This window comes from Anguilla rostrata, chromosome 8 (genome assembly GCF_018555375.3).
Source record: "Anguilla rostrata isolate EN2019 chromosome 8, ASM1855537v3, whole genome shotgun sequence".
NCBI lineage: Eukaryota > Metazoa > Chordata > Actinopteri > Anguilliformes > Anguillidae > Anguilla > Anguilla rostrata.
Genome location: NC_057940.1, coordinates 44,605,366 through 44,677,454, shown reverse-complemented (window position 1 = coordinate 44,677,454; position 72,089 = coordinate 44,605,366). Strand labels below are relative to the sequence as shown.

At 39.7% G+C, this 72,089-nt stretch overlaps 2 protein-coding genes and 1 long non-coding RNA gene across 3 annotated transcripts; 2 read left to right on the top strand and 1 right to left on the bottom strand.

The window, feature by feature from the left end:
- The first annotated feature begins 23,967 nt into the window (after positions 1-23,967).
- Positions 23,968-25,651, top strand: LOC135260380 (trace amine-associated receptor 13c-like). The gene has a single exon (XM_064345602.1). It carries the CDS (start codon positions 24,253-24,255, stop codon positions 25,249-25,251), a length of 999 nt encoding a protein of 332 aa, XP_064201672.1. The 5' UTR covers positions 23,968-24,252; the 3' UTR covers positions 25,252-25,651.
- A 2,963-nt stretch (positions 25,652-28,614) lies between these two features.
- On the bottom strand, positions 28,615-34,959 carry LOC135261801 (uncharacterized). The gene is made up of 3 exons (XR_010332031.1): positions 34,691-34,959; positions 32,382-32,461; positions 28,615-28,753 (listed from the first exon to the last, which is right to left on the bottom strand). It is a non-coding gene; the product is annotated as an uncharacterized LOC135261801 (long non-coding RNA).
- Positions 34,960-51,746: 16,787 nt separating this feature from the next.
- Positions 51,747-53,243, top strand: LOC135260379 (trace amine-associated receptor 13c-like). The gene has a single exon (XM_064345600.1). It carries the CDS (start codon positions 51,945-51,947, stop codon positions 52,794-52,796), a length of 852 nt encoding a protein of 283 aa, XP_064201670.1. The 5' UTR covers positions 51,747-51,944; the 3' UTR covers positions 52,797-53,243.
- The last annotated feature ends 18,846 nt before the right edge of the window (positions 53,244-72,089 follow it).

Here is a 72,089-nt window from a genome sequence, read left to right as displayed (position 1 = left end):
ATTGGGCCCTTTATGATTCTCCAGAGGGTCATTCCAGTTGCTTACCGCCTCCAGGTGCCTCGTACTATGCATGTTCACCCTACCTTTCATGTCTCCTGCCTCAAGCCTGTGGTCTGCAGTCCCCTGTCTCCAGCCACCAGGCCACCCCCTGCTCCCTGCATCATCAATGGTTAACCAACATATACCGTCCGCCGACTGCTAGACTCCCGCCGGGTTCGTGGACGTCTCCAGTACCTGGTGGACTGGGAGGGGTATGGGCCATAGGAACGGTCCTGGGTTCCTGCCCGGAACATCCTGGATCGTGACCTGGTCTGGGATTTCAACCATCGCCACTCTGGTTGCCCCGAGGGAACATCCGGAGCCGTTCCTAGCAGGGGGGGTCCTGTAAGGAGGGTGGCTGCCACTTCCTCTACTGGTCACCAGACGGTGACATAATCATTGTATTTTGTGTTCTTTTGTCTTATTGCTCTCACCTGGGTTGATTAGTTGTTCTTTGCACCTGTGTCCCTCCCTATATTAGTTTTCCTTTCTGTTGTGTTGGTTGCTTAGTCTTGAGTTTGCATTCTCGAGTGAAAGCATTTTCGAACCTCCTCTGCTCTTCTGTCCGCCCTCTTAGCTAAGTGGATTGGTGGTTAGTGCACAGGGCTCCCAGCCAGGAGACCTAGGTTCAAGCCCCGGGTGGGAAACCACCCAACTTCTCATCCCGAATCGTTTCACATGCAACTTTTCACATTTTCACATCATTAAAAAACATTAAATATTAATTAGTTTGGAATTCAGTTTTCTTTACGTATGACAAAGCATTTATATTATTATATAATTTTAACTGAAAATGAATTTGTTTTAATTTACCTATTTAGTTGTTGACTAATTTATCTGAATTATGGTTATACTTAATATTTGGAACTCTTTTTTGTACCTTTTACGAAAAGTAACATTTTGCACCTTGTTGTGAAGTTCCGAATCTGAACACAAACTAGAATTTTCTGCCGCACTTGCAGACCAATAAAAAGGAGCCTAGGCAGGTGGTGGAAAACCACATCTATAGATACTGAGAAATGGAACCAGTCGTTTCCTTCCTGATTTGGAATTTGGAACTCTATTCCTGTACATTCTTTATGGAAAGTAAAGTTTTGACAAATATGGACATAAAAAGGCTTATTGTTCTGGTTTTTATTTTTATTGGTGTTTATTGTTGAATAGTAAACAATGGGTGAAAATCGGTTGCAAAAATACCCTAATGAAAAAATCTGGGTGAAAAGCAGATCGTAAAAGTAACAACGCAAAGATCAGAGTGAAAATCTGATTCTAATTCCAAATGTTGATAATTTACTTCTCATCACATAGGCCAAATCACCAGCTTGTTTGTGCTTTCTTAGCATTTTTCTCTTCACTTTCTATTTCTGGAAGCTTGTTCCAAGCCATCCTGCATGCTTGGCTAGCTCAATCACCAATCAAAGAGCCGGTGTGCTGTGGTGGAAATTACCTAAATTTCCCCTGGTCAGTCAGAAGAGTCCAACAGACTTAAACACAATATTCAGTTTCAGATACCTTTATTCGGCCGAATAGGAGAATTCACACAGGTCAACCACGTATCTGAATGAAAGCTTCCCAAACAGTTGGAAAGTCCTTCATTTTATACAGTTCAAAGTAGGTGAAAGGCATGTTCTGGAATTTGTCAAACTTGTCTGTCTCAGCTTGCACGTAGTGCAGTTTTGCAGCTCCTCTCCGATTGGTTAAAAACATCGGATTTCTGAGAAATGGACTTGTTTACCCGAAACGCTGAGTTCTCACGCTGTCTCAAGGCTAAACATGTCACAGTAACATATAACAATGGAAAAGTGCCGAGAAAGTTTCTGTGAAAAACAGGAACACACGCGGGGGAGGCTATGCGCTCCCAATACTTCTCAGTTATACAGTAAAACAGTTTAAATTATTTCTTTCGGTTATATAAAAGCAAGTAAATATATGTAAACAGTAATTTCTAATTTTTCCCTTACAGTGCATAGCTATTTTTGCCATCCACCAAGGAGTCCTATTTGTAGCCTATCAATATATCAAAACTAGAATAAAACAGTTAAACTTTGCATACACAGGTCAAAGTTTAGCAAATCAATTTTCCATGTCACATATATTTATAATTTACCTAATTTAAGTATTACATTCAGTGAAATTGCTAGCTAGTCACCCACCAATCTATGGACAGTTCTGCCTATGACAGTGCCGCTCTCTTCCACTGACAGCAGATGAGTCTTTTCTCATTTAGGCTGAGATCAATAACATTATGCGGTAGCTAATATTTTCCTTATTATATGTAATATCATTAGTATAACCCTGGACTGTATACTGAAGTCCCTGATGTCAACAACTGGATAACATAAGAGACCCCTGGCTCATTTATAGCAATAGTAATAGTAACTCGGCAGGAGAGATGCTGACAACAGCTATCGTTAGCTACATAATGTTAATGTTAATAACACCTTTCCTTGTTACCTATTGATAGGTTTGAACAATTAATGTTAGCTTTAAGTTGCTTTCAGTGTCTTAACTTCATTCTCAATAAACATTCCCACACACATACCCATACACTCTGTAACAGCTTCCCATTGTTAATGGCCACATATAACATTCAATCATTGTTTGTAAGGATATACAATAGCTAAGGATCAAAGGGGTGTCACCGGCAGCAGATCATTTGGGTGTCCCCGATGTAATTGCAATGTATATTCCTTCCTGGGAACGTTCACACTAGGAAATCACCACACCTCTCAACAGAATACTTAAAACTTTTACTTGTGGCTGTCTCCTTGAGATTCGTACGGAACGCTTGTCGTGGCACCATTCTCTCCCCTTACAGACGCTGATAAGCTTCTGTAAGTTTCCCAGCTCCTGCTCTCCCACCGCCCTACCACCTGTGCTCGTGGCCCTATCCCCTCATCTCCAGGCAATCACACCAAATATCCTCCCATTTGTCACCTCCCACGTGAACTCCTCCCTGTCTTCTAGATGTTTCCCGTCATCCTTGAAGAGGACCCACATCACCCCGCTGCTGAAGAAGCCCACTCTAGACTACTCCGTCATCCAGAACTACCGCCCAGTATCTCTTCTTCCTTTTTTATCCAAAACGCTTGAACGAGCTGCATCTAACCAACTCTCTGCTTTCTTCTCACAGAATAACCTGCTCGACCCCCACCAGTTCGGCTTCAGGCCTGGCCACTCGACAGAGACTGCACTCCTCTCTGTCAGTGAGTCACTTCATGCCGCACGAGCAGCCTCCCTCTCCTCTGTCCTGATTCTGTTAGATCTCTCGGCTGCCTTTGACACTGTTGAGCACTCCATCGTCCTGTCCTCCCTGGCAGCAACAGGGATCTGCGGCACAGACCTTGACTGGATTGAGTCCTATCTCTCCAGTTGCTCCTTCCAGGTTGCCTGGGCTGGTAGAGTATCGCCACCTCGTCCCCTTGCCATGGGAGTTCCCCAGGGCTCAGTCCACGGTCCCCTTCTCATCTCCCTGTACACTAGATCCCTTAGCCCTGTAATCTCTGCCCATGGTTTGTCTTATCACTGTTATGCTGACGACACCCAACTCTTTCTCTCCTTCTCCCCATCGGACACACAGGTCTCTACTTGCATCTCCGCTTGCCTGAGGGACATCCAGAGCAGGATGGACAATCACCACCTAAAGCTCAACCCAGGTAAGATGGAGCTAATCTTCATTCCTGCTCTAACCTCTCCCCTCCTTGATTTCTCCATTTCCCCAGAGGACACCTTAGTGATGTCATCACCTTGTGCTAAGAATCTCGGAGTGGTGATGGACAACAGGCTGTCCCTCTCCAAGAAAATCAGAGTGGTAAGCCGGGCATGCAGGTTCTTCCTGTACAACATCCGGAGAATCCATCCCTTTCCCACCACCTACTGAACCCAGCTCCTGGTCCAATCAATGGTACTGTCCCGCCTGGACTACTGCAACTCTTCTGGCTGGCCTTCCGGCATCTGCCATCAGACCCCTGCAACTCATCTAGAATACTGCAGCTCGTATGGTCTTCAACCTCCCCAGACACTCCGACGTCACTTCCCTGCTCACTACCCTCCACTGGCTGCCTGTTATAGCTCTCATTAAATTCAAAACATTGGTCCTAGCATGCCAGGCAGTCAAGGGGTCAGCCCCAGCATACCTCCATAAGATCTTCAAACCCTACATTCCAGCCAGACCCCTCCGTTCTGCTACCTCAGGACGCCTGGCACCTCCCCCCTCTTCGCACTTGCACTTCCCGGTCACATCTCCTGTCTGTTCTGGCTCCACGATGGTGGAATGACCTTACCGTGGAGGTCAGAACAGCTGAGACCCTGATCACCTTCAAGTGACGACTGAAGACTCACCTCTTCAGGTTGCACATCTCCCCACCCCTCCCTACCTCCCTGTCACTGGCGGATTCGGGGCACGACTGGTGCCCCCATGGTTGAAAAAGCGTCACTAAAGTGCCCTCTAGAGTGGCGAAAATGAGAGGAAGTTCCCTATTGGCTGCCCTTCACATGGGAAAAAAATGATTGAGTGCCCTCTAGGGTGCCCCTTCATGCAATAAATTATGATGATGTGCCCTCTAGACCAAGAAAATTTGATAACGTGTCTTAATGAGTACCCTTCTAGAGGAGAAAATGTGATGCAGTGCCCTATAAGGTGCCCTTACAATGGTCTAAACTACACATTCCCTATGGGTGCCCTTCCAATGGAAAAGGGTACCGTTATGAAGTGCTCTCTATGCCGCCCCTACATGACAGTGTCCCAAAGGGGGTGTGTGTTTGTGAAACAAATGTTAATTGTTCCCTCTGTGTTTTACTTTGGAGGTGTTTGTGAAATAAACATTGTAAAGGTTTATAGTTCCCTGTGTGGTTTTATCATAGAGGTGTAGTTATACATTTAATCTGGATCGTCTAATAATATAATGTTAATCTTAATCAAGGATGAAGACTATTTCATCATACATGATGCATCATAGCTTTTTGCACGATGGTGGGGCCCCATGTCGTGCAGTAGGTGCCCTTTTTATTTTTTCGCCCCTGCCCTTCAAACAGCCTGAGTCCGCCACTGCTCCCTGTAGTCTCTAATTGGCTATGTAAGCTTAGGTATGTACCTAGGTAAGCTGTTTATTTTAGTTTCTTTTAGTTATTGCACTCGTGCCTGCTTGTTTCATTATTGCCTGTATTATTTGCATAGACTGCTTTATTGCTGCTTTTGTTTATGTCCAACAGATTAACCTACAGGGCCCAAGTTAAACTACGCGGCCGCTCCCTGCACTTGGAACTGTACTTCCCTCTAGGGTTTTCAACACACTTGTCCTTGGTTATGGTTATACACTTTGTTGTACGTCGCTCTGGATTATGGAGAACAAAAAATGACATTAGTATAAATAAATAAATAAATTCAGAAATAAATAATTAAATACATAAATAAATGAAAAAATAAATATATTTTGGTAATGAAAAAGGCTATTTCTGTATTTTTACATTTATTTATTTCTGCATTTCTACATTTATTTATTTCTGTATTTCTGTGCCCACATGTTAATAAGGTAGGCGGTCCTACCTCAGTCTAAAGCCGGATTGGTTATAGCGGTGTGATCGGATCTACTACTACTGCCTTGACTTGACTGGTACATGGGCGCTTTGCCTTTAGCTCGCTACTAGCCGCTTAGCTAAACTGAAGTTGTCGACACTTAGTTTCATGTAGACCTGTGTTATTGATGGAAAGTTTTGTACAAGCCATTGCAAATGATTTAAGATCATTAGCGAACAATTTTGAGAACAATGCACCCAATGACTACCTTCAGTTTCGTCTGGGAAGATTAATGGAGGATTTAGTTCAGCTCAACGCTGATATGGATGTAGAAGTTGACGTAGCAGTGCTAGACAAGTCTTCAAGAAGTCGCCTGCCAACTTCACATCTTCTCAGAGACAGAGGAAGCGACGATTGTACGTCCATTGTACCTTTTACCTTCTGATATAATTGAAGCTCACCTCCTTTTGGGGCACACGGCTGGAGACATTGCGCAGTTGTTCAGAGTGTGCGAGAGAACAATTAGTCGGAGGATGGTACAGTATGGGATAAGGTCATTTTAACCCTCTGGAGTCGATGAGCGCGCCAGCGCGGGCAAAACAAACCCGTTACTATTCTATTATTACCGTTGGAACGGAAGATCGTGCAGAAATGCGGCTACTAGAAAATGAAAGTAGACACTCAAAGCCCAATCACAGCCCGATCTATAGCTGTGGGAAGGACAATGAAAGTTTACAATTGATGTGGATAAGCTACATTCATTCGTTTTGCTTTTAGCCTCCTCCTATTGCTTTGTTTACAACTCTGATTGGGATGTTACTTCCTGCAGACGATATCCGTAAGTAACCAAAGATGAATGACACCTCAAGCAGCCAATGGAAAAGCTGAAAAGTTGAAAATACCGTTATTTAAACCGTATCAAACCTGTAGCAGAGATGAACTTGACCGAATGCGATTGACCAAACGGTAGGCTACGTAAAATCGAACGAAAGCAGAGAAATAGAAAGGAAACAATATTAAAAATATTAGATTAGATATTTGACAGAATATTAGAAAAAGTAGCTACGGCAAAAAATATTATACTGTAACCCTTCTTTGATAAGGATAGAATTTTACCTCAAGGTCAGGTATTGTATGAGTTGACTGTGTAGCTATGAATAATCTGGACGAGGCACAAAGTAGAGTTGCATGAAATTATATTGTAGGTAGAGGTAGCTAATGAACAACAGTATGTACCAATATTCATATGATCGTTTGCAAATACAAACATATATATATATATATGCAAAGTACAAATATGAATTATACACCAATTTGTTGCAGCGCTGCAATACCCCTGTTGTGCACAACACCCAAATAAACAAAATAATAAATGAAAGGAGATCTCTCGTTGCAGCCCTTAACTGGAACAGTCTTACTTCAATGAATCCATGAAGTGTTTCTGGCTCACAGTTCATCTAGTTCACCAACAGGAGGTGTTACGCAGTCAATGATGGATGATAGACGAAGGGTGAATCTGCTTGCCCACATCCGATCCCAAAGCAGAGTAGCGGGAAGACGCAACCTTAATGAATAGGTTGTGGCCCACGTCCAAAACACCAGTTCGCTAATATAAGAAATAAATTGTTCAGGCACTTGCTTACAATCAGGGTAGCAACTGGTGATCTGCCAGCTCGCATAGAATGTAATGCAGAAAAGTGCGAGTTTAACTGCGATTGCAAAATACATAATTTGATAAAAATTAATAAAGAAAATTACCACCTACAATATTTTCTACTCACAACCCTAATGTGAACATTTGTAAACATTTCCGAAATACCTCAACCTCTAGAATATAGGCTATTAAAACCACAGTATAGCGAAAAATTACATTCACATTTTGTGCTTAATCCTAGCTACACAGTGTGGTGAAGGCTAATAACCGTAGGCTAGTCACATCAACGTTGCAATTATCTTTATGAGCAACAATATTTAAACTTTTACTTTGCAGGGTACTTAAGAAATTCAACACAAAATGTGTTACACATGGTACTGATAGGCTTACACATGCTTACCTAATATAAGAAATAAATTGTTCAGGCACTTGCTTGCAATCAGGGTAGCAACTGGTGATCTGCCAGCTCGCATAGAATGTAATGCAGAAAAGTGCCTCCCAGCATGCCTGACCTGTAGAAGCACGGTCTCTTAAAGTGACAGTATCAAACTAGTCATAAGATACCCGAATGTCTGTGACTGACTGACTGACTGAGTGATAAAGTTACACCACACACGTCTGTGACATCGGCCGGTTCGGTCCAGCCATATACTAAGTTTTAACCTAGTCTTGTTAAAGAATGAACTGCAGGTCCTGCCACAGTATCTCTAATCTCATAAAAAACACATTTTCAACATACAAAAATGCCAAGTTACTCACACATACAAAGCACTGTCTATAACTCATTCATTCGAACTGGCAAAATCTACACCTGCCATTAAAAGTATTGATATCTAAATGACGCCAAGTTACTGTACCACAAACAATATAGGCTATCTTGCCTCACCGAAAATACATAAGCTGTATTTCAAAGCAATGCTACCCAATGTTTACTCAATTGTTTCAAGTCACTTGGCCCTATGTTTTTTAATCTTACCATTTTCCAATGTCATTCAAACTTTGTGTTACATCAAAGTGTCAAATACCTGTAATTGCCTCATGCAATGCATTTAAATTAATGTACAAAACTGCTGGTGCATACCGACAGGAACTATATTCCTCCAGAAAACATATGTTTATACTTGCTTGTCAACTTCACTTTACTAAAGCCTGGTACACACGAGATGATTTTAAAATATTAACCGATTTTAAAAATGTGGGAGACCACAGACATAACGACAGATTTAAATGTTTTTTAAATATTTTAATCGTAAGAACGCACACACCAGATGATTCAGTCAAGACGCAGGACCACACACTTGCTGTATATACTAAACATTTTCAGAGTGGCGATTCCAGGGACTTGGGATCTCACAGAAACTTGCGTGATCAAACGTGACTTCAGTGCAAAACAAACATGGAGGTGGACCGTCGTCGTCAGCTGGTTGCTCGTGTGCTATGTTTTGCACTGCAAAAAAAAATACAAGAAAAAAAAACTTTTTTTCGGCACTTCTTTCACCAAGATTTTCTAACTAGCCGAAATCACCGCAGATGACACCAATGCGAACATCGTGTGTGATTGGTCAGAAATTCAAGGTGCACGTGATTTATTTTGTTTTACTTCCGCAAGCTGATTCCCCGTCTCCATGGAGACCACACTGCCGGCAACATTACAATAATTACATATATACATAATACAATAATGTTGATACTTTTGTTGCTACGTGCGGTTGCCTAACCGCATCGAGTATGAAACAATTTTGTCCGTAGGTTTTGGCAAGCCGAAAAAAACACGGTTGGTGACGCTTCCCGGTCAACTCGCTCTCATTTTCTGCTCAATATTCCATCGCTGTTCCTTTCACACTACAGAATTTCAAGTCATAAATATCAAACATGTTTGATATTTACGATTCGAGATCGGGAAGACTCCGATCCAGTCGGTAACATTAAGATTGTCAGGGCACGGGGTTTAGGACCCAGGCACAGAGTGGGGAAAAAACACGAAACTCAAAAATGTAGATACAAAAGACTTTACTAACAAAAACAGAACAAACAAAGAGCCACGATGGGCAAAAATACGAACTCCAAAAATATCTAAGATAAAACGGAAAACAAGAGGAACTCAAAAGAACACAGGCAAGCAGAGTACACGGGTAATACATACGGTAAGGAACTAACACAAGTTGGAAACAAACACAAGGAACCAGCACCCGAGTCAAGGGGGCAAATAACTTAAATAGACGGGGTAACAAGACACAGGTGAACTCAAAACAATCAAACCAGAGGGAAGGAAAAACGAGAGGCAGGTGGGGATGATGATTAAACAACGAGACAATAATAAAATAATTGAAAGCAATAATACAATTAACGGGAACGAGCAGGACACAAAACAGAAGTGCCGCCATCTGGTGGCCCAACAAGGAAAGACAGAGACGGAAACACAGAACCATGACAATTATGTCTGTAAACCCCTCATACTACAGGATCATTTGGGCAGATAATCGGTTCAGACCAGCCTCAAATCGGTAACGCCCCTGCAATTGTCGGGAAGGGCGAATCGGACCCAAAATCGGCCCAATTATCCTCTAGTGTGGGGCCAGCATAAATGTACAAGTTCTTGTATATTTGCTACTTACAATAAATACTGCATGTAAAATATACAGTATATTACATACATAGACTACTTCTTTATCCCCATGGGGACATTTCTGTCGCAGCATGTTACATTCACATTTACGAGCAAACATTTATACCAAGAAACATACAATCATTCACGCAATAGAAAGGCTGGGCAGCTAAATACATACATACCAATACTAATTGGACGTATTGACACCTATGCAATCAATCTTGACTCTTACAAAGCCATCCACACATTGTCCATGTACTGTATGCTTATACACACAGGGCCAAGTGACAATTGCGGAAACATTGGGTATCATTGCTTTGGAATACAGCTTATTTAATTTTGGTGAGGCAAGATAGCCTATATTGTTTGTAGTACAGTAACTTGGCATCATTTTGATATCAGTACTTTTAATGGCAGGCCTATATTTTGCCAGTTTGAATTAATGAGTTATGAGATATAATTTCTTTTTGCAAAGTGTTTGTTATGAAGAAGTGAGAAATGCAAAGTGACCCTTTAAGAAAAGGTTGTGGATTATGGCTATCTTTGTGTGTACAGTCTGATCAGCATGTACCATTTAGCATGGGGGAGACTCCGATCCAGTCGGTAACATTAAGATTATGTCTGTAAACCCCTCACACTACAGGATCATTTTGACAGATAATCGGTTCAGACCAGCCTTAAATTGGGAACGCCCCCGCGGTTGTAGGAAAGAGCGAATCGGGCACAAAATCGGCCCAATTATCCTCTAGTGTGGGGCCAGCATTAGCTAGTGACTCCATGATATAAGCATGTACTTGTATTTCCTAACATTTAGCAATTTCATACACACACTCTACTAGCATCATTGACATCCTTGTATTCTTATACATCCACTGTACTAATGCAATATCACTTTTGTGCAAATTTAGACGTCGTTGCTCACCTGAAATCACAACACATACAGTACATCGTGGTTAGCCAACTGTAACCTGGCACGCTCTGTCTACTACTGTCTTCACACGTCAGTTCATTAAAAAAATGAAATAAAACCAGAGTAACGATAACAGCATTTTTTACTGCTACCAGAGTGAATGCGATGATAAGAAAATTTTCGGTTACGCTGACCTATAAAATGCTATTCCAAAAGCAAAATTAGACATGTTATACATCGTTAGAAAGCTTATACTCTCACCTACTGAACAGATGAATTTTCAATCAAGCCAGTCTGTACTAAAAAGGGCGACAATGCCGTAAACGACGTGTGGTATTACGCACAGCTATTTTGGGAGGCACCCAAGCATCACAAATGCGCGTATATTTCACAAACGGATTGTCCAAGACAATATATGACCACTCAGTCTCAAAAGGGACAACTCTACACGTAAAACCAATGGTATGGTTGTGTATTTATTCAATATTTAGTCTCAGATATTGACTGCAGAATGACATGGTATCATTTTTAAAAACGTTGTCTCGTTTATTTCGTTATTCAGTGAGCAGCGTTTTCACTGCTGTATTGGCATATCTTAGGGCTATTGTTGGGTTTATCTTGTTGCTATGACGGAATACGATTTTTGAGTGGTGAAAGAATATTTTTTATGAATGCTCAGATAGACAATATTGTCCATTATGTCATGGGTGGGGGTGTAGTTGCAGATGAGCCTGCAGGGAAGGGGTGCGTGTTAAATGAATGACCAGAGCTGACATAGTTGTCATGTATCATCTACTACTGAAACTAAAACAAAGTGTTTCTGTTTTTAACTCATACTTTGGTTGCAGTAACACTGAGTGTCTGAGTTCAGTAATCTCGGCACGCCGGCGCGCCGACCACTAGGGGCTTTGCTAAGACGTTAAAATACCAACTTCCGGTTATGCCCCTATCCACTTCCGGTTTAAGCCCCGCCCATTCCGAGTACGGATACGGATACAGATAATTTTGTTGGTTGAACAAATACAGATACAGATAATGGTGTACTCGCTCATCCCTAGTTTGTAGCAGAATGGGCATGTAGGTGAAGTTTGACATGATCACAGACTATAGTGCAAAGTAAATAAAGTGACCATGAGCGAGATGAGTTTCTTTATCGAACGGTTTATACTGTATAACAGACAGTATAAGGAATCACTCGTTAAAGTGGTGGGTGAAGTAACGTATGATAATATGTAGGAAATCTATTGCACTAATGTGCTTTTCTCATGTTCAGTACTAGTAGTTATAATTATGATTGAGTCATAATTTAAAATGTAATGATTAAATGGGGAGTTGCAGTCAGTACATACGTAGTAACTGTTTGTGTTGGAGCCAAATCTCTTATGAGTTATTGTAAATATGTGGCTACCTGAATAACGATGTTGGGCTGTGATGCCAATAATTAGAGCAGGTGTGCATTTGAACTGAGAAGACGCTGCCGACATACAGTTTTCTATCGCTATACAATGTTTGCATTGCTCTACCTACACACTCCTTTGAATTTAATATATTGAAAGGAATACTAGCCTAAATTATTTGATTGTATTTTACTTTTGATTTAGGCTATTTTTGATTTTAGGAACATCTTTATTTGCCTTTGATACGTTTCTTTATTTTGATGCCTGCTTCGTGGAACTTCCGAAATCAACTATCAAGACCATCGCAAACGTGAGTACAAGGCAAAAAAGGTGTTTTGTGAAGTGAAGGGCATAGAACTGTTCCGAAGGCGTCTTACATGGCTTAAATTGAATTTGCAAAACAGAAAGCCATTAGTTTGTATGTGGGTAGATAAAGAACAGGGCGAGGTAACATGAATGTAGAAACGTGGCGTTTGCTGATAAGAATGTTTTCTACAGTAGCCAAGTGAAGAAATATAGTTAGTAGAAATGGCACAGTGGTCAGCTGGTGTGGCACAGTGGTCAGCAGCTCCCATTGAATCCATATGGGTTTGCAATATTGTAGCCGGTTAACTGAACGTGTAGATGGTACGTGATAATGGAGTGTATATGTTTGGTGAACGCCGGGCAACTGTGGTGCAAAACCAATAATTGAGAAGAAGGCTAACAGACAATTATTAGTGAGGAAAAAAGCAGGTTAGAGAAACTTGCTTCAGACAGGGCTTGAACCTGGGAGAATATAATCCATAGACTATGACAATGACCACTCAGCCACAAACAGAGTAGCTGTTGAGAGTGGAAATATTTTAGGTTAAAAAGGTGTGTGTATGTGAGATTTTGATTGGCTCGTGTAGGTGAAGGATTGGCTGGTGTTGGTAAAATGTCCAATGGGGAGACATTTTGTTTGTGGGATAGGCGGCAGGAAGAAGAAGAAGACGCAAATCCCCATTTACTGTGTGGACATGTGTGAAGTTGTTTATGTCAGAATTAAGGATGGGAATAATATTTTATTGATACCGATTCCATTACCGATTCTGCTTATTGATCCGATCTTTATCAATTCCTTTATCGATGCCTGATACATTTTCTGGGTGTAAAAAGAGTAGGCCTACATACAAGTCTTCAGCATAAATTAACTTAATTTTCCAGCCTGAAATGCGATCATATTAGTAAATGGCTACACATGTCATGTAACGTGCAAGTAGTTGGCTATCTCCCTGGATATGGATTAAATGTTTTTAACAGAAAATAAAATAATGAATGCGATTTTATCCACAAAAATAGCTATACAAAAAGGCCTCCTTTGCTCATCCCTTGCTCCTCCCTATCATTGTCTACCCAGGTTTGTTTGGTCCTTTGTCACATCCTCATGAGGGACGCTTTCAAGTGAACTTTGTGAGAACAGAGCATTTAACAGATTGGACCTCAGCATATCATATTTTGGTATATAAAATTTATACTTTTAAAAAGTTCTCTTTCATTAAAAGGTTTGCTAGCATGATACTAGGAATAAGGAATGTTTACAGTTTTAATGACATCAGGGGGTATTTCATGAAGCAGGATTATAGCTGGATAACTGTGCTGAGTAAAACCTGAAACAGCTCTTTTTATTTCAGTTCAGTTCATGTTCCAGAATTGGGTTCCAGGTTTTAGTCTCTGTAGTTATCCAGCTAACTCATGAATCCTGCTTTGTGATACACAGCTCAGTTGGTCAAAAAATAATAAGATTCTTTAAGACCTCACTGAAAGATTTGTTTCCGCAATTAATGCATTCTATAAATTGTTGTTTTGTTTTCTAATTATGGCTTCCTGATTAGTTTTTACAGTAGCTTACAGGTGTATAGTACGGAAGCGCATCTCATTGACAAAAGAAAAAAAAATAGACACCTTATCTTGTAATTACGAGATCAGGATCTCGTGATTATGAGAAAAGATCTCGTAATTACGAGATCAGGATCACGTAATTATGAAATCAGGATCTCGACTTGAAAGTTTCTAGGTATATGTATTTAATCCTTTTGAAAATCACTACGCCGTTTATTTTATCTGAAATTACTGTATTACTCTAATTAATACAAGCCATACAAATTTGCGCATAATGTCAAGTTCAAGAGCGTCTCATTTAGGCGTACGCCGGCCTCAATAACAAGCACAAGCATCGAGGTCAACGATTGGCTGAAAGTTACACCTCAGACTTGTGTCTTTACCGCTTCCTGGTTACAAAGTCCAATCAGAGCCAGCCAGAGACGTTTTGGCCAATGGGATGCAGCCAAGAAAACATGTGTTTCTTGCGCAGAAACTAGAAACAGAGGGTGCTTGTTATTGAGGCCGTCGTATGCCTAAATGAGACGCTCATATTATGCGCAAATTTGAATGGCTTGTATTAGAGTAATACAGTAATTTTAGATAAAATAAACGGCGTAGTGATTTTCAAAAGGGTGAATTACCTATACCTAGCAACTTTCAAGTCTCATAGAGTGTTTTTCCACACCGTTTCAACATGAATGGCAGTGAATGACGTCTGTCTGGACAAAATGTAAACAAATACGATATCTCAAAAATAAAGCAATTTTGGGAAAAAAGGTTGAGATTTATGTAAACTATTTGGCCGATGTTGACAATGGACAATAACATGTAGTAGCACTGGTATGGTCCTTTAACTTTTCTCATAATTATGAGATCCTGATCTCATAATTGCGAGATCCTGATGTCGTAATTACAAGATCTTTTCTCATAATTATGAGATCCTGATCTCGTAATTACGAGATAAGGTGTCTATTTGTTTTTCTTTTGTGAATGCAATGTGCTTCCGTAGTATAGCAAATGGCTTGTAACAATTTGCTAATGTTATGGCAGTTGTGTACATATGTTGCCATGGTAACAGACCCCTTTTGACAATTATGCATACAGCTGCAAAGTAGCCTTGTTGTTCATTGGGAACTCCCTTTGACATTAAATGAAACAATTAATTTTTTATATATAATTCAATATTGGGTAGCCTTATTCTTTGTTTTGTTTGAACAAAGTATTAAGTATACGGGAATATGCCACTTCTTTATAGATTATATTCAGTTTGTACATTAATAAACCAGTTTTGTTATGGGCTAGCAGGAAAAAACATGTAATGCTTATTAAGATAATAATAATTATAGATTAAATGTGTGTTGATTTTTATTTAATTCATTTTGATGACAAATCCAGTATTGCAGTAAAGGCTCTGCATGAGGTATGGAGTACTGTATGTTGCTAAATAAATAAGAATTGATCATTTATTTTCAATTATATACATATTCGGCATTTTGAACTATCTTTGATTTCCCCTCATTCTTTATTTTCGAAAATGATTTTTGATATACTTTTGGAATACTCTAACTAAGACATGCCCATTTGTATAAATTTGGTAGTATTTTGATTTTTTGCCAGTGGAAATGCGTTACTTTAAGTTTAGTGCCCTTTTTTGCATCAGTGCTTGATATTGATAGGGCTTTATTGTGTATGCTTTCATATGGGTTCAGTTGACAGCGATGAACCTGTTGCCCGCAGAGCATGAAAAGTGGATAAATGTAATTGCCTTGTAAACTGAAACGGTAATGCAGTTTTCAGTAACTAACAGTTTAATATTCCAAATTAATAAGAAAGTAAAAAGTGCAGATTATAAATATTTTACGCATGCATCCAGCTGCTCTGAAAGTCACCTTTTTGCAGCCCAGATCTGGCCCACATCCACCATTGAGATATCTAACCCAGAGATGCCATAAGGCCAAATCTCAGCCAGCATGCAAGGCTCAGATTGGGCCTAATGGAGTAGGTTGTGCTAATTTATAAAAATGAGATCCTGTATGAATTATTTATAAATCCTGAGTTATTTTTAATGACTAAAAAATTTGTTTATTACATTTCTTTCTCAGATGTGTCCTAAATCCTATGTTTGTCCAGCTTTTGTGCAGTCTCTGTAAGGTTGTCTGTATATGAGTGGGACATCATCAATCCTTACCTACAGGGAATTATATGCCCCCCACCAACCAAAGGAACTATTGATTGCATCATTTACCATGATTGTGTGCACAAGCAGGGTACAACGGATAGTTGGAACATCATTAAAGATGAGCAAACTCACACAGAGGTGCTAACAGAGTCTCATGATTACTCCATTTATGCAAGAAGTAGATTGAGAAAACAATGCATTCATCTGTTTGTCTGTTGGACTGCCTCAGCAGATTAATCAAACCTATCCTGTTGATGCTAGAAAACTTTGATAATATTATATCAAGTAAATACCAGTTCCATTAATCAGTATGTGTGGGCACTACTTAGTGGCTATTGCTAGCGCTGGGCGACTTCCAACGTATTTACCGGCACAAAAAAAGCAACGGTACTGAAAAAATAGCCCCCAGAGGATAATAAGGACATTTCTACATATCTAGGTATAATGTGTTACCAATATTTGCCTATATGTTTTGCAAATATGATATATATATATATATGAGTTGCAAGTATGTTAACAGTTTGCTTTCTATTGCGTAAACCCAGTCGATAATAGGCGCTCTCACTCAATTTCTTTTCACTTTGTGTTATCTTTATGTTGGAAAATGGGAAAATCATCCTTGTCCAGTTTTAGAATTAAAAAGCAACCACATTTTTTTCTCCCCAATTCCAAATCACCCATTGTGATTGAGTTCACACTCAGTGCGTTTACATGCACAGTTGAAATCTACCTATATTAATAGTTCGATTTGGCCAAAGATGAGATTTAATTAGATTATTGTTGTTGTCCCAATATACATGACTCAGAAAGAATCAATTTATTGACCAGAGGTGTGTCTGACGAAGGCTTCTTATAAATCCTGCTTCCTCCAGTTGTCGCAACTTTTTTGAATAGTTCGCCATTCCACGTTTTTCTTTCATCCATGTATTTTAGGATATATAACTCCTGTAGTTGCGATAGCATGAAGTTCATCTCCTCGTCCATTCAGAAATGTGTTTCTTTTGCCATGATACTAGGGAGGGCACAACGAAGCTTTATGTCGCCAACAGTGTATGCGCGTGAGCTCGACAATGCATTTCTCACAGAAAAGGTCGTTTCTCGCCTTTTTTTTAGTTCATTACAGTAGTCATAGAAGTGACAATAATTAAGTGGTACTGTGCTGTTAGCCTTTATTGATCGCCGTACACGGTTAATGTGAAGTAGCTAGCACAATCGGACAGCACTAACCCATAAAAATGTACTTTGAATGGCAGGCTACTTGCTCAATCGAACGGTAAATGTGAAAAAACATTCGATTATAGTCAGCGGCACCGAAATTTTCTGTCACACCCTCAATAAAAAGCAAAATTCCCAGTAGAAGATTGAATTGAATCTTTTAAAGTTATATATTTTCTGAAACGTTATCGATTCCGGTTGGCCACAGTAGTTGCTATGTAAATTACGGAACATGCGCCTAGGCCAATTTTTGGCCTATTGAAGCGTATACATGCCGTAGTAAATCGACTCCCATCCGCATTATCTAGGTATGTTAGTCCAACTTTGAAAAATTTGAATTAGTACGATTTCATACGGACTACAATGTTTACATGATTTTTAAAAGTCCAGTTTTAGCCGGACTAGTACAATAAATCAACTTTTTCAAGCATCATGTAAATCCGCTGAGTGTACCACTTACACCAAGGCAAGGAGTCTTCATTCAGTACTCATGCATGCCTATGATGTTCTACAGAGTAAAATCAAGTAAGTAATCATTTCCCACATCGGTGGCAAATTTCAGGCGGTGAGTTGCGTTTTTTTGTTTTGTATTTCTTGCACTATAGAGGCACTTGCACTTCAGAGGCATTCATTTTTATGTGATTTGCACTTGAGAGCTGTTCTTGTGTCTTATTTTGTAGGTTTGTGTTTTGCACTTCAGAGCCACCATACTTGGGAATCAATCAGCAATTATCAGCAGCGGCAGCAATCACTAGTCACTTATCAGCAACAAACCTGGTCCTCTTGGCACGGATTATACAGGACGTTGACTTAATGGAAACACCCCAAGTTAGTCAACTCTGCTGGTATGCGGGGAGGAGTCATACAGTTGAGGCCAAAAGCTTATATACACTGAGGCTAAAGATACTGAAACTCAATTTTTCACAACTCCACACATTTCATGTTACCATATATTTCTTGTTAAGTCAATTAGGGTATCTACTTTTTCCATAAGAGGTCATTTCAAAATAATCGTTAAGAGACTGATTTATTTCAGCTTTTATGTACTATATCAGATTTTCAGTGGGTCAGAAGTTTACATACACTTTGTAAGTATTTTGTGGCATTGCGTTTTATTGCTTAGTTTTAATCAAATGCTTGAGGTAGTAGCCTTGCACAACCTGCTCACAATACTTTGCTGGAATTTCTGCCCATAGAGCTTGTAAGTGAAAACGTCACCAAGCCACTCCCCTCGTTTTCCTGCAAATTTGTCAATGGGAAAATGAATGGGGCAATTTTCAATAAGCAATATTTTTAGTTACAAGTCAGGAACCAGTTAGCTATTGGTATGCGGTACTCATGACATATGACTCATGAAATATAATATCAGCAGCACGATTGACCCATGACAAGTACAAGGTACAACGTTGTGTACGTTTAGTACGCTTAGGAACTACACATACCGGTACTGTGCTCACGACGCACGCTTATATCGTCCCGGCTCAGCTGGAACACGCTTGCGCCCTTTTACTTCTAGTGTCACTTTGATATCGTATTTCAATTTAAAATGACTGGAAATAACAGATTTATTACTATTAAGTTATATTGTTCATTTCACATCATAATCGTACGGTCGTGATGACAACAGGATTTCCTTTCAGGGATCTATAGAGTACAACCATAGACCGTATAAAAGAGTACAACCTAACCTAACTAACTTAAGACGTGATTTAAAATGGAGTCATATATATTTTTATCACAACACAACAACAATATAGCTAGCCAGCATGGTTTTCGATAAATTACCGACAATATGTTTACTACTTACTATGTTTTAATAAAACTGTTTATTAGAAATTGTCTATCTCTTGCCTACCGCAACTGCTGCACCTGCAACTGCAGTCATTCTAATTTTCACAATGTGTGTATTCCTTCAGTGCTGTGAGCAGACTGAAAGTCTATGTTACACCCCTATACGGTCTATGGTTACACCGAAGCCTTGCGAAACAAAGTTTTGTTACATCGTGTACTGTACAGCGAATACGGTTTGTAATGATAAATAAACCTGACTTTGACAGCTAGCTAGCTACCTGCTGATCCAGCCCTTCCTAACATTAACGTTAGCTAACCAGAACTTTATAAACCATATCTTTCATGCTGGTGCTGACAGACCCGCTAATATACCCAGGCTGTATATGACCAACTCTACATGGTTGGATTTGGAATGATTTTCTCCCTTCTTACCATTATTGTCCTGACCATTGAAAAAATGCCTTAAGCTAACCAGTGACACCGCGTTTGTCGTAGGTATAGCTAGCTAGCCACCGGTGTTGGGTGAAGTTGGCCCTAGCTGCTGGTCCACCGTCAGTTATTTCCTTTCCCTACTAATGGTTAAAGTTAGGACCTGGGAAGGGAAATCTGATCCCAGACCAGCAGTTAGGGGCAGCCTAGGCACCGCACTTGGTGGGTAGACTTACAAGCACACGTGGTTGTGACGTGTATTCGTGCAACTTTGATTTAGTGTAGTTCAGGACCACCAACAGATCGTAAATCGACATAAATCCGTTTTTTTTTTTGCCCCCAGAGATTGAAATAAATATAATCAAGCACATGCTACGCCAGAGAATTACAGTCCCAAAAAAACGTGAGAAATCCTTTATTTTTAATCGCTATAGATATTTTACAATCAATGATTTTTAAAAAGTCAATAGGATTTTTACATTGGGCTGTGACGTCACGAACCAGACGCCCCCCTGGAGGCAATTTGACTTACAAGCTCAATTCCTCCTGACAGAACTGGTGTAACTCAGTCAGGTTTGTGGGCCTCCTTGCACAGACATGCTTTTTTAGTCCACAAATTTTCTATGGGATTCAGGTCAGGGCTTTGTGATGGCCACTCCAATACTTTCACTTTGTTGTCTTTAAAAAGAGTAACATGGTGGTTTTCACACTTTCTCGGTTTTATGTGCTATTTGCACAAGAGGCATTGAAGAAACACGATGAGTAAAGTATTAAATATGTCCGTTCTTTATTTTTGGAGAAATATGCGTTCTAAATTCATTGTCCTATTTTCAGCCTGTTGAGAATGTAACCACTCCCATTTCCACGCCCCGTAAATATATCTGAGTGGACACACCGTCCTGCTACAAGTGTGCTGTGAAGTTTAGGTAGTAAACAACAAGGCTGAATCCTTCTGACGTAATTTACATAGAAACTATACGCTCAGATCTCCTAGTTTCACTCACTGTGGCCAAGCGGAATCGATAACGTTTCAGAAAATATATAACTTTAAAAGGTTTAATTCAACCTTCTACTGGGACTTGCGCTGTTTATTGAGGGTGTGAAAGAAAATTTCGGTGCCGCTGACTATAATCGGATGTTTTTTCAGATTTACTGTTCGATTGAGCAAGTATCATGGGTTAGTATTTTTATGGGTTAGTACTGTCCGATTGTGCTGGCTACTTCACAATAACCTTGTACGACGATCAGTAAAGGCTAACAGCGCAGCACCACTTAATTATTGTCACTTCTATCACCACTGTAATGAACTTAAAAAAAGGGCGACAAACTACCTTTTCTGTGAGAAATGCATTGTCGAGCTCACACGCATACACTGCTGGCGACATTCTAAAACTACATTTTGCCATTCCTACAGTCAGTCAGATTGCTGTGATAGCTCATTCTAAATGGATAACTTGTGACCCATATTTGGTGCCGCTGGCTTACAGGCAAGACGGTGCAAATATTTGACTCACGTTAGGTTCACTCATCAGAGTGCCTTTTAAGGACTATTAGACTATCTCTGGTTGGTTATATTCATTTATAGCTAGCTAACGTTAGCTAGCTATGTAGTTTGCTTTCATAATGTAATGTTATCGATAACGTTAGCTGGTTTGCTTTCAAAAGGACGTTATAGTTGTGGTTTTATCTTAACTTGGCTGGCTAGCTAGCTAGCTAGCAAAAATTATTATTGGATATAAGTCAACGTCCTTAGCTGTCGATACTTGATATACTAAGTTAGCTAGCTTGTGAAAATTCAGTCTCCCAAGATGAGCGCGTATCATGGAGGTAGCTATGGTAACAGGGCACTGTCTGTCAATCATAGCTAACCGACAGTTCTCATTACCACGCCCAGACAGTTCGGGTGAACTTTTATAGTGAGAAATTTAGGCTTAGAAAAATACGTTTTAAAATACATTTAAATGACTGAATAATAAAAAAAATATGCACATTTGTTTTGTTGTTGCCTAAAGACAACTGGCAAGTGTCACATTCAACCACCATGTTACTCCTTTAAGCCATTTTGTTACAACTTTGTAACAAAAGGTATGCTTAGGATCATTTTCCTGCTGGAAGACCCAGTTGCGACCAAGTTTTAACATTCGAGCTGATGTCTTGAGGTGTTGCTTCAGTATTTCTAGATAATCATCCTTCCTCATGATGCCATCTATTTTCTGAAGTGCACCAGTCCCTTTTCCAGCAAAACACCCCCACAACATGATGCTGCCACGCTCATGCTTCATAGTTGGGATGGTGTTCTTCGGATTAAAAGCCTCGCCCTTTTTCCTACATAGCGCTGATCATTATGGCCAAACAGTTCGTAAAATTGTAAAAACAAAATTTTAAAAAAGCCAAAATGAAGATTGCAGGTGATCACCAGGCCGAAGACCTGTCCTTTTAGAGGAGTGTTCTCTGGTCAGATGAAACAAAAATTGATCTGTTTGGCCATAATGATCAGTGCTATGTATGGAGGTAAAAAGGGTGAGGCTTTTAATCCAAAGGACACCATCCCAACAAGGAAGCATGAACAGCATCATGTTGTGGGGATGTTTTGCTGGATAAGGGACTGGTGCACTTCAGAAAATAGATGGCATCATAAGGAAGATGGATTATCTAGAAATACTGAAGCAACACCTCAAGACATCAGCTAGAAAGTTAAAATGTGGTTGCAACTGGGTCTTCCAGCAGGACAATGGTCCTAAGCATTCCTCCATAGTTGTAACAAAATGGCCTAAATACAACAAAGTAAAAGTATTGGAGTGGCCGGACCTGAATTCCACAGAAGATTTGTGGACTGAACTGAAAAAGCATGTCCGAGCAAGGAGGCCTACATACCTGACTGAGTTACACTAGTTCTGTCAGGAGGAATGGGCAAAAAGTCTGGCAAAATATTGTGAGAAGCTTGTGGAAGGTAACCCCAAGCGTTTGATTCATTGGGAACCCGGAAAGTTATGTGCCTACATACCTAATATTTGTCTCTGTCCTAGGACTAGCCCTATTGTTTGTTATTTGTCCAGTGTGTTTTAACTACAGCGGTTGGAGGGCGGGACCGATAAGGGGCAATGTTTGGGGATTAGCCATAATCAGTAGGACAATAGTAAGAGCGAGCTTATCACCTGGTCCTGAGTTAGCCTGTTAAACGGGCGAAATAGCCTAAGCCTGGGTTTGAATCACCGTGAGTGTGCGTATCACTGTGCCACGGGCACCAGTGAGTAGGCGAGCCTCTTTGTTTTGCATGTCGTGGCTCTGTTGAGCACGCGCCTCTTTTGATGTTTGGCTCTGAGGAGCATGCCTCTCACTTTGTACTGGAGTTTACTGGCAGCCCTAGTCCGACTGCACCACTGTCCCAAATTCTCCCATGCCTAAAGATTAAGCTGTTTTACGAATTGCCCCTAAAAATAAAGTTGGCTCCTTTTTTTTTATAAAGTCGTTTGCTGTGTGTTCTGTGCTCATTGTCTGACAATGGACCGGCCTGGTCTACCCCACAAACGAATTTGAATGTTTATTACAGTATTCAATCTATTCTCGTGAATAAGTGATCCAACGCACATTCATGCATGTGTATTGTTGTACACACAACACCATGCGAACACACTGCAACCACTGAATTACACTAGCCAATGAGTAGTTAGCAGAACAGCTCCATTATACTGCCTATCCGCTCCTTCCATACTCACTGCTGCTGCTAGTCACAAGGCCTGTCTGCACTGGCCTCCAATGTTAGAATGAACTTTCCATGGTGGTCAGGACAGGAGAAATGTTGTGCAGCTTTACATGAATTGTTGTGTACCTTCAGATGCAAAATGATAAACTGAAGGACCCACCTCTTCAGATTGCATCTTGGTTCTCCTCTCATCCCCTACCTGAAGAATCCTTTGTAGTAGTTCAGCTTTTCATAATTTTCCTAGCCATAGGGCTTTCCTAGTCATAGGGCTTATTTTCGATGTAATCTGTATGTGCTCAGCATGTGTATTTAGGCTTTTTGTCAGCATAGTTAATTAGTTAATTTGCCTGACTGCTTCAGTGATGGTAAATTCATATCCGCTACTCTGGGAATGATGTAAACTAGGTCTAGCACTTTCATGAGTTTAAATTAAGTGAATGAACTTGTGTTTTCCTCCATTTTATGTTGCTCTGGATAAGAGCTTCTGTTAAACGGATGTAATTTTTGTTAAGTTCTTAATTTTCCATGAACTCCAAGATAATTCAAGTGACTGGATGCAATCCACTCTGTTACCATTGTAATTATGGAATCAACAAGTGTTCAGTTGAAAGCTCTTTGTCTTGACCCATTCTCTTATTTTATTATTTGATTACATCACTTACATTTCCCAGTTTTGATCTTGGTCTCCTAACGCAACCCCCTGTACAATTAATTTAATTTAATCTGATGGGGATTCATAGACAACCACCAAAAGAAAAAAAAGAAAAAAAAAACCAATGGTAACCCCTTTATATAAATGTGACTCTACTGCGCTTAATGATCCAAAAGGACCCTGCAAGACCAGCAAGCTACATTATGCAACACTGTTTATGCACATTCACAAAAGGATATTCTTTTTTGAGATAGCCTACATTAAGTATAAGGACAGAATGTCTCATTGCTCAATGAAACTGTAACCTCTTCCTTCATGAATCTCACAGAAGAGCATCAAGAGACACCCTGTGTCTATTCAAACTTTTCTTGTTTGGAAACTTCACCAACAGCAGTGGATGTGTTGCTCTATATACCTGTAGCGATAGTTGTCTCACTGACCGTGTGTGGAAACTTGCTTGTGATCATCTCCATCTGTCACTTCAAGCAGCTTCAGACACCAACTAATTTCCTTGTGCTGTCTTTGGCCATGGTGGACTTTCTTGTTGGGGTAATTGTGATGCCCCTCTATTTTATTATGTGGATAGATCCATGGAGGTGCTTTGATATTTTGTATTGCACAACTTTTAAGATAGCAGCATATGGCTTTACTTGTATATCAGTTTATAATGTAGCTTTAATTGGACTGGACCGATATCTTGCCCTCTCCAACCCTTTTCACTATTCCATGAAAATTACAGTGAATGTAACTTTGAGGATGATTTTCATACTGTGGTTGTATTCATTAATCTACAATATGGTGCTTCTTTATTTCAATGGAGATTTTACTGACATGAAAGAAAACATCACATGTGGTGTGTGTGTTGGTACAGTCAATAAAGTATGGGCTATTGTTGACTTCATAATTGCATTTGTTTTACCATGCTCAATGATTGTAATTATAAACTTGAAAATTTTTGCTATCGCTAAAAAGCATGCAATTAAAATTAGAAGTGTCAGAAAGTGCCCAAAAAATGATCATGGTTCTATGGCCTCTGAAAGGAAAGCAGCAAAATCCCTTGGAATTCTAGTGGCAGTCTTCCTTCTGTGTTCAGTACCCTACTATGTAAGTGCATTCTTTGAAATCTATTTTAAGAACAAATCTGTCGATCTTGCAATTTCAACTACAGTACCTCTATTATATTTGAATTCTTCCATTAATCCAATCATTTATGCTCTTTTTTATCCATGGTTTCAGAGGTCTGTTAAACTCATACTAACACTTAGAATATGTGGTTCAGAGTCTTCTATGCTGAATGTGCAACGGGAAACCTAACAATCTCAGATGAATGTCAAATGAATGTGATGTTTATAAAACAGTTTAAATTTTTTCATCCTTGTTTTACATAGATTGTCAAAAAGCCCTCTGCTTGCAGTGTTGAACACACCCAACATAGCATTGATTGCCCTCATGATGTCATTATAACAGTGTTTTTAAACTTCATTACAAATGTACAGTGGACTATAAAGGCCTTAAAGGGATTACAAAGGAATATTCATAGAAAGTTGTTCTAAAACAAAAAAATATTAAATTCCCTGTAAGAAGTTGTTCTGTTCAAAGGCTTTTTCCAACTTTGTGTATCTGTTTTCACACTTGACAACCCATTGTTTCTATAATTTGATAACATGCTACTGTTTTCCTTTCTTGTCATTTTATATATAATATAATAAAATAAGGTCCATTTACAAGTACAGGAAATTGTCATGGTGGTTTGTGGGCAGCATGAGCCAATGAAGTTTTCCTATTGTCTAGTACTAATTACTTCTCATCCTGAATCCTTTCACATGCATACAAATACAGACCTGCCAACTTGCACGCATTTTGTGTACCAATCACGCAATTCTTGGTCAAAATACGCAGGTACGAAATGCCAGCTGAAACTATGCAAAAAAAAAAAAAAATTTGTGTAATTTAATTACGGAAAACCATCAGTTAATACAAAACAATACCGTACATTTATTCGGTATTTAAACTACATGCCTCGGACTGAACCAGATGCTACGAATTTGTGCTTGGGGTTCTGTATCCCCCTCCCCGACCCACTCAACATCCACTGATACGCAGTGGTACTTTATTATCCACCGAGGCGTAGCGCTGCATTGCTGAGGTAAAATGGGAAGTAGGGAGTAATAATCAAGCACAAAACGTGACCGTAATGTTAACATAAAACGTTAAAACATGTTCGGTACACTGAAGAAAAAAAAATTGTTACATCTACGTAATTTAATTGTGGAAAGTATTTCCACGAAAATAAATCATGTTCTTTCAAATTTAAGTAATTTTGTTGATCTAACAATATTAAGACAGATTAAATGAATGTAATTCACTGTGGTAACTACAATCTAATGTGATCAAGTTAGATTAACTTGATTTATTTGAGTAGGTCGAACTGATTTCATCCATGTTGTTCCAAATTCTTTTACAAGGGTTTATTTGACTTATTGAAGAAATGTTAATGTAACTTAATGTAGTGATGTTACTTTGGTTACTACAGCTTTCAGTGATCCAATTTGATTATGTGGATTAAACAAATGAATCTAATCTAGCATTAACTCAAAACTGCTAAAACTGAAGACTTAACTGAAACCATTTACAACCTACTTGGTCTAAGTTAGGAAAGCACATGACGACCAGTGTTTGCTGCAGAAAACTTGTATTTTCAAAAATCACAGAATAAATGGACACATTTAAAAAGTGCTTCTGTCCACACAGCAGAATGAGGTGCATCGCACACAAGTAGCACAAGTGCACAGTGTCATAAGGCATAAGTGGTTCACTCAATAAACAGGCAAGTATAAACCCAATGACAGATTCTTTGTCATTTAAGTGGAAAATATTATCTGTAAACATGGAATTTGAAACATTTTAAAGCAAAACTAAATATCAATCTGCTTCACATTAAACAAAGTGCATTGCACGTCCTTTAACATTTCACAGAATAAATGTACATATTTGTAAAGTGCCCCTCTCACACATCAACATTCCAAACTTTACAAGTTTAAAAAGTGCAAAAAAAAAAAAAAAAATCACCCCCCCCTTCATATTTGAGCTAAACTGAGAATGATGCCTGAATGACAGAAAATAAAACAGAGAAATTACATGGTGTTTCAGTATGCCTATCACTAATGTGTTGTTTTTTAGTGTCTGCACTTTTGTTGATAGTTTTTTGTCATCTGTTTGCATAACAACCTTTTGAAGAGCTTCAAAGGTGTATCTGTGCTCTGATGGGTAGCTCAGGTTAAGTGTATATGTGAGACCCAGCAACATGGTTACTGCTAAAGGCACGCTGCTCAACTCACTAAGGACCTCCACCCCCTCCATGAAGATTCCAGTGTTCTCTGGGTTATCTCTGGGCTCTGCACCCTCGTGTGTAATGACAAAAATGGCCATGGCCATTTACGCCATCTTCCCTGGAAAGTCTTCTTCACCAGTAGCCTGAAGCAAAACATAATTATTTTGTTTAAAATATGTGACCAATCAAATGCAGTTTTTAGCAACACTTGCCAATTAGGTGAACTTGAATATATATATAATAAATATCACAAAATAATACATTTTCCTTATTTTCTACCATATGACTATTTGAGACTAGCACAGTTCCTCCCTTGACACAGGAAACTCAATTTCTACAAAGACCATTGCATGATTGCATGTTATATTTTATGAAGAACATGACAACCAATGCAATGTGAAAATGGTTATATTATTATGGCAACACAAAAGGAAATGGATGCATTAAATTAGAGAATAATTTTAAATAAATTTGGTAAACACACCTTGTATTCTTTCACAAGGTGTTCTGGTGCCTCGTTCAAGTAAGCACAAAGACCACGGAGGACGCATTCACGTTTGATGTTAATGGTCTCATTCTAGGAAAGAGCAGTGAAAAGACAACATGAAACAAACATCAGGGACACAATGTCAATCAAGTCAACAATTGGTTTCATTTCATGAAATTCCAAATGCTTTTTACAAACACAAGATTCTGATATCAGGGCAGAAAGATTTGAGCAGACATATCCTTGGATTTTCAAGCTCCCTGAAGTTTCCAAGCTTCCACTGTAGGCTCACCTTCCATCCATCATAACCACTGGCTGACCCTGGCTCTCTTAAACAAGGATGGGCTTTTACAGCAAAGTCAGAGGCATTAGGGTATATTTTAAACTTTATGATCTCCTCTTTTAAGCCATCAAGGATGGCACATTTAAGTTTATGCCTAGGATTAAGCAATGTACCATCCTTCTGGAAAGCAGCATTTGCCTTTTCCAACTCCAGCTCTGCATCATAAGAAAAACGTGGCACTGGGAAGATGCCACTAGCCCATCCAGCGGACCTTGAAGATGTGGAGAGTGATGATGAGGTGGATTCAGGAGAAGACAGTATATTTGTGTCACACTCAGACACCGATGGGGAGCTGTTCAAAAAATGGAATGTGGTGCTTGCTTGGGAAGGAGGTAACAGGGATAGGGTTACGCTGTCATCAGGCTCTCCAAGTGCAACAGGACTATCAGAGCTGGTGGTAGAAGTAAGAATTACTCTGAGGGTCCCCTTGTCCTCCAAATCTGATGTCATGAGCAAGTTGATGAATTCATTCCCGAAATCACCATCCATATATTGAAGCCTGAAGTCCCCATCTACTCCACACTGTTTCTTTACTTCGTCTGAAAGTTCACCAACAGACGGAGGCATCCCATTGGGAAGGACCAATTTTTGGGAGTTGTTTGGTCCCAGAATCACCCTGAGCTTCATTGGAGCAGCCATTTTATAATGGGTGTGTCTGTGAAAATAATGGAAATAGTGTAATACAGCAAAGTGCAATCTGAAATTATTCACAACAATGGTAAAGGAGAACTCTAAATTGGTGCTAATCTGGAAAGTCAAATAGAATAATCACTAATCTTTAAGGGGGTGTTTTGCAATATTCAGCTTAAATGATTTATGACATTATATGTGAATGTATCTTTTCAATGTCACCATTCGTTGTGATCCAACAAAGTAGTCTGCCAAAGGGTATTCATCTGCCAAATCACTGTGTTCAATTAAAATGGTTCCCGAGTCGGGCATGTCCTTAGCTCAAAAGAACGGAAATGCTCCCAGTACCACCCACATAATCTTTTCACTATGAAAGACAGTTTCTCCTGTACTACACAAATCTGAACAATTTGTTCGAAGTCAGGCAGTCCACCTGTAGATCAGTGGGTAACTATCATTCACAGTGGGTAACTATCATCCCTCTCTGTATTCTACACCATTGCTTGACACACATTTGGTGAGGTGAACTTCAGTTACACCAGGGAATTTCTCAGATACCATTTGAGCGATTTGATCATTCAAAACTACAACAGGGACAGGCGAGACATTTGTTGTAGTCAAGCAAGAGTTTGCAAGGGTAGATTGCAAATGATATGAAATCATAAGCTGATGCTTCTTTGCTAATGTTAGAGGCACATTTTTAAAGCATTTGGAGTGTCTCACAACTTGCTTAAAAAAGCTATGCTTAGCCTCAAAACGCATTGTCCAGACACCTACAAGAGGACCAAACACTCTAATCTTTTTAGGGTAATGCTCCAAAAAATGATGTTTGGGCAGAAGTCTCACTCCTGGAAAGAGTTCTTGATAGATCTGTCTATGCTCTGAAATTTTTGTCTCAAGATAGGCAATAGACTCTTCAGTGTGTGTCTGAGCAACCATAAGCTCAGCAATGTCCTTCAAGACCAGCACCACCTGCTATGCCATTTCTCCCTCAGGAACCATGTGCCCAATTGTAAGTGGGAGTGATCTTAAGAGAGCCCAATTTTCATGGGCATTCCCACCAATTGTTTTCTTGGTTGAAAACGTCCGAGGGATTACGTGTGGCCTATTTGTCCGGTCTCCCCACTTGTAAGGGAAATTTGGAATTGCATTATTGAGACATTCAAGAGAGAAATATTTCTTAGATATCAGCAGTTCCAAACAACGGGCAAGCTCAACTGGCACAATGCCCTCAAACAGATCATGGACTATGTCTGGGGGATAGCCAGTGCAAACACTGAAATGAGCAAGGTTTTTGGTGAAAATACATAGTCTTTTCACCCCACAACAGCTTTCACCTCTCTCTATTGTAGTTTTAACATGAGACTCATGTTGTTCTGTTGTCCTGACATTAAAACCACCTGACCTAACCTGCTTTGTTTGAATGTCTGATTTTGTTGCTGTACAAAATCGGCAAATGTATTCACCAGAAAAGCTCTCTATGAAACCTCCCATACTATGAGCAGCAAGGTTATCTGCTACCACAGCCTGAATTGTACCTTTGAGAAATGTGCCAAGCAATGGCACAAAAACTCCATTTTGCTCAAGAGTTTTTAAATCTTGAACAAGAGGATCCAAGACAGTGTCGTACCCATACCTCTTTACATCCTCAGTCTTACACAAGACTGCCAAGTATATAGAGGATAAAGATGAGTGTGACCCTGGGGGAAGGTTGGCCAAAGTCCAGTACACTGCAAGTTTATGCTTTGTACGAGATGTACCAAGAGGATTACAAACCACAAAGTCATCTACATAAAAAGTTAGCAAAATTCTCAATTCACTGCCTGATAGGAAATTATTTTTCAGGAAGCTTGCTCCATTCTCAAAAGATCTGTAAGTATTCAAGTGACTCATCAGCCTACTACTCTGCTGGACTCTGTGGTTGTCAACGATCTTATCCACAACATCTCTTCTATCAAGAAGATTCTGCAAAAGCTTCAACACAGGGACATACTGAAAAGTTCTATTTTCCCTGGCATTAAGAATACACTCCACAGGCTCATCGATGTTAAAGCTTTCCTTGTAGTACTGCTAACGTAGATATGTTGTGCTTTGGGAACCACCCTTCCCAATGGCTTTCATTATGGGATTAGATGTGAAGAGAGCTGAGGTTAGTTGTGGTAATACTGACTTATCTGGGCTGAGACCGTGTTTACACAACACATCTGCAAGAATATTAATAGACAGAGGCAGTGTAGCTGAGCTTAACATGTAATGCAGCTTCCCTAAGAACTCATCAACTGATTTACCAGGAACATTTGTAATATGCTCCAACTTCAGCAATGATGCTGCAAAGTTTTGCACTACTACTTTGTGCAGGTTGTTATTTGCATCTGCATCACCACTATCGGTTTCCATGGCGGCATCAACTTGACTGCTCGTACCTTCATCAAAATTACTACAAGACTGTTGAGATACTTCAGTGGTTGTAACAACACCTCTCTTGAAATCTGTCAATGTGTGAGGGTTGTGTTTCCTATTCCTATTCCAAAAAAATCTTTTTCTGTTGACAAGTTGTTACATGAGCACAACTGACAACTAAAGGTTGACAATGCCAGTAACTCCTGAGTACTTTGGTTAGCATGAACTCTATTTAAATGAACATGCAAGGCATTCCATGACTTAAAAGTGCACGGACAGCTTAGGTAAGCACATGGGTAACGCTCACTACGTCCATAGTTTCTATGATGCAGTCTAAAATGTTTCAACAACTCTGGCCTACCAGATACAAGGACACCACAGCTCTTACACTTCCACATTTGCTCACAACAAACTGCTATATATCTGAAAAATGAAACAATGTCTTTGCGTGGACTTAAAGGTGTAGACGAATCATAAAAAAAAAAACATCCACAGAGCTCTTAGAAAGGTGTGGAATAAAAGTATTGCTTTTGCTCCAAAAAAATAATTGATTATGAATTTATCATTATAAAAGTTTTTGTCAGGTCCGAAATGAATGTTTTTGTTTATCTCTGTCTAAGAGGTCTGAGGCTCGTAAGCCAATAGTATTACGACGTTGGTATCACATGGTCTGTTTGTGTCGGGACTGATCAGGACTTTTCAGTGGTTGCCAGTGTGGACCAGCTTCTACGACCGGCTTCACCACCAGAGCGCTTAACCACAAATATTGTCACCAAGAAACCGAATTTCAGTTCAGGTGAAACAGATATCTCTCGCTAGGTAGTCTAGTTAAACGCCATTCGTTAGCTAGTCAAGATGGTTTGTCGTGCGTAGCAGCTACACTAGCTGGTAGCCACAAGCTATTAAAACATAACTTACGTGATGATAGATTCAGTTTTATGTCGTTAGCTAGCTAGGTGTATCTTACCTCAATCCTACTAGTCTATCTATTGTATTTCTGCTTGGCTCTAAACGGCGAACTGTTAACGTTTGCTAGCTCCGAGTTCCAACCCATTAGCTCCATTTTAATGTTTTAATGACATGGTGCAACTCGGCTGATTTTCCCCTGTGTGGGATGCAATTGTTTGAATGTCATCTTTTCAAAATAGACTGCACTGCTTTTCCAAACGAGTCGCTGTAGCGTCAGATTAGGAGTTTCTGGTTGATTTCACTTTGTTCCAGCACAGGCATATCCTGATAAATGGAACTTGTACCATAGGGTCTTGGAGATGTTCGTAGATGCAGGCACGCAGACAGCACAGCCTCGAGACAGTGGGCAGCACGCAGTCCGTTTCTGCAGGAAAAAGTCATATTAGCCTACACCTTCATACAGCAAAAAACTGTGGATGAATGTTAATTACAAATGCCATACTTGTCCTGTACATGTGATAATTAATGGTTGTCTGACGTTGTATTAAAATGTGAAATTCGAATAGGCTAGTTTACGCCAACACAGCTAAACACATTTTCCATTAAACTAACACTTTGTTCAGTTCATGTACTCTACTGCATTAATTAATCCCCATTCTGTCCCTTGATTGAATTAGTATTCCCGTTTACTTAACTAAATAAAAGAAACATTGATTTTCAATGCAGATTTTCTCAGGTCCTCACATATTCCCGTTCACGTTGTGGCAATGTTCCAACACTCTCGTCATCACTGTTGCATGCATCACAAAAACTATTATACTACTAACTAACGCTAACATTACAGTGTAAAATATTCACATTATATAATACCACTAACCTATTTAAAGACACTCAATTTAAAAAATAACGTATATAACCGAAATATTTTGAGCAGTAATACTTACACAGCAATGATGACTTTTTAGCTGTGTTCAGTAGATAGAGACAGCAGTAAATCAATGACAGTTCTATCCGCTTCTGTTTTGCTCCAGAAAACGATGTCAGATAGGTCTATCAGCAAACATATGGCTTAGCTATGCTCAGAAGTCCTCAATAATAATAGTATTTTAGAAATTACGAAAAATCGTTGGCAACGTTTCGTTAGGTGCAGCGTCTTTTTCTGCTACCCAGTGTATGCGATAAGAAAATGTTAGGTTACACTGACCTATAAAATGCTATTCCAAAAGCAAAATTAGACATGTTATACATCGTTAGAAAGCTTATACTCTCACCTACTGAATAAATGAATTGTCAATTAAGACAGACTGTACTACAGAGGTCGACAATGTCGTCAACAATACGTGTGGCATTACGCACAGCTATTTTGGAAGGTGCCCAGGCATCACAAATGGTTTTGAAAGCGCAATTAGGCAGAAGTATTTAGAAAGTTTAACATTTTTAATTTAAGAATTCAATATATATATATGTATATATATATATTTATTTATTTTTAATTTTTTTTAATGTATGGTGTGGCGGCAAGGGGCGCCACGGCAAAACGAAAAAAGAATATGGACATTTACCAAGACGAGTTTTTCAAAACCAAAATGAAATGTTCTAGAGCCAAAAACGTAAACGAACATTTTCTTTCATACTGGTAGTTTGGGTTTTGCTGTAACTTCAGCTCCGGAGAGTTATTTTAGGAGCTTCACATCTGCACACAAGCGCAGTGAGACGGTGTCAAGCAGCTCTCTCTTGTTCCTGTAATGTTTTACGTTGCAAACCTTCCGAATTAACAGAATACAAGTAGAATGATATACGACCGTATAGGCCTACGTCTCGAGATTTTGCTTCAGTTATTTTCATTATACTGGCATTTTGTTAGAGTTTTTCTGTAACTTCAGCTCAGCGTGATAGTAATTTTGAAGGGTTTCACATATCTGCACACATGCGCAGTGTCTGTGTCGGTCAAGAAACATTGATTTTCAATGCAGATTTTCTCAGGTCCTCACATGTTCCCTTAAATTATAGCCAAACGAAAAAACTAGCACATTGCTACCATTACTAGCATAGGATCGCATGAGCTGAAGGCTTATAAAATCGTTGAACTTTTCACAGTGCATACAATACTCAATAACATACACATCAACCCTTACTAACAATATTACATTCAGTAAGAATACGACTTTTACCAAGACGAGTTTTTCAAAACCAAAATGAAATGTTCTGGAGGCAAAAACGAACCTTTTCGTTCAAAAACAGATTACCGCAGCGCCGCCATCTCGCTCATCAAGGCACAGGAAAACCGTATTTTCTGTACTCGGTCACAAAACTACATAAAAGTACTTTTACCCTTACCAAATCGATCTCACTTGGAATTAACCTATTAAAAACACTTAACACTTCATAAACCTGTAATACAGGAGAAAGAAGGCGACAAGTGCTTCTCTTTCACCTAGCCTCGGCGTCACATGCAAATAACTAGCTAGGTAGCCTGCTAATGCCTAACAGTTTGAACATTTCAGTGAGTGAAAATTTTCCTCATGCCAACATCCTTTTCAAACTACCTGAAAAACAACAACAAACCTGAGCGTTATAGGCATGCACTAAGGATTGATAACCGAGTCTCAGCTGCATCAACTGTAAGCTGCACATTACTGAAACGAGCTCTTACCGCTTCTTTCCATCGATCCAGGGTTTTTCGCGCCGTAGCTGCAGCTGCAATCTCGCGATGGTAGGGACATCTGCGTGAGACTTGGATAAACACAGTTCATTATTGTTCATTTTGTGTGTGGTTTTAGTTAGTTGAACTATTGGCTTGTTTATGTTCTTTTGACTATAACATTTCAAGTGAAACATGGCAATTCACGAATTCAAGTTATTTCAACTTGATATATTTGCTTTAAATATACAAACATAAGTTTTCATTTTTTTGAGTGTAACTTTACGAGATGATGCATTTCAAGGGGTATATCCTAATGAGATCAATTTGTGTATATAGTTAGCCGTAGTAGTAGTAGCTTGCATACAATTTAGCCTCGTTACGAGACGTGTGAATAACTAATGGAGTAATTTAGCAGCAGTAACTCAAACGGAGACTCCCTGTTCAAACTTTGAATTGCGCATGCTCTGTTGGAGCAAAGTGACCATTGCAAAGGTGTTTGACTAGACTGCTAACTTAGCAAATAATTCCTATTATTGCCGCCAGTCACCCGAACAGTCTTGCAGTTAGAAAATAATCATGACGTCAGATGACGAGGATACTAACAAGGAGAGAGAGAGCATTGTACGTATTTATTGGTTTACTTCTGTTACTGTCAATGCTGTTATTGTTATATATTGTTACATTTATCATTACTATTTTAATTTTATTATTATTTTACATATTATATGTATGCTCTGGCAATAATTACATTTGTAATTATTAAGGCAGTGCCTTTGCCCCTCAAAACTTCCGCACCATGCATTTTGCACATTGTGCAATTATGATTTTGACATTAGCCACCAAGGAGGTTCAGGTAATAATTTAGCTAAAGCTCTAGTTACAAAAGCCTACATTCCTAGATAATTTTTCAATTGAATACTTTTTTTTTCATTAGGCCTATATGATGTGTGCCTATATAAGCTGATTCAGTTATTTCATTAGTAAAAAATGGAAATCATGAACAGAAACTTGGTTTTATTCATAATTGACAGTGTTTTACATCGCAAAATAAGTTTCTGTAAATACTTGAAAATTCAAACATTTTGTTACAATATACAAAATAAATTATATCAGTTTTTATTAAATAATTGAATGCAATTCACTTATGGTTATCAGTTTGTATAAGCACAAATATCATATAATGAAATATTAATCATTAAAAAATTGTTTTAAGCAGGTGTACTCAAACTTTTGACTTGCATGTATATCATACTATAGCCCAGTGCAAGTGATATTTTAGAATCTGGTCAAATTATACAATTTTGCCTGATCACTTCAACAGTCAAAACTAGAATTATGAAGAAAGGCTTGTGTGTGCGTGTGAGCGTGCAAAGCGAAGTGGTGCGAAAACATGTGAACTAAGCATTACACTGACTGTGTAAAAAAAAAATTTTTCCTAAGGTTGGCAGGTCTGCAAATAACATTTTCACATCATTAAAAACCATTAAATGTTAATTACAGGGTTTTCCCTAGGTTTTCAGAGGGCTTAGGCGCTCTCAGCTATATTTTGGAACAGCGTTTTTTTTAATATATGAAAAAACGCTTTGACCAGCGGTTTTCATCAGAAAAAGACGTTACGTGTGAACACAGCCTAACTTTTGTTTAGCTACCAAGCCACTTTAGATACTAACGTTAGTTCAATCGAGGTGTCTTTATGTAACGTCAACTAGCTTCGCTGGCTAACGTCATAAAATATTCCACGACCGTGAAAACTGAATTACTTGTTTACATTTTTGACAGATGTGGCTAGTGGGTAAATCTATCGCTGTTTCCGTCGCAGCACTTTCGACACAAGCAATTCGGAAGCGCTATCCTAAAATTTCTTTTTACCGTGAAGAGTGCCTGACCCGCAACCGTAGTAATGTCTTAACACGGCAGCAGAACTATATAGAGAAATACCATCTTTGTGGAAAAAAAGGCTATATTCTGTAAATGCATTTAACCTACCATGCATAAAAACATAAAAACGCTCATCAATCACCCACTTCTATTTATTATGCCATCATAGCGCGGAGTGTTTAAAACCATAAAGCCACCTCTCCATTTTTTATTATTTTTTTTGTCAGCATCACCGTTATTTTTACATTTGTTCTGATATGTTGCCTAAATGCCTTTTTACGTTCATTCGGCTTAAGGCGCTCCACAAAATCACTTAGGCGTTGCACCTAAGCCTTTCTATGGTAGGGAAAACCCTGAATTAGTTTGGAATTCAGTTATCTTTATGAATGACAAAGCGTTTATATAGTGATATAATTGCAACTGAATTTTAATCAATTTTAATTGACCTATTTAGTTGCTGACTAATTTATCTGAATTATGGTTGCAGTTAATATCTGGAACTCTTTTTGTACTTTTTACAGAAAGTAACATTTTGCACCTTGTTGTGAATTTCCAAATCTGAACACAAACTAGAATTTTCTGCGGCACCTGCAGGCCAATAAAAAGGAGCCTAAGCAGATGGTGGAAAACCACATCTACAGATACTGAAAAATGGAACCAGTTTGGAACTCTATTCCTGTACATTCTTTATGGAAAGTAAAGTTTTGACAAAATTGGACATAAAAAGGCTTATTGTGGTTCTGGTTTTTATTTTTATTTTTTTTAAAAAGGGAAATTATTGGTGTTTATATTTGAATACTAAACAATGGGTGAAAATCGGTTGCAAAAGTACCCTAATGTAAAAATCTGGGTGAAAAGCAGATCATAAAAGTAACAATGCAATGGTCAGAGTGAAAATTTGATTTTAATTCAAGATATTGATAATTTACTTTTCATCACACATAGGCCAAATCACCAGCTTGTTTGTGCTTTCTTACCATTTTTCTCTTCACTTTCTATTTCTGGAAGCTTGTTCCAAGCCATCCTGCATGCTTGGCTAGCTCAATCACCAATCAAAGTGCCGGTGTGCATAGCTATTTTTGCCATCCACCAAGGAGTCCTATCTGTAGCCTATCTATATATCAAAACTAAAAAAAACAGTTAAACAATGTATACACAGGGCAAAGTTTAGCAAATCAATTTTTCATGTCACATAAATTAGGTAGATAATAAATATAAATATTACATTCAGTGAAATTGCTAGCTAGTTACCCAGCAATGCATGGACAGTTCTGCCCATGACAGTGCCGCACTCTTCCACTGACAGCAGATGAGGCTTCTCTCATTTAGGCTGAGATCGATAACATTATGCGGTAGCTAATATTTTCCTTAATTTTTGTAACATCATTAGTATATCAATAGACCCCTGAAGATCCTGAAGTCCCTGATGTCAACAACTGGAAGACATAAGAAACACCTGGCTCATTAATAGCAATAGTAATGGTAACTCGGCAGGAGAGATGCTGACAACAGCTATCATTGGTTACATAACATTAATGTTAATAAAACCTTTCCTTGTTACATATTGATAGGTTTGAACAATTAAGGTTAGCTTTAAGTTGCTTTCTGTGTCTTAACTTCATTTTCAATACACATGCCCACACACTCTGTAACAGCTTCCCATTGTTAGAGACAAATGGCCACATATAAAGTTCAATCATTGTTTGTAAGGATATACAATAGCCAAGGATCAAAGGGGTGTCACCGGCAGCAGACTTTTGGATGTCCCCAGGAAGTCTGGTGCAATGTATATTCCTTCCTGGGAACGTTCACACTAGGCAGACACCACAACTCTCAACAGAATACTTAAACTTTAACTTGTGGCTGTCTCGTTGAGATTTGTACGGTTTCTAGATTAGGACGGAGTCTAGCACAGTGGGTAAGGAACTGGGCTTGTAACCGAAAGGTCGTAGGTTCGATTCCCGGGTAAGGACACTGCCGTTGTACCCTTGAGCAAGGTACTTAACCGAAATTGCTTCAGTATATATCCAGCTGTATAAATGGATACAATGTAAAAAATGCTATGTAAAAAGTTGTGTAAGTCGCTCTGGATAAGAGTGTCTGCTAAATGCCTGTAATGTAATGTCATACGGAACGCTTGTCGTGGCACCGTGGCAAGTCTCCATTTGCGCATTTAAAAAAAAAAACCTGTTGGAAAAGTGGACCTCAGTGTGTTACTTCATCGGTCCCAACTTGGTTCCACAAGGGAAAAGATTCCCAACAATATAGATTCAATTTTAACGTAAACTACAGATTGTTGCCAGATTCTTATATGTCAAAACAGCTTCAAATGTGGGATTTTTTTCAATTATAAGAGAATGAAAAATACACCTGGCAACCTTGACTACGGAGCACCATTAAAATTAGCCTAGCCTACTTAACATGACAGGGGAAACATAGCCTACACAACTCTGACCTCTAAGGATGTGGGAGCACAAACAGGAATAAATGTGACATGACAACTTATTTGATGTTATTACCTGGAAGCATTTAGTTATGTGAATAGAGAGTCAACTGGTCAATCACAGTAAGTAAAGTTACAGAAAGCATTGATCCAATACAGTAACTGTAGACACCATTGGCTACTAAATCAGGAAAATGAAGCTGTTAAATGAATTGAATCAGAGCAGATAAGATATTTCTTTACACATTCTGTTCAATTAATCCTGCTGCTGCTGTCAGCAGTCTCATCATCACTGAAGACAAGTGATTCAGTTCCAGTGGCAGAACTGTGGGTCCAAGGCCACTCCAAATCTTTAATGTTGTTAGGGATTAGGTTAGGGATGTCACAACACAACAGTTTTGGTAGTCCATACTAATACCAGTGAAATTCCACTATTGTCGATACCTAATTCGATACCATGGTGAAAAAAAATAAATCCCATTTACTTTAGCAAACACTCTTTCATTAACCCTAAGGTGTAAGATCACAAATATGTCCTTTCAGCTTAAAGCCCCTAGTGGTCGTCAGGCCTGCCTGCTGATATTACTGAACTCAGACTTTCAGTGCTACTGCAACCAAAGTATGAGTTAAAAACAGAAACGTGTTGTATTGTCTACTAATGAAACTAAAACATGACAACTATGCCGAATACGGAGTTTTGCCATTTTTCCATACCATTGTCGCTCTGGTCGTTCATTTAACATGCACCCCCTCCCTGCAGTCTCATCTACAACTACACCCCCCACCAATAACATAATGGACAATATTGTCTATCTTGGCAGATTCGTCATGCCCATTCAAACTGGGGGGGCACATGCCCCACCAGATTTTTGATAACTGTATTTTTTATATTTTTATTTTATTTTATTACTATTATTTTTTATAATATGTAGTTATGATCATTTTATATTATGAGGCAAACATATTCTTCTAATTATGTCATAGATCATACCTCAAAAAGTCACACACCCCCATTCCCTATGGTATTGGTTTGTTCAAAAAGTTGCAGGATGAAATCGGTTCGCAACAACGCAACAGCATCAATGCTGGAGGTGATGTAGGCTACAGCTTAACGGTGTGTTGCTGAAGTGGTTAGTAGAGCATCAATCCCTTTTTCAAATGTGTGAAAATTACATGCAATTAGTTATACACACTTAATTGCATTTGAGAAATATAGACATAGTTTGCTTTGCAAGTAGTTGGCTAGTACCAGCTATAGTTAGTAGACATCACTCAATCTAGTTGTTTAGCCTTCTGGCTCGCTAGCTAGTCACGACTTGTGATAGCATGGCATCCTATTTAATATTGGTAAAGGAGAGCTGTGTGAATCTTATGGCAGTTTTTACCACCACTACCACAGGTTATAGTTAGCAAAACATTGAATTCCATTTGATATCTCCAGGTCAAGATGCAGAGGAAAATCTTGTCATTCTTAAAAAAACGACAGAAAGCCCCAGCCCTGTCCTCAGAGACACACATTAGCCTTCAACAATTTTGTAACTTTTCAAGATATTTTTTTGCTCCTGAATTAATTTAGGGAATACCTACTGCTATCAGTGATTTACTATTAACATTTTTGTGCTTTGACAGCATAGAGTAGGTTGTGCTAATTATAAAAATTAGATCCTGTAGAAATGCATCACAACTGCAAGCTGTGAGTCTTGACACAATGTGAAAATTGAGTTATTTTTAATGATTAAAAAATGAGTTTATAATGGGAATGACTCCACAAAAATAGTAAATTCATCACAGACTGAATGAATGAGTAACCGAAACAGTTGCCTTTTAACCTTTCACCTCTCCCCCATTTTACAATAATCAAACATATCATTTCTTTATCAGATGTGTCCTAAATGTGAGGAGAAAAAAACTGATGTTTGTCCAGCCTTTGTGCAGTCTCTGTGAGGTTGTCTGTATACGAGTGGGACATCATCAATCGTTACCTACAGCAAATGATATGCCCACCACCCCCCAAAGGAACTTGTGATTGCATCATTTACCACGATTGTGCGCACAAGCAGGGTACCACGGAGAGTTGGAGCATCATTAAAGATGAAAAAACTCACACAGCGGTGCTAACAAAGTCTCATGATTACTCCATTTATGCAAGAAGTAAATTGAGAAAACAACACCTTCATCTGTTTGTCTGTCATCTGGACTGTATCAGCAGATTAATCAAACCATTGCTGTTGATGCTATCAAGTGAATATGTCTTGAAAAACATTCATTTATTTTCCATGGGGAGGAAAGGTGGGAATCACTAATTGCCTTCCAAACTGATCTGCTAATATTCCCATAGCTAACAGGCTACCTTGTGCTTAAATATATTGTCATATAACATTCATGCATTGGAAGCATATCTTAGAAATGGTAATAAAGAGGCTATCGACCACCTCAAATGCTAGCGTATTTATTTCATATATAGTCATATAAAATGCAAATCTTACAAAATACACATGATAAACTGTCTAGACTTGGAACACGCTTGGAACATGAACACTCCTTAATCACAATGATAAAGTGTCACTGCGCGAGCATCGCTTCAGTTTCCAACCGCTTTCCTAATGACTAGTTTGTTAACAATGACTTCGGGAACAACTGTGAATATGTACAGATTGCTAGAAATCCTGATAGGGACCACCCTTACTCATATTAATCACAAATACACAAGACAGAAAACTTGGATAATATGATCTCAAGTAAGGACCAGTTCCATCAATCACTATGTGTGGGCACTACTTAGCGGCTATTGCTAGCGCGTGGTGACTTACAACATTTACCGGCACAAAAAAAAGCTAATGTACTGAAAAAAATAGCCCCCAGAGGATAATAAGGACATTTCTACATATCTAGGTATAATGTGTTACTGATATTTTGCCTATCTTTATATAGAGTTGCAAATATGTTTACATTTTGCTTTCTATTGTGCAAACCCAGTTGGTAATAGGTGCTTTCACTCTATTTTTTTCACTTTGTGTTATCTTTGTGTTGCAAAATGGGAAAATCATCCTTGTGCAGTTCTAGAATTTATAAAGCAACTCCATTTTTTTCTCCTCAATTCCAAATCACCAATTGTGATTGAGTTGACACTGTGCCACTTACACCAAGGCAAGGAGCCCTTCATTCAGTACTCATGCATGCCAATGGTGTTCTACAGAGTACAATCAAGTAAGTAACCATTTAAACACATCGGTGCCAAATTTCAGGTGGAGAGTTTTTTTTTTTTGTATGTCTTGCACTATAGAGGCGCTTGCACTTCAGAGGCATTCATTTTTGTGTGATTTGCACTTGAGAGCTGTTTTTGTGTCTTATTTTTGTACGTTTGTGTTTTGCACTTCAGAGCCACAATACTTCGTCAATTATCAGTCACCAGGGCTGGACTGGGACAAAAAATGGCCCTGCCATTTTTGGCTCAGACCGGCCCACCGCAATCGGTCAGACACCGCCCATCAGAACAACATCCTCGCAGACCGTTCAATATGTATATGATGCATATCTAACCATTTGCCAAACCCCCTACAGAGCGGAGTGTTATGGACAAGTCAAGTATACCAATGCAAGTGGAGCAGTGTACTCACTCACTCTTGATCCTGGTGATCAGAGGTGGCTATGGAGTAAACAATACCCATACTCAATAAGTAATTATTAAAGAAAAACTCTGCTAGATGTTGTATGAATAATTAAAATGATTTAATACAATTTTATGTAAAAAAAAAAAAAAAAACACATTCACTGTACATTGATTGCCATTCAAAGGCAAAGAATAAAGGTCTTAAATAAAACAAATACAATACAGATTCTCTACAGTAGACAACGTAGCCTGTAGGAAGGAGAGAGAGACAGATAGACACACACAGACACACATACATACAAACACCAAGAGATGTGAGACATGATACAGCATGACTAGTAAAAGTTATATAGTTGTATAGATTGTATACTCACCAACAAAAAAGGCTCCCTAGCCCTGTCAATCTCCTGGACAATCGTGGATCACACAGAACAGAAGTGATGGCATCCTTAAAGCTGGAGAGAGAGAGAGAAAGAGAGAGGGAGAGAAACCGAGACACAGAGAGATGGACGGAGGGAGAGAGAGATAGAGAGAGACAGAGAGAGAAAGAAATACAGATTCAAATTAGGAAATAAAACAATTGAACACAGTAACAATTACAGTTATTTAGGTTTAAAAATAAGCTCAACAGGAAGCTTTAACCCTCTATGGTACGCATTATGATGCCGGTTTATAAAAAAATGTTTGCACTGTTTTCTTGTCATAAAATAGATCAAGTAAACATAATTTAAAGAAATTTTCAAGAAATAATTTTTTTGGGGTACACTTTGGGGTGCGTTACCTTAAAGCAACACCGTACCATAATGGTAAGGAATGAAAAAAGAGAGTTACTGTTTAAAATTTGAATAAAATTTATTACTATACTAATGGAAAATATTCAATCTCCTCACCAGTTTAAAATGCATGCCATTTGAAATAGAAAAACATTAAAAATGAACTCTTTTCATAAGTTTGTTTCTCTGAACGTTACCCTCAGACAACATTGTACCATTGTGGAACAGCCCATAGGAATGAATACGTTAAAGAGTGTAAGCATATTTCAGCAAACTTTACATCAACAATCTATCAAACCAAACTATCATAACCCTCTTCAAAACAAGATAGTGAATCATATTTCAGTGTTTGATCATTTGTGTTACATTTAAATGCTTGTTTTCAGTTTCCTGGTGTGTGTCTTTCCTGACATATGTTGCCACCATTTGTTGTGTTGCTGCCATCTTTGCCAAATTTTATCAAATTTATCTAGGTTAATCTGTAGAGATAAAAAAAACATTATGATGACTGTTATGCTTTTGTACAGTATTTAAATCTAAATACACAATACCAAAAAATGTCATGGTAGGAATTCGTAATGGTATGGTGTTACTTCAAGGCAACATTTGCATTTTAACAATTTTCCATTACTTAATTATCAAATAAAGTACATTAAACAAATAAAAATGAAACTTTACTATCCTATTATTGTGAATCCAATTTTTTCCAGATTGTAAAATGACAGAAAAAGACATTTTCAGACCAATTTTGTGGAGAGAGATGATGGAGCTGAGCCATGTGACGAAGGCCGCAAAAAAGGGATTCAACTGGGCCTCTAGAGAGTTATGTGACAAATTAAAACACTGCTATTAGTTTCCTTGGGGCCCTCCCTTTTTAAAAAAGTATTGCATCATAAATAAGGATGTATTGTGTGAGTGTAGAAGTCCAAAAATGGGTATGTTACCTAGAGGCAACGCGGTACCATAGAGGGTTAACTTGGCGGTAAATGAACTGAAGGAGAAAGCACGCAGGGCATTCTATGCCATAAAGAAAAATACTCAAATTATACTGCCTGTCAAAATTTGGCTAAAAATATTCCAATCAGTGATTCAACCAATTGCATTATATGGCAGCGAAGTGTGGGGTCCGCTCACAGAGCAAGATTTTACAAAATGGGACAAACACCCCATAGAAACCCTGCATGCAGAACTTTGTAAAAACATCCTCCATGTCCAGAGGAAAGCACCAAACAATGCATGCAGGGCAGAATTAGGCCAATACCCACTATTAATTAACATCCAAAGAAGGGCAGTTAAATTTTGGATTCACCTCAAAAACAGCGACCGCCACTCTTATCATTACAAGGCCCTGAAACACCAAGAGATGAGCCCAAAGAGTCCCCTCAGCCAGCTAGTCTTGAAGCTGAGTTCATTAACCCCGACTAACACAAAGCAGCCTCAAAACAGCAACATACAAACAATTAGAGTCAACCAAATTATAGCAAAACATAAAGAAAATTACATCACCTATTGGGACACACAAACAAAAACACAAAGCAAATTAGAATGCTATCGGGCCCTAAAAAGAGAGTACACTGTGGCAGATTACCTGACCACAGTGAAAGATTTAAAAACAAGGAAAATATTGACAAGATATAGACTCAGTGTACACAACCTGGCTATCGAGACAGGTAGACACCGGCAGACCTGGCTGCCCAGAGAGGACAGGTTGTGCTCACTTTGTGACACTGAAGAGGTGGAGACAGAGCTTCATTTCCTCACAAAATGTGAGAAATACAGAGAGACAAGGTCACTGTTCTTCCTCAAAATGAAAAAAATCTGCCCACAATTTGAGATGCACTCAGAGACAGAGGAACTGCCATTCCTTTTGGGAGAAAGAAGGGAATGTGTAGATTTGGCAGCACAATACATTGCCACTTGCCAAAAACTGAGGGACAGGGAGTAACATTGACACCAGAAAAGTAATATTATTATAGTTAATTGACATTTTGTATGCGTTATGTTCTAGATGTAGAATTTTATTTCTGTGGATTGTCTGGATTTTATATTTTTTCTGTTTATTGTAGTTAAATTGTTATTGCCTGTCTGTTATGACGGAGTGTGGCACAGTGGGTAAGGAACTGCGCTTGTAACCGAAAGGTCGCAGGTTTGATTCCCGGGTAAGGACACTGCCGTTGTACCCTTGAGCAAGGTACTTAACCGAAATTGCTTCAGTATATATCCAGCTGTATAAATGGATACAATGTAAAGTGCTATGGAAAAAAGTTGTGTAAGTCGTTCTGGATAAGAGCGTCTGCTAAATGCCTGTAATGTAATGTAATGTAATGTTATATTTGTCATGTGAGTGAATGCTTTGGCAATGTAAGTGTACCCTTACCATGCCAATAAAGCTTATTGAATTGAATTGAAAGAGAGTGAGAGAGAGGGAGAGATGGAGAGAGGGAGAGAGAGAGACAGACAGACAGAGAGAGAGAGGGAGGGAGAAAGAGAACGGGAGAGAGAGGGAGGGAGAAAGAAGGAGAGAGAGGAGAGGGGGGGGGAGAGAGAGACATGGTCAATAATAACATAATTGATTACAGTACATGACAGATTCAGATCAGAATATTCTGGGAAACAAATAACAGAATTGCATGACTATACTCACCAAGTCAAAACAGATGTAAAATATATCCTCCTCAAACAAGACAACTTTTAAAAGAAAGAGAGGCAGACAGAGAGAGGAAGATGGAAATGATTGAGTGAGTTAAATGATCACAGTATCTTTAAAGTACTACTACTACTAATTTAGAAAAATCTAGAGATAATTGTACACATACGGGGAATCTGGGAAAGGATTTAGGAGGGCATCCTGTAAGAGAGAGAGAGGTGGTGGGGGTCAGTCTTGAAGTAAACAGAGCTGCTAAATGACAATGAATATTTTCATAATCATTTGAATTGTTTTTCATCTCACCTTATTAGGCTACAGGAGCAGCTTTCTCATGAGCTCACTCTTCTCAGCTACCCTGTCAATGATCATGTCGGAGTCCAATCCCATCAGGACGTCTTTTTCGGTGGCCATCAACAAGAATGTCTCCAGCTTGTCTGCAGACAGGGTGCTCCTCAGTCTGCTCTTGATGAATTTCAGTGTGGAAAATGTTCTCTCACAGACCACCTGAGTCAGGGAAAGCGTCAGCAGGTACTTGTAGGCAAGCCCAAGGAGATGATAGGCATCTGACAGCATGTTGAACTGCCAAAGTACTTGAAAGCAGCAGAGTGGGCAATTTCTGCAGGAAGCGCAGGTTTTGTTCACGATATCAGGCTCCTCTTCCTCTCCTGCAGATCCATCTTCTACCATTCTGGGATGGTACTCATCTACATGGAATGCTTTAAGCCTGTCCCACTGTCCAGCAAAACTTTTCAGTTCTGACTGAAGATTGTCCACTGTAGCCCGACTGTCAAATTCGATGAGACATTTGCCGAGGTCTTGGAGAGCATTGTTGGGAAGGGCCGTGGTCTTGATCTGGTCGAAGTTCCTGGGGTCCAGGCATGCTAAATCAGCAAAGAGAGTGCCATGTGTCATGAATCTTCTGTGGAGGGCCTCGCTAGCCGTGTCCAGAATTGCGTGGTGGACATTCACCTCATATGATCTCATAGCATCGCTAAGTGCCTCATGTTGAGCCATCTCTCTAGCCCCGTTTTTTTTTCTTTTGTCTTTTCTGAGGCAGTGAATCCTCCACTTCGATGTCTGTTCCTCCATCCCTCACTTCAAGGTTCTCATTTGCCCATTTGACAAATGTGTCTGCAGCTGCCTTCACAGTTGTGAAATCCCTGCTGATGTTTTTGAGGCTGTCTTGTGTGGCGATCACCATACGATGGGCAGAGAGGATTTCCATCCCTTTTGTCTGGAGGTACTTTGATAGTGGAGTGGTTTGCTCAAGTACTCGCAGGAATATCTGTGCTGTTAACACCGTTTCAAATTTCAGGAGGCCCTCTTTGAATCCTCGTGCTTTAGCACGGACGGTTGGCTTCTCTTTTGCCTGCTGCTCTATGGCTGCCAGTGAGAGCACTGTATCGATGAAGAGGCTGCTGGCTGGTTTACCAAAGTGTCCAAACACTTTTTTGACAGCTTCGTGCTTGGAGCCCCACCGTGTTTCTCCAATTGGAGATAAGCGTCTGTGCCTTTTGTCTTGAGCTTGGTTGTCCCACAGAATGACCCTCTGGTAGGAGTCCTTGATGAACACAGCTATGTCATTCAGAAAGAGGGATCCACTTTCGATAACACTTCCAGTAGTGTCAGCCAGCACTAGATTTAGTACATGAGCGTAGCACCATACATGCACATGAGTGGGAGACTCGGACGTCATCAATGCTGAAAACCCTCTGTACTGGCCCTGCCTATTTGATGCCCCATCTGTTGAATTTCCGATACACATGGCCTTGTCCAGTTTCAGACGATCTAAGACTTCTGAGAGCAAGTCCACGAAATATTGCCCAGTGGATGCATGGCACTTCACTACAGCAACAAGCCTCTCCTGCACAGCCTCAGTAACATAACGCAATACGACTGCAAACTGATCCTGGCTGGTTATATCTTGTGTAGTGTCCAGCTGAACAGTGAACATGCCAGCTTTCTGGAGGTCACTGGCAATGCTCTCCTGAATTAGATGGCCAATGCTATCGATCACGGAGTTCACAGTGGTTTTGGGCAGTAGGATGATAAGTGATCCTCTACCTTTTGTTCCACTTGATTCATGCAATTCCTTGCTCTTCTTTATGCAATCATCAAGATGCTCTTTGAGACTGACATCATACTTTCCTAATAAAAGGATGAGCTCCAAAAAGTTTCTATAGTCTAGAGTATTGTCATCCCAGTTGTATGCTTCCTCATTCTCCATATGCCGGTAGCTCAGGCCCCTCTTTCCAATCACTTTAACCACATCCACTACACGCTCCAAAACCTGGCGTTTCTTTCTGACTTGCTGCCTATGAGCAGACATCTGACTGCCGGCAAACTTGCTCTGGATATCTCCCTTTTTGCACCTTAGGAAATAAGCTTCCGCACACTTTCGGTGTGTATCGCTCTTTTCGTGCTCCTCTGTACGCTGGTGTACACGTCTCCATTCTGAGAGTCCAGTAATGAACTTGCTGGTGTCAGTGCTCTTTCCAAATGCCATACATATAAAACAAAACAATGTATGCTGTTCCTCGCAATATGTGAGCCACTTCCTGCTGGTGCCATCTTTACAGGTGAATACATTTTGCACAACCTGATTGTTGGTTCTCTGCTGAGGGTGGAAATCTAAAAAAGTATCGAACATGGAAGGCTCAGGGCAGGCAAAGTAATTGAAGTCCTGCTCCTGGCTCTCTCTTTCCTGTTCCTGGCTCTCTCTGTTATTTTAATCTCGAAATTCCATCTGATGCCTTCTCAAGTGGAATTGTGTTTATTTATATAGCCCTATATCACACACTTGTCAGGGAATCCAGTAATAATAAGGGGGGGGGGGGGCTTGCTGGCAATAATTCTTGCCAGATTTTAAAGGGGACCTATTATGCTCATTTTCACTTTCTATAATCTCATTCTGGGACTCCTCTAGAGTAACTTTTTCAATGGTAACAGGTATAAAAAAACACTTTGTTTTTCTGTAATTACTGTTTTTAAAGTCCATTTCTTAGGCTCTGTTTGAAACGCTCCGTTTTAGAGTCTGTCTCTTTAAGGCCGCGTGCCTAAAAGCCCACATGACGTCAGACTGTGCCAAGAGTAGAAAAAAGCTTCCAAAACCAAGCGTTCAGTGCTGGAGCAATTTTCACACAGGAATAACTTTATCATTTGTGTACCAAATGTTTTGAAACTTTGGCCATGTTTAATATGGACATCCAACTTTGTAACTGCATTGATAGGTTAGAAAAGTTGGAAAAGCATAATAGGTCCCCTTTAACGTTTTTATGCTAATGCTAACGCCCCATTCATTTTCAATGGAACATGCTAAATGCTAAGGCAACTTCGCTTTCACTCGGTTTCATTTTCTCCATTTAACGCAAATGCATCAGAATCGTCGTCATTTAGAAATGAAATCGCATTGATGTATGATCGTGATTTTTTTGCAGCCCTATTCCATACATTTATTTATTATTTCCTTGCAAACTTAGGCTACTTCTCCTGCCTCCTCATTCATAGACTACCTCGCTCACGCTGACTAGTCTCGACATGCACCTCTCTCTCGCCCCTCCGCTCACACCTCTGATAGTGTAGTAGTGATGTGTCCTGAGTGTTTCCGTTTTTGCCATAAGAATTTGAGAATACAAGGTGTTATTGTTCATTCTGTTAAAATATTCAAATAAAAGAAAAAGCCCAAAAGCATTTTTGATCGACTTGTTTATGTATGAATCTTATTAAACCCGCCCCATATTAAACAAACGGTTGTGACTGGCCCGCCACATCTCAGGACGAGAGAAATCCGTTTATTAGCCTGAGTGACCAGGCTGATCTGCAGAGCGAAATTAAATGTGTTTTAGGCAATGTATTATCAGAGGCAGAAGAACCACAGTACAATATTTTTAGCTCATCAAGGAAAACGAAAAAGAGAGCTAAGCTAACGACAGTGCATAGTTAGCCATGGTGTCTCCCCAACATTGATAATGATAACGCTAGCTTGCAGCCAAACAATGCTAACGTCATTAATAGCTTATAGTTTTGCTTGACAGTGACAGACTAACCACATGCTGCTGCTTACCACTTCAGCTTCACTATCCTGCTCATTTTGTGACTGTCCCTCGTCTGCCCTTTCGGGTTCATCCTGCTCAGAACTCACTATCAGAGCTGTCTCGCTGTCTGCCTCATCTTGGACCTTCACATCTCAACAACACCTGTTGCTGGTGCTGACTGCCAGCAGCAGGTACTGCAGGAGCCCCCACAGTTGTTCCAGCAAACATTTAAGTTATTTTGACACATTTTGAGGCATCCTCCGCCAGCTTTCTTATTTTTTTCTCCCGCAATTTCTCAGCACCACTTTTACGCTTTCCTTTCTCCATCGCACACCGCACCGACTACGAGTGGTGATGTCAACTCAAGTCTCAAGGGCAGAAACGGACAGCAAGGGGTGGGGCCTAGACATGTGATTGGGCCAGCCCAGTGTCAGTATAGAAAACGAACCAATGGGCCACTGATCAGAGGGGGAGTGGGGCCTAGGCATGTGATTGGGCCAGCCCAGTGTCAGTATAGAAAACGAACCAATGGGCCACTGAAATTGGGCCAGGTCAGTGTCAGTATGAACCAAAGGCCCACTGGCCCAAAAGTAGGTCGGCCCACTGGGCATTTGCCCGGTAGAATATAGGCCCAGTCCATGCCTGTCAGTCACCTTCACATTATCAGCAACAAACCTGGTTCTCTTGGCACGGATTATACAGAACTTTGACTCAATGGAAATACCCCAAGTTAGTCAACTCTGTTGGTATGCAGGGAGGAGTCATATATATTTGAGTGAGAATGACGGGGTTGGTAGCACTATGACTAGCTTTGATCGCTCTAGTTAAATGCATTCAATCTATTCTCATGAATAAGTGATCCAACGCACATTCATACATGTGTATTGTTGTACACAACACCCTGCGAACACGACGCAACCACCAGATTACACTAGCCAATGAGTACTTAACAGAACAGCAGAACAGCTCCACCACACTGCCTATCCACTCCCTCCATAGTCACTGCTACCAGTCACAAGGCCTCTGGTGTTAGAATGAACTTTCCATAGTGGTCAGGACAGGAGAATTGTTGTGGACCTTTACATTAATTGTTGTGTACCTTCAGATGCAAAAAAAAAAAAAAAACTGTAGACCCACCTATTTAGATTGCATCTTAGTTCTCCTCTCATCCCCTACCTGAAGAATCCTTTGTAGTAGTTCAGCTTTTCATAATTTCTCTTCTTAGGGCTTATTTTCGATGTAATCTGTATGTGCTCAGCATGTGTATTTAGGTTTTTTGTTAGCATAGTTAATTGCCTGAGTGCTTCAGTGATGGTACATTCATATCTGCTAGTCTGGGAATGATGTAAACCAGGTATAGCACTTTCATGTGTGTAAATTAACTGAATGAACTTGTGTTTTCCTCCATTTTGAGTTGCTCTGTAATTTTTAAGTTTTTCTTAATTTTCCATGAACTCCAAGATAATTCAAGTCACTGCACGCAATCCACTCTGTTACCATTGTAATTTTGGAATCAACAAGTGTTAAGTTGAAAGCTCTTTCGGCTTGACCCATTCTCTTATTTTATTATTTGATTACATCACTGACCTTTCCCAGTTTTGATCTCGGTCTCCTAGCGCAGCCCCATGTACAATTAACTAAATTTAATCTGATGGGGATTCATAGACAACCACCAAAAGAAAAAAAATACAATGGTAACCCCTTTATATAAATGTGACTCTACTGCGCTTAATGATCCAAAAGGACTCCTCAAGACCAGCAAGCTACATTATGCAACACCGTTTATGCACATTCACAAAAGGATTTTTTTTAGATAGCCTACATTGAGTAAGATGGCACAATGTCTCATTGTTCAATGAAACTGTAACCTCTTCCTTCATGAATCTCACAGAAGAGCATCAAGAGACACCCTGTGTCTATTCAAACTTTTCTTGTTTGGAAACTTCACCAACAGCAGTGGATGTGTTGCTCTATATACCTGTAGCGATAGTTGTCTCACTGACCGTGTGTGGAAACTTGCTTGTGATTATCTCCATCTGTCACTTCAAGCAGCTTCAGACACCAACTAATTTCCTTGTGCTCTCTCTGGCTATGGTGGACTTTCTTGTTGGGGTAATTGTGCTGCCCGTCTATTTTCTTACGTGGATAGATCAATGGAGGTGCTTTGATACATTGTATTGCACAACTTTAAAGTTTGCACAATATTGCTTTACTTGTGTATCAGTTTATAATGTAGCTTTAATTGGATTGGACCGATATCTTGCCCTCTCCAATCCTTTTCACTACTCCATGAAAATGACAGTGAATGTAACTTTGAGGATTATAGCCATACTGTGGTTGTATTCATTAATCTACAATATAGTGCTTCTTTATTTCAATGGAGATTTTACTGACATGAAAGAAAACATCACATGTGGTGTGATGGAGTGTGTTGGTACAGTTAATAAAGAATGGGCTTTTATTGACTTCATAATTGCATTTGTTTTACCATGCTCAATGATTGTAATTATAAACTTGAAAATTTTTGCTATCGCTAAAAAGCATGCAATTAAAATTAGAAGTGTCAGACAGTGCCCAAAAAATGATCATGGTTCTATGGCCTCTGAAAGGAAGGCAGCAAAATCCCTTGGAATTCTAGTGGCAGTCTTCCTTCTGTGTACAGTACCCTACTATGTAAGTGCCTTCGTTGAAATCTATTTTAAGAACAAATCTGTCGATCTTGCAATTTGAATTACATCACTTGTATTATATTTGAATTCTTCCATCAATCCAATCATTTATGCTCTTTTCTATCCATGGTTTTGGAGGTCTGTTAAACTCATACTAACACTCAGAATATGTGGCTCAGAGTCTTCTATGCTGAATGTGCAACAGGAAACCTAGCAATTTCCGATGAATGTCAAATGAATGTGATGTTTATAAACCAGTTTAAATTTTTTTGTCCTTGTTTTACACAGATTATCAAAAATCCCTCTGCTTGCAGTGTCGAACACACCCAACATAGCATTGATTGCTCTCATGATGTCATTATAACAGTGTTTTTAAGATTCATTACAAATGTACAGTGGACTATATTCCTGTTTTCACACTTGATGACCCATTGTTCTTATAATTTGATAAAATGCTACTGTTTTCCTTTCTTGTCATTTTTTATATAATATAATAAAATAAGGTCCATTTAGAAGTACAAGACATTTTCATGGTGGTTTTTTGGCAGCATGGACCAATGAATTTTTCGTATTGTGTAGTGTTGTGAATTTTACCTTCAATGGAGGCAAGTAACTCAGTCAGGTCGCAGAGTAATTCAGCAATACAACTTTTATTTGGCCAAATAGAAGAAACTGTTCAAGCACTCATCACAGATCTAGAAGAGTGTCTCAAACTTCTGTTTACAAGTTCTGCCTCTTATATCTTTCTGTAAGCTATCTTTCTATGAGGTGATTTGCATGGCATGACACTTTCTTACTCCCCCGCCCATACCAACTTTCTGCTTCCCTGAAAACCTTTTTGTTTCACTCCAGAAACCCTGACGAAACACCTAGTTTCCTGGCGCCTCACGGTGGGGGAGGGTGTCCCTTCTTAATCTAACTTCTTTGTCTGCCTTTGCGTACAATCCTGCTTTGTACAGCTTGTCTTCATTTGACATACACAATACATGCAGTTTTCAATAGAATCACACAGGCTATTGTTTAGAGTATGACATTTTGCAAGCAATGGTCATACATATACCACCTGATTATATGCCATAACAAGTGTACTTTTAACTATGAATTTTACTCCATTTATGAAGTATCCTTCACATCATGTTCACATATTTGTGAGCTTCTCAGACACCTGTGGCAAGCTTCTTGTCTTCCTCTTTGCACCAAAAATTGTTGCAGTTGAAACTTGGCGGGATGCCCAGAACTTTATCTATCTGACTCTCTCAGCTCATCCACGTCTTCCTCCTCAAAGGTCGTTTCTTCCCAGTACCTTTCCATTTTGCACAATTATTTACATACATAGTTTTGTTATAAACACGTAAAAATACATTTCGTATAGTTAAACACAATAAGCAGGCTTGTTTTCTATCACAGTAGTACTAATTACTTCTCATCCTGAATCATTTCACATGCATTCCACCAACGTTTAACATTTTCACATTATTTAAAAACATTAAATATTAAATAGTTTGGAATTAAGTTCTCTTTATGTGTGACAAAGCATTTATATAATGATATAATTTAAACTGCATTTTAATTCATTTTAATTTACCTATGTAGTTGTTGACTAATTTATCTTAATTATGGTTGCAGTTAAAATTTGTAACTCTTTTGTTTACTTTTTAGTAAAGTTTTGAACCTTGTTGTGAATTTCCTAATCTGAACACAAACTGGAATTTTCTGTGGCACTTGCAGACCAATAAAAATGAGCCTAGGCAGGTGGTGGAAAACCACATCTACAGATACTGAGAAATGTAACTATTCGCTTCCTTTACTTTCTGAAGATCTTAACTTCTTCACAAATATAGTCTTCTGGCCTATCCATTCTTCTTGTATTGATAGATCGTGGGGTGGAATCATGTCTTCTGCAAGGGTGAAGCTGCAGATCTCTCTTGGCTGGGTTTTTTCCCCCATGTAGTCCAACCAGTACCTGGCCTTTGCTAGTTCCCTGGCATTCATCATGGCGTTTATGATGTTCTGGAAAAGCTGCTGCACTATTTCCATAGCAGGAGGCCATACAGGCAGGGGGGCTGTCCCAGTCTCTCCACTTTTGTACCAACATGCATTGGGGTACATGACTACGGGGGTGATTGTAGAGGTATTGCGTTAGAGTGTCGGCCGCAAAAAACTTGAAACATTGGGTTATGACAGCCATTATATTGTTCGGTGATGGGCACGGGTATGTAGTATCATATACAGTTTCTTGTTGAGACCATTTAAAGATTCCAGTAGTTCCTCAAGGCCTGGATATGTCTGAAGGAAGGACTCCCGTTCTCCATCAAAAGCAACACACTCCATACAAACCACCGCTTTAGGTTTGGGATTAGCAGCACTGACTAGCACCTCCTTCATTTCTCTCCTTAGTGACTGGTCCATGTCCATCGCGGTTGGGACCTCCATTAATGTCATCAAGGTGAGGATTATGTGAAATATATTTAATTTTCCGAACCCAGCAGTTTTAGCTGTAAACACCATCGTTTGACGTCCAGCACTCTAAATACCGAATACAAATGCATCCACAGTTAAAACACCTCACTTATCTACCATATAAAATATATTTATTTGATTTCATCTAGTAATTATCATCAAATATATCAATTATCAATTAATTTGCTGATATACAGAGCAAACTATTGGATCAACCTATATCAAAATGTATAACTGACAACAATATTCTAAAAGAACCAGAGATGAAATGCCAGACCTACATGCATGACTACGTGCAGATACCCACTTTACATTACATTACATTACAGGCATTTAGCAGACGCTCTTATCCAGAGTGACTTACACAACTTTTACATAGCATTTTACATTGTATCCATTTATACAGCTGGATATACACTGAAGCTGTTTCCGGTTAAGTACCTTGCTCAAGGGTGACTTGTCTCACAGGAAATTGAGTATAACTAAGGAGAAAAAATTAAAAAGTAAAACCATAGGAAAACAATACAGGATTAGCCTGATGCACTTGAACCTCTAATTAACCCAACAGACCTAAACCCCAAATAATTCTGTTCCCTCCTTTGCTCATACCTTGCTCCTCCCCATCATTGTCTACCCGCGTTTATTTGGTTCTGCGTCACATCCTCATGAGGGAAGTTTTCAAGTGAACTTTGCCGTCTTTTGGATGAGACGTTAAACCGAGGTCCTCACTCTCTGTGGTCATTAAAGATCCCATGACACTTATCGCTAAGAGTAGGGGGTTCTCCGGTGTCCTGGCCAAATCCCAGATCTGGCACTTGCAAAACTTGCCACTAAAAATCATCCCCAGATTTAATTGGCTAAATAAATGTTCTCTCCCTCTCCACCTTTGCTAATGTGTGGTGAGTGTTCTGGTGCAAAATGGCTGACGTGCATCACCCAGGTGGGTGCTACACATTGGTGGTGGGTGAGGTGAGTTCCCCTTCACTGTAAAGCACTTTGAGCATTTGGAAAAGTGCTATATAAATGTAATTAATAATAATAATAGAAGAGAGCATTTAACGGATTGGACCTCAGCATGTTGTATTTTGGTGTATAAAATGAATACTTTCAAAAAGTTATCTTTCATTAAAAAGTTTGCTAGCATGATACTAGGAATAAGGAATGTTTACAGTTTTACTGACATCTGGGGAGTATTTCATGAGGCAGGATCATAGTGTTAGCTGGATAACTGTGCTGAATAAAACCGGAAACAGCTTTTTTTTATTTCAGTCTATATGTTCCAGATTTGGGTTCCAGGTTTTACTCACTGTAGTTATCCAGCTAACTCAGTAATCCTGCTTTCTGATACATGGCCCAGTTGGTCAAAAAATAGCAATACGATTCTTTAAGACCTCATGGAAAGACTTGTTTCCGCAATTAATGCTTTATATATATTTTTGTTTTGTTTTATAATTATGGCTTCCTGATTAGTTTTTACAGTAGCTGACAGATATAGCAAATGGCTTGTAACATATTTGCTAAAGTTAAGACAGTTGTGTACATATGTTGCCATGGTAACTGACCACTTCTGACACTTAGGCATACAGCTGCAAAGTAGCCTTGCTGTTCCTTGGGAACTCCCTTAGACATTAAATGAAACAATTAATCTTTTTTTATATAATTCAATATTTGGTAGCCTCATTCTTTGTTTTGTTTGAACTAAGTATTTTGTATATGAGGATATGTCAGTTATTTATAGATTATATGCAGAAAGTAAATTAATAAGCTAGCAGAAAAAAAACATTTATGCTGAATAATTAGGTAATAATAATTATAGAGTAAATGTGTGTTTATTTTTATTTAATTCATTTGTATGACAAATCCAATATTGCAGCAAAGGCTCTGCATGGGGTATGTAGTATGTTGCCAAATAAATAAGAATTGGTCATTATTTTTATTTATATACACATATGGCTTTTTGCCCCTATCTTTGATTTCCCCTCAGTCAAAAACTTTATTTTCAAAAATGCTGACAAAAATATTGATATACTTTTGGAATACTCTAACTAAGACATGCCAATTTGTATAAATTTGGTTGTATTTAGATTTTTTGCCAGTGGAAAGGCGTTACTTTAAGTTTAGCGCTCTTGTTTTGCATCAGAGCTTTATATCGATAGAGCTTTATTGTGTATGCTTTCATATGGGTTTGGTTGATAGAGATGAACCTGTTGCCCGCAGAGTATGAAAAGTGCATCAATGTAATTGCCTTGTAAACTGAAAAGGTAATGCAATTTTCAGTAACTAACAAATTTAATAGTCAAAATTAATAGAAAAGTAAAAAGTGCAGATTATAAATATTTTACACATGCATCCAGCTGCTCTGAAAGTCACCTTTTCGCAGCCCAGATCTGGCCCACATCCACCATTGAGATATGGCCCAGATGCCACATCTAATCCAGAGATGCCATAAGGCCAAATCTCAGCCAACAGACAAGGTTCAGTTTAGGCCTAATGGCTCTCACCTAAATAGGGTATAGCAATCAAATCTGTGGTTTCATTTTTGCATGTGCAGAGAGGAGCCATTCTTACATCTTCACAGCTTAATCGATTCAGATAAGCGTATCTTAACTTGATTTGTTTCTGCTGTTGCTAGTTAGGGAACATAGTTGTGTGTAATTTAGGTAATCTTTTTTAAAACTTGTCTCGACTGTTGCTAGTCAGCAAGCTTAGTTGTGCGTTAGCTGAGAATATCTGTAGTTGACTTGCTGTTGTTAGTTAGTTAAAGGCGTTAGTGAAACTGTGTGTGGGGGTTGGTGTTTAACTGCCCCGTATTGTTGAGCTAATTTCGAGTAGCTTCACCTGGTGCTATTTAAGTGGTGTTCATCTGTGGTTCAACAGTGTGCATCTGATTGTGTCGTCGCTTCTGCCGTCCCCCGCGATTCAGATAAGCGTATCTTAACTTGATTTGTTTCTGCTGTTGCTAGTTAGAGAACATAGTTGTGTGTAATTTAGGTAATCTTTTTTAAAACTTGTCACTAGCAACTTTGTCCTCTTGTCTCCAAACCAGCACGCTCCTCACCCCCCTGCCCATGGCTGACCGAGTCACTACGCTCCAGCAGAACATCACTGCGGGCTGCTGAGAGGAAGTGGAGAAAATCCCGATCCTCTGATGACCTGACCGCATACCATACCCTGCTGGCGACTTTTACATCTGCCCTCACGTCTGCAAAAGCCTCTTTTTTCCAATCCAAGATCAGTGTGTCTCTAATCCACGTAAACTATTCTCCACCTTCTCATTCCTCCTCCACCCCCACCTCCCTCTTCCCTCTCCGCAGATGACTTTCTGGCCGCCTTTGAAGGAAAGGTGGCTACAATCCGGAACTCCTTCGCCCATCCAGTGAGCCCCCCAACCCCCCAGGACAAACCCACAGCTACACTGACCTCCTTTGAAATGCTGGAGGACTCCGATGTACTACAACTCATCACCTCTCATCGCGCAACCACCTGCCCACTTGACCCCATCCCATCTAAAGTTCTCCAATCCATCTCCAGCGAGCTCCTTCCCTATCTGTCTTCCATTGTTAATTCCTCTCTCTCCTCTGGTCATGTTCCCTCTGTTTTTAAGATGGCACGTGTTACCCCACTACTCAAAAAACCCACCTTAGACCCCTCCGATGTAACAAATTATCGACCCGTATCCCTTCTACCCTTTCTGTCCAAAACCCTTGAACGAGCAGTTCTTAAACAATTAACCTCTTTTCTCCATCAGAACAACCTGCTAGACCCTCACCAGTCTGGCTTCCGATCCGGGCACTCAACAGAGACTGCACTCCTAGCTGTGACGGAGGCACTTGCCACTGCAAGAGCCTCACGCCTTTCCTCTGTCCTGATCCTTCTTGACCTGTCTGCAGCTTTTGACACGGTCAACCATAAAATACTCCTCCCCACCTTGGCTGGGATGGGAATTGCCGGGACTGCCCTGTCTTGGTTCGCTTCCTATCTTGCAGATAGGACCTACCGGGTCACCTGGAAGGGGTCTGCCTCTGCCTCTCATCCACTTGTTACGGGAGTGCCGCAGGGATCTGTACTGGGTCCTCTGCTGTTCTCCTTATACACCAGATCTCTTGGTTCAGTCATTAATTCACATGGTTTTTCCTATCATTGTTATGCAGATGACACACAACTCTTCTTTTCTTTCCCCCCCTCGGCCACACAGGTCAATGATAAGATCTCTTCCTGCCTGGCTGACATCTCCACCTGGATGGCCAGCCACCATCTGAAGCTCAACCTCAACAAAACTGAGCTGCTCTTCTTCCCGTACAAGACCTCCTTGCTTCGTGAACTCTCAATCACGGTTGATGGCACCACAGTGACTGCCTCTCACTCTGCCAAGAGCTTAGGGGTGGTCCTGGACGACCAACTGGACCTCAAGGAGCACATCAAGGCAACATCACGGTCCTGCAGATTCCTCCTATACAACATCAGGAGGATTCGACCATACCTGACGACGCACTCCACCAAGCTGCTCGTCCAGGCTATGGTGACCTCTCGCCTTGATTATTGCAACTCTCTCCTTGCAAACCTGCCAGCTTGTGCCATACAGCCACTACAGATGATCCAGAATGCCGCTGCCCGACTCATCTACAACCTCCCCAAATTCTCCCACGTCACTCCTCTGCTGCGATCACTTCACTGGCTACCGGTCGCTGCCAGGATCCGATTCAAAGCCCTGACCCTTGCCTACACTGTCGCCAACAGGACAGCACCCATCTACTTGCAGGACATGACTCAATTCTATGTGCCTGCTCGACCACTCCGCTCTGCGGCAGCAGGGCGTCTTGTAACCCCTCCCACCCGCCAAAAGGGATCACAGAGCTTCTCCACCCTAGCTCCCCAGTGGTGGAACGAACTCCCCGTCCCTCTCCAAACCTCCCCCTCACTATCCATCTTCCGCCGTGGCCTGAAGACTCATCTCTTCAGACTATACCTAGAATAACCACCACCACGCTGTATATTTAAAAAAAAAAAAAAAACCTTTTTCCTGTCACTTGTTACATGTTGCCCCATCCCTGCACTTCTTGGTAAATTGTATTTGTCCTAATACTGTAGCTTATTCTTCTGCCTAGTTTGGCTTTGCAGATGTTAGACCAGGATAGTGTTCATTGTTCTCGGCTAGAAATAGCTGTACAAAATAAGTAATTGTACCTTACTGAACCCGTGTTCAGCAGTTGTCTACGATCATGAAAATGCACTTTTTGTACGTCGCTTTGGATAAAAGCGTCTGCCAAATGAATGTAATGTAATGTAATGTAATGTAATCTTTGCTTGGAATTCACTACGGACCTTACAGAGACACACATTAGCTTTCAACAATTGTGTAACTTGTAAAGGTATTTTTTTTTACTCATGAATGAATTTAGGGAATACTTACTCCTATCAATTATTTACTATTAACTTTCTTTTTTTTTGCTTTGACGGCATGGTGTAGGTTGTGCTAATTATAAAAATGAGATCCTGTAGAAATGTATCGCAACTGCAAGCTGTGAGTCTTGACACAACGTGAAAATTGAGTTATTTTTAATTATTAAAAAAATAGTTTATAATGGGAATGACTCCTCAGAAATAGTTAATTCATCACTGACTGAATAAATGAGTAACCAAAACAGGTGCCTTTTAATCTTTCACCTCTCCCCCATTTTATAATGATCAAACAATTACTAATTTCATACACAGATGTGACCTAAATCTGAAAAAAAAACTGATGTTTGTCCAGCCTTTGTGCGGTCTCTGTAAGGTTGTCTGCATACGAGTGGGACATCATCAACCCTTATCGACAGGAAATAATTTGCCCCCCAGCCACAAAGGAAATTGTGATTGCATCATTTACCATGATTGTGTGCACAAGCAGGGTACCACGGAGAGTTGGAGCATCATTAAAGATGAAAAAACTCACAGAGGTGCTAACAGAGTCTCATGATTACTTTATATTTCATAAAAAACACGTTTTCAACGTACAAAAATGCCAAGTTACTCAAAAGTATTGATATCAAAATGACGCCAAGTTATGGTACTATAAACAATATAGGCTATCTTGCCTCACCGAAATTAAATAAGATGTATTCCAAAGCAATGCTACCCAATATTTCCTCAGTTCTTGTGCTGTTTATTTTCAATGAAATAACAAGCCTTTTTTTAAAAACATGTCTCAAAGTAGGCTAGCCAAGGCTACTATTTTATCGACTACATTTTATGAGAAAACGATAGCCTATATCTACTTAGCCAACGTATATCAGCACGTTCTCTTTCAAGCAGTCGTTAGAAAATGTCACGGTAAAGAAATCAGCATCTAGGGCTAAAACAACGCATTTTGGGAAATTTAGTAAAATAAAATTGCCATATCAAACACTTTCTTTCAAACTAAACTGTTTAGAATAAAATCGAAACGAAAACAAAATTTTATTAAAAATATGGAAAGAAAGTGCTTGATTCTTAGGCTATTAAATATTCTGTGGGAAAATGCTCTGTCTATAGCCTACTTTTTAAACTGGAAAAGGACATTCAATTAAAATAAAATAATGTGCTAATATATGAACTGCGGGTCGCCTGTTTTCATTTTGGGTAGGCTCTACTAACCGTCAGCTGTTTTCGGTACGATTTTTCGGTACACTAGGTCGAACCCCCCCCCCCCTCCCCCCCACCGCTCGACAAGTGCTGCACCCCCCCCTTCACCGCTCGACATGTGCTGCACCATTCCACCCACGCACCCACCCCACTCGCCGACATGCAATCCCCCCCCCCCTACCCCACCGACCGACTCCAAGCATAGTTACGCTACTGATTCGGTGACCAAATCTTTTTTAGTGAACTGATTCTGCTGATTCAGTGCACTGAAAAGAACTGTTTTGCCCATCACTAACACAGAGCTCCTCTCTACACAGAGCCTATACAAAGTTCACTGCTGCTATGCCACACAACACAGTCTTGCCATCGTCACAGCCACTATGTCCACAGGGATCTATTATCTATTGTCATATATTCTCAATAAAATAAAGTTTGCAATTCTCAGATTCGGATCAACACATTATTCTCACCATAACTAAACACACATTTACTGGACATTCACACATAAGCACATATTACTGATTATAAAAGGACATTTCTAACTTCTAGCTTACTACAGTGGGGCTAACTAGCCAGTTAACTAGCTGCTACAGCGGGGCTAACTAGCCAGTTAAGCCTGGTGCACACTAGAGGATTTTCACATCTTAACTGATTTTAAAAACGTGGGAGACCACAGACATAACAACAAATTTAACCGATTTTTAATATTTTAATCGCAAGAATGCACACACCAGACAATTCAGTCAAGACGCAGGACCACACACTTGGCGTTTATACTAAACGATTTCAGAGTGGCGATTCCAGGGACTTTTTTTTATTTCCGCAAGCTGATTCCCCGTCTCCATGGAGACTACACTGCCGGCAACGTTACAATAATTACATTATACATAATACAATAATATTGATACTTTTGTTGATATGTGCAGTTGCCTAACCACATCGAGTATAAAACAATTTTGTCTGCAGAGAACTTCTTCGGTTTCGGCAAGCCAAAAAAAATTAGGTTGGGGACACTTCCCGGTCAGCTCGCTCTCATTGGCTATTGCGGGTTTATGCTCAATATTCCATCGCTGTTCCTTTCACACTACAAGATTCCAAGTCGTAAATATCAAACATGCTTGATATTTACGATTTGAGATCGGGGAGACTCCGATCCAGTCGGTAACATTAATATTATGTCTGTAAACCCCTCACACTACAGATAATCGGTTCAGACTAGCCTCAAATCGGGAACGCCCCCCGCGGTCAGAGCTGGGCGGCCCTATATGCTCACTGCGCAAGTTGCATAGGGCCCCGCCTCCCCCTCGTGTCAAAGCGGGTATCAATGTTTACAACTTAGATGAGAGGATGACGCGGAACTATCCTTCTGGTCATGAAAAGAGAAAAAAAAAACACAATGAGAGTGAATTGCGGGAACAGCAATCAGGTAAACTTGTGTTCTCTCCTCTCCAAGTTTGATGTCAGCAAATAACAGTAACGTTAAGTTGATGTGCTAGCTTGCAGTGCATCTAGTCTGTCTATCTTGCTAACCTAGCTGGGCAGTGCATCTCTTGGTCTGTCTGTGTCTTGCTTGCTTGCCAGCCACTTCCAGGGCTGTGTTCTGTGACTTTGTGCCTGACAAAAGTGAGAGTGAAATATGTAAGGAATTAATCACGATGGGCTGTCCCGTATTATTTTACCGTTGTCAAGCAAAACTCTCATTGTTACTGCTATTTGGACCGTTGATATGCAAAAACCTCTGGTTGTTTATTCTATGAAAACAACAGTTCCATCGAGAAAAATAGTTCCTCCTCGTTTTATACCAATAATTAGCACCAATTTTTGTCATTTTTGCATTACATTATTTAAGAAAACTGCATGAAACCATAACTCAATCAAATTAATCTCCCTAGCCCTGTCTTGCTTTTTAAAATGTTGCGGTCTCGCAGTGTAGACATGGCGTTTCTCCAAGACCCTCTGAAACCGGGTTTGAATGCCAGCTATCTATAGGTTCACCGTCACTTGTCAGTGTTGTCACCTGGCCTATATTAAAATTCTGGGTTTTAGGTCAGAATGGTGTCACGGCATGCTTGTTATCCCAGCTAGCTAGCTAGCTAGCTAACTATTGAATTGTATTCAAAACAGCGGTTAATATAAACGCAATCGTTTACAAAGATACAGATAAAAATGCGTCCCGTAGCCATGACTTAAATATGGAACGCCTATATTCTACTGTCAAAATAAGGGACGATTCCATATTTTGTGGTATGGTTGGCATTCCTAAATGAAGCCAGTAACTGGGACCATAATTCAACGCTGCCATCAGTTGCGAAATTAGACATTGAAAAGGGGAGGGTAACAAAAGGAAGTGTCCCTTTATAATTAATTAATCACGGCCTAAAGTGAGCTATTGCTTTTATAAAACGGTCACCAAGTATGGCAATATGAAAGTAATAGACGCACTCCAAAACATTTTTTTTTCCTCAGACGCGGAGTGATACTGAATTGTGCAAAGGAATTAGACGTCATAGCCGAGGTATATGGTTAATATACCACGGCTATAAACCAATCAGATTGCTTGATTTGGGATACGTGTTTTATAATGCTTAATTATTACGTCTGATAAACGCCAAGGGACAACTGTACTTATAAACTGCAGCTCAGAAAAGATAACCGCGTCGCGCCTGAACATGCGTATGCACGAAATGAAACTCGCGCTTTCCAGCAGCAACCTCTGTTGTCTTGTACAGACAATATATCGGCGTGATGGCATTCCTCATAGGCGCACATCATTTTAAAACAAGACAATGATTATCTAGTCTCTCAGTCAAGGTTTAGTTACAACTCTGGACTAATGCAAGATGGAAAGCAATGGATTGACATTGACTACTGATTAATTATTCTTATTCTTAGACCGACAGATAGAGCAAACTGTTTTAAAGGAGGGAGGATTGTAGTGGGAGCACTGTGGTGTCAGGTGTGACAGTGTGACAATGGCAAATGGTTTACATGGCTCACGGGTCAAGTAGGAGGGCCCCTTGGCAGAATTTTGCTTAGGGCCCCAGGGAGGTCAGGACCGGCTCAGGTCAGGAGCGAATCGGGCACAAAATTGGCCCAATTATCCTCTAGTGTGGGGCTAGCATTAGCTAGTGACTACATGATATAAGCATGTAGGCTACTTGTATTTCCTAACATTTAGCAATCTCATACACACACTCTACTAGCATCATTGACATCCTTGTATTCTTATACATCCACTGTACTAATGCAATATCACTTTTGTGCAAATTTAGACGTCGTTGCTCACTTGAAATCACAACACATACAGTACATCGTGGTTAGCCAATTTGTAACCTGGCGCGTACATCATGGTTAGCCAACTGTAACCTGGCGCACTCTGTCTACTACTGTCTTCACACATCAGTTCATTTAAAAAAATAAATAAAACCAGAGTAACGATAACAGCATCTTTTACTGCTACCACAGAGTGAATGCGATGATAAGAAAATTTTCGGTTATACTGACCTATAAAACGCTATTCCAAAAGCAAAATTAGACATGTTATACATTGTCAGAAAGCTTATACTCTCACCTACTGAACAGATGAATTTTCAATCAAGCCAGTCTGTACTAAAAAGGGCGACAATGCCATAAACGACGTGTGGTATTACGCACAGCTATTTTGGGAGGCACCCAAGCATCACAAATGCGCGTATATTTCATAAACGGATTGTCCAAGACAATATATGACCACTCAGTCTCAGAAGGGACAACTCTACGTGTAAAACCAATGGTATGGTTGTGTATTTATTCAATATTTAGTCCCAGATATTGACTGTAGAATGACATGGTATCATTTTTGAAAACGTTGTCTCGTTTATTTCGTTATTCAGTGAGCAGCGTTTTCACTGCTGTATTGGTATATCTTAGGGCTATTGTCGGGTTTATCTTGTTGCTATGACGGAATTTTTGAGTGGTGAAAGAATATTTTTTATGAATGACAATATTGTCCATTATGTCATGGGTGGGGGGTGTAGTTGCAGATGAGACTGCAGGGAAGGGGTGCGTGTTAAATGAACGACCAGAGCGACAATGGTGGCGTGGCGAAATTCCGTATTCGGCATAGTTGTCATGTATCGTCTACTAATGAAACTAAAACAAAGCGTTTCTGTTTTTAACTCATACTTTGGTTGAGGTAGCACTGAGTGTCTGAGTTCAGTAATCTCGGCACGCCGGCGTGCCGACCACTAGGGGCTTTGCTAAGACGTTAAAATAACAACTTCCGGTTATGCCACATCCACTTCCGGTTTAAGCCCCGCCCATTCTGAGTACGGATACGGATACAGATAATTTTGTTGGTTGAACAAATACAGATACAGATAATGGTGTACTCGCTCATCCCTGGTTTTTAGCAGAATGGGCATGTAGGTGAAGTTTGACATGATCACAGACTATAGTGCAAAGTAAAAAAAGTGACCATGAGCGAGATGAGTTTCTTTATCGAACGGTTTATACTGTATAACAGTCAGTATAAGGAATCACTCGTTAAAGTGGTGGGTGAAGGAACGTATGATAATATGTAGGAAATCTATTGCACTAATGTACTTTTCTCATGTTCAGTACTAGTAGTCATAATTATGATTGAGTCAATTTAAAATGTAATGTAATGATTAAATGGAGAGTTTCAGACATACGTAGTAACTGTTTGTGTTGGAGCCAAATCTCTTATGAGTTATTGTAAATATCCCAGATAGCAAACAATCATTGAAACTATATTAAATCAACATTCCTCTGTCAACGTTAATTTAATTGAATCTAATTAATTGATGTTGATTCTTTATCACTTTTGCACCCTCTGTTAATATTGAAACAACGTTGAAATCATAACTAAAGATCAACGGGACTTCAGTGGTATTTCAACCAATATTAAACCACAGCAAATTATTATTAATACTTCAAAATACTGTGAAAAAATATGTCCTGCTTTATCTACAGCCAGGATAAATGTTATGAAATATATCTATATCCCTATATTGGTAAATTGACTGGATTTATTAAATATTATTAAACAATAGTCTCTATCTAATATATAAACGACAACGGACAACTTTACATCAGTTTAAAAAAAACAAGTTTATTTAGTTGAATTTTATTCTTTGATATTTTTTTGATAATTCACTCCTACACTGTTTGGCGTCCAGCCCCACCTATCCGGTCTGGAGCGTAGCGGAGCCATTTTTGTACTGCCTGGGCAAAGGCAAATTCAGTGACTGCCCCTGCCCTCATTTGCTGAGTCAGGGCATCTAAAACAGAAAACATAGAAGCAAAAAAATAAAGTTATACATTTCAGATTAAAAAAAGGTTCAATAGAAATTGCACTTAGAAGTGGAATAGGCCTCCGTGTTTAGTAGCCTCAAGGGCAGGTTTCGTCTCAACATTGGTGCACCTTAAGATGCATTTGATATATCCACCTATTTTGTTTGTTTTATGGTCTGTCGTGAGTTCATATTTATCTTTTCCACACATAGTATTGCAATTAAAGTTAGTGTCCACGATTCTAATCCAATACACTTTCTGTAAAATTCAGCGAATTGCTCCTCACGGTCTTCTAGCTCAGTGGTTCTCAACCTCGGTCCTGGTGGTCCACTGTGTATGCTGGTTTTTGCTCCAACCACAGTTGCAATGTCAGAATTTTAACAAACTGTTCATTTTTCATAATTAGGTGCTTTTCATGTTAAGAGGAATTATTTACTCTCTTAAGCCACATTATGTCAGAAATTGCTGTGTATGGCATGAAGAATAAAATCCCATGGTGTTATCGTGTTGCTTTTTAAGTGATTGCAAACAAACAACCATTCCCGATGAAGCTGCTCGATTTGACATATTGCACGTGTATGTGGTGTGAAAACTCTGGGAGGAGTAGCGGTCCAAAAATGGGTGGAATAAAGAATAATATGTGAGATAGTAGTGGGATTGCCAAAGGCAACCACACTAATGAATCCAAATGACAGGATATTGGTGTTTGAAATTACAATTACGATGTGATGAAACTCCCTTTTCCAAAACATACCTTCAGGAGATAACCCCTGGAAGGGATTGAGTGCAGGAGATGAAATTCCTACAGACTCCAATTGCTGAGGAGGTTGTAGATATGTGTAGGTTTGGGGAGAGAACTGGAAGTCATCATGTGATCGGAAGGGTGAAGGGTGGACGCTGGTGTAGGGCTGGAGCTGTGGAGGGGACTGGCAGCTGATTGAGGCATGAGGTTGGGAGCTGGTAGAGGGATGGGGGGGGAGACTGCAGAGTGGTGGAGGCTGTTTGGTGTAAAAAAAAAAAAAGTTTGTGAAAATAACAGGGGGTTACAGGCTATTATGCAGGGGGCTACAGGCTATTATGCTTATGAATATTAGATTCTCCACAAAGGCTTACTTTGTTACACACACACACACACATCACAATATTCTATACCTGGAAACAAAACTCTAGGAGCCTGGGGATATTTGTTTTTTTTGGGTTGGTCGTCCTCAGAATCTGACTCATTGTAGAGGGGATTTGGTCTAAAAGTAAACGTGAACATACCATTAAACGTTTATTTTCATTTTTTCACCTTAAGTTTCAGTAACATTAAAAACTTTGGAATCACTGAAAAATTCTGAAACAAAATCCCATTTGTTCAATTAAGGTAACATAAAATTGATCAGAAATATAGTGTAGACATTGCTAATGTTGTAAATGATGGATGATTTTAATGGATTATCTACATTGATGTATAAAGGCCCATTTTCTGTAACCATCACTCCTGTTTCCCAGCAAAGAATAGATTCAAGTACAAAGTACAAAGTTGTTATTTGAAGCGGAAATCATTCTTTTGAATGTCTTGACTGTAATTTCTATTCATTTTGAAACTAATTTGATGGATAAAACTTTTTCATGAAAAATACGACATTTGAGTGATTCCAAACTTTTGAACTGTTGTGTATGTTCATTGTCTATGGTAGGAGACACTACAGTATGTGCACATACTGTAGCATACACAAGCTTGTACACACACAAGCCAGAAACATAAATTGTTGAAATGGCAGCTTATCATTGTAGAAATTGGACATTCGGTATTACCTTGTTTTTTTTTCAGATTTCTCTGGCTGTTTTCTTCCTCAGACTGTATGTCTGTAGTATCACAGAGTTCTTTTAGATACCTCTGCATACTCCTCTCCGCTTCCTCAAAAGTGTCTACAAGTACAGACTTACTGTCAGGCACAGAGAAATTTTGACATGCAAAGGTTTTTACTATATAAAAATGTCATACAACCAATTTTGATAACACCCACCACGGCTTATGAGGAGCCTGTTCGTATGTGTGCCATCCGTCAGTAGGCTAATCTCTCCTCTTAATTGCTGTATGGACCTTGGCTGTTTCTTTAGGGGGATTTGGGGCCCATAAAACCTTTTCCCCTTTTACCCAGGTATTCGGGACAATTTCTGTGCCAACACCGCTAAACTGCACAATGCACCACTGCTTCATTTTTTGTTTGTTTAGATTTTTTTTTTTTGGGGGGGGGGGGGGGGGGTATACAAAGGCTGTCTAGGATAGATAGAAGAACAGTACACAGAACAATAAAAAAAAGAGTTAAATGTATTGCTTGAACTAAATAAAAAGTATAAGTAGAAAATATCTAAAGGTAACAATTATTGACTTGGCTAGAAAACCTCTGCCCTGAAGAACACAAACTGATTAATTTTGACATGATTTCTTACTGGCTATGTATGATGGGCATGGCAATGAATGCTGTTTTGTCAAGGCAAAGGAAATATTTCTGATTAATATGTTGGAGCTTGGCCACACCGAGACTGTTGTTCAACTCCCATACTCGGTAACATCCAATGGTGGATGATGGTAGGGGATACTGGAAATAAGACAATATTGTGAACAATAGCAATGTCATGTACAATTTGCACAGTTATCCCCGTTCCCTGAAGACACGGTGTACTTTTCAGTAACTACCTTTCTGTACTGTTCTGCATGGCCTATATGAGGCACCAATGGACCATCATATTGCAAATGCATTAATTTGTGTGCTTTCTTTAGTTCTGATGCCTCAACATCAGGTATTTCTGAAAGCCTTTTCACAACTTGTTGTAAAGGTAAGTGAGGCTTGCGCAAGAGATGTTTAATTTTCCCTAAGTAATTTTCATAAGGAAATGCTGTGATGTTATCTAAAGGCTCAAAGAGTCGATATTCCTCTGCCAGGTGCGTTAGCTCGTGGACATTGTAGGTCATTTCATCCCTACCATATAGCTGTCCAAAGTGACAAACAAATGATACCAGGAACTCATGGGCACAGTCTACCATTTCCTATGATGTACCAGGAGATAAAAGCAGATGCATTGCCACAGAAAACAACATGAAGTTGTCATACAACTCAACAGGAATGCTATTCCTAAGCACTACAGGGCCTGCATACAACATGAAATACCGGAGTTCCGTTGCTTTCCATCTGGCAATTTCTGATAGCTCTCTGGGTTTGCGGCTAAATTCAACTGGCGTGTCCTGCTGGAAGACCCAGTTGCAACCAATTTTTAACTTTCTAGCTGATGTCTTGATGGCTTCAGTATTTCTAGATAATCCTCCTTCCTCATGATGCCATCTATTTTCTGAAGTGCACCAGTCCCTTTTCCAGCAAAACACCCAACACAACATGATGCTGCCACGGTCATGCTTCATAGTTGGGATGGTGTTCTTCAGATTAAAAGCCTCACCCTTTTTCCTACATAGCGCTGATCATTATGGCCAAACAGTTCGTAAAATTGTAAAAACAAAATTTAAAAAAAGCCAAAATAAAGATTGCAGGTGATCACCAGGCCGAAGACCTGTCCTTTTAGAGGAGTGTTCTCTGGTCAGCTGAAACAAAAATTGATCTGTTTGGCCATAATGGTCAGTGCTATGTATGGAGGTAAAAGGGTGAGGCTTTTAATCCAAAGGACACCATCCCAACTAGGAAGCATGAGCAGCATCATGTTGTGGGGATGTTTTGCTGGAAAAGGGACTGGTGCACTTCAGAAAATAGATGGCATCATAAGGAAGATGGATTATCTAGAAATACTGAAGCAACACCTCAAGACATCAGCTAGAAAGTTAAAACGTGGTTGCAACTGGGTCTTCCAGCAGGACAATGGTCCTAAGCATTCCTCCATAGTTGTAACAAAATGGCCTAAATACAACAAAGTGAAAGTATTGGAGTGGCCATCACAAAGCCCTGACCTGAATTCCACAGAAGATTTGTGGACTGAACTGAAAAAGCATGTCTGAGCAAGGAAGCCTACAAACCTGACTGAGTTACACTAGTTCTGTCAGGAGGAATGGGCAAAAAGTCTGCCAAAGTATTGTGAGAAGCTTGTGGAAGGTAACACCAAGCGTTGATTCAAGTTAGCAATTAAAGGCAATGCCACCAAATACTAACAAGTTAATAAAAACTTTTGACCCACTGGAATTCTGATACAGCGAATTAAAGTTGAAATAAATATGTCTCTAATTGATTGTTTTAAAATTACCTCTGATGTAAACAAAGTAGGTACCCAAAGTAGGCGGGGGGGGGGGAGGGGGGTCTTAGGAACCCGGAAAGTTATGTGCCTACATACCTAATATTTGTCTCTGTCCTAGGACTAGCCCTATTGTTTGTTATTTGTCCAGTGTGTTTTAACTGCAGCGGTTGGAGGGTGGGACCGATAAGGGGCAATGTTTGGGGATTAGCCATAATCAGTAGGACAATAGTAAGAGCGAGCTTATCACCTGGTCCTGAGTTAGCCTGTTAAACGGGCGACATAGCCTAAGCTGGGTTTGAATCACCGTGTGAGTGTGGGTATCACTGTGCCACGGGCACCAGTGAGTAGGCGAGCCTCTTTGTTTCGTATGTCGTGGCTCTGTTGAGCGCGCGCCTCTTTTGATGTTTGGCTCTGAGGAGCGTGCCTCTCACTTTGTACTGGAGTTTACTGGCAGCCCTAGTCCGACTGCACCACTGCCCCAAATTCTCCCATGCCTAAAGATTAAGCTGTTTTACGAATTGCCCCTAAAAATAAAGTTGGCTCCTTTTTTTCTATAAAGTCGTTTGCTGAGTGTTCTGTGCTCATTGTCTGACAATAGACCGGCCTGGTCTACCCCACAAACAAATTAGAATGTTTATTACAGTATTCAATCTATTCTCGTGAATAAGTGAGCCAACGCCATAAGTGAGCCATTCATACATGTATATTGTTGTACACACAACACCATGCGAACACACTGCAACCACTGAATTACACTAGCCAATGAGTAGTTAGC

Coding starts and splice junctions, on each gene's coding strand:
- LOC135260380 (XM_064345602.1), top strand. CDS start 24,253: ATGAATCTCACAGAAGAGCATCAAGAGACACCCTGTGTCTATTCAAAC.
- LOC135260379 (XM_064345600.1), top strand. CDS start 51,945: ATGAATCTCACAGAAGAGCATCAAGAGACACCCTGTGTCTATTCAAAC.